General features: G+C 40.3%; 1 protein-coding gene across 1 annotated transcript; it reads right to left on the bottom strand.

The window, feature by feature from the left end:
* Positions 1 to 40,405: 40,405 nt before the first annotated feature.
* On the bottom strand, positions 40,406 to 61,982 carry olfm3a (olfactomedin 3a). The gene is made up of 6 exons (XM_023398006.2): positions 61,688 to 61,982; positions 44,847 to 44,990; positions 44,322 to 44,477; positions 43,170 to 43,389; positions 41,969 to 42,075; positions 40,406 to 41,714 (listed from the first exon to the last, which is right to left on the bottom strand). Exons 1-6 carry the CDS (start codon positions 61,805 to 61,807, stop codon positions 41,037 to 41,039), a joined length of 1,425 nt encoding a protein of 474 aa, XP_023253774.1. The 5' UTR covers positions 61,808 to 61,982; the 3' UTR covers positions 40,406 to 41,036.
* Positions 61,983 to 72,089: the final 10,107 nt, after the last annotated feature.

Raw genomic sequence — 72,089 nt, 5'->3', positions numbered from 1 at the left:
TCTGCATTTACGTTGTTAACGCTACTAAACCTGACAGAAACACAATTGTAAAATCTACAATCCCATCTGCTCTTGATTAAGGTGATATGCTTCTCCCACCACACTGAAGCCTTTTGACTCTGTATCACAGCGTACTGAGCTTCATTACACGTGACACTTTTCTCAACATTGCATTGATATGAAACGGTGGGGTAGTCCTCCTTACCAAACAGATGGGAGAAGCATTGTATGTTATTTATTTATAAGGCTCTGCTGCAAAAACTGCCGCACTTACGTCTACTCGCTGGTTACATTTAAATACATACATTCATGATTTTTCTCTCTCTCTCTCTCTCTAATTTTGCACATGGCAATCGGAGTTTATTCCTAAATTGTACATCTTGTTCACACTGAACTGGAATAACAGGTTACAAATACTACATTGCAGAATGAGCTCCAAGTTACATGCTCTTATTTAACTGGACCAAGGTTTAAAAAGTTATACTTACTGTATGTATTTCCAATCACACTTGCTTTTCTTAAATGTGTGTAATGTATGTCTGTGAATTATCTATGTGGCTGTTTTTAATGCCTGTGAATTTGTGTCTTTCTTTGTATAATCTGTATATATTTATTTTTGTACACAGGTCTCTCTTGAAAAAGAGATCCGGATTTCAATGAGACTACCTGTCTAAATAAAGGATTTAATAGTAATAATTAAATGTCTCTGTTCTATGGTCAATATTGCTAAGCCTCAATGTTCATGGTACACATTCCTCAACATTCAAATAATCTCTTCAGCTCTACATTGAGTTGATTTATTAATAACACTTAAATTTCTCATGGTGTGATTCACTTCCTTCCAGCCAGACATATCAGATTTATTTTCCTTTACTGGCAGCATCTAAGTTTTTGGTTTGAGTGTGTAATTTATGTTAGCTGGGGGAATGATGAGATGAAATTTGAGCTGCAGCCTCAACACATGATATGCATAAAAACACCCACCCAACCCCCCACCCCCCCGCTGCATATGTTTCTTCCTCTCTCCAAGCCTGGGCTGCTGCAGCACGATAAGAAAGAGTAAACCGGGAGAGTAATGATTTTTCTCCATCTCAGATGTTTCTTGTCTTTTATGGTTGACCCTTAAAAATGTCGCAGCAGCCCAAGAATCTTTCAGTCATTTCAGTCCACTGAATATAGATTATTTTATGGAGAAAAGTCCTGCTTCCTCATCGCCCTCCATAATGATCTGGGAGAAGTGGATTCCCATTGAAGGAAGCGGGTGGTGCTTTCAGATAACGCACATGCTGACTCGATTGACTGTTTGATTTAACCCTGTCCCCTGCTTCTGACCACACCCATCCCTGCTCGTTGTGCTCAGTCAACAGTACAGTAGTGTGATCATTCTCACAAATGTTCAATGTGTACAATACAAATTTCCCCTGCACTGTTTTCTCTCCCCATTCTCCTCCTAATGCCCAATGCATGCTTACAAAGAGAGACTAATGAACAGAGAGAGGACAGTCTGAATGTGTGGAAAAGAGGCTGAGAAATGAAAAGGAGAGAAAAAATGTGATGTCTACATTTGTATTGCCTTGATAAATGGCCTAGATTGGTGTGTGTGGGCTCACTTGTTTATTGTCACTGCCCTTTACTTGTGTTAATTAAGACCTCTGCTCTCTCTGCCTGCAGGCACAACTCCTTCACTGCACTTTTGAATATCAATAAGAGATGATGTCCTGCAAGGAGCATACAATAGAAAGTTTGTTCAGTGTAGGCTGGATGGAAGGCAATACAAGACTTTTTCTCGTGTTGATGACTGTCAAAGGCATAAATTCCCTCTAGTTGATTATTTAAGAGAAATGCATTATTTAAAATCGTGTCTGTGCTGCTGTTTCATACTTTAAAATGTCACTGACTGCTGCTGAGAGTTATCTTTAAGAACTTCTGTGCACATAAACTTTAGCTGACACTATTACCTACAGTGATTTACAATGAGAGATCAGGTATGGGGTCACTTGCTTGCTCAGGGATAATTGCTCAGGACACATGTCTGTCGATGGACATTGATTGTTGTGAGATTAGACCTGGAGCCTTCAGGCTACAAGAGAGTGTGTCTACCCACAAGGCTGCGGAATAAATGGTGTGGGGTTAGAGGCAGAGAAAAGGATAGCAGGAGTAAAAGTAAGTGGAGAAAAAAATAGATTATAGAAGCATTTTATCAAAACCTGCCTGTAAAAATGTGCTTTAAATGATTTATTGTAGAAATGATTTTCATTACGTTACCTAAAATGATAAGACAGGCTGTTTCAGAGTACTAGAACCTACAAGACCTCATTAGCTTTGGTCTTGGGCCAAGGCCCAGTTTGAAAAGTGACTGTGCATCTCCACAGCAGCATGCCCTCCCTGCTGAGCAGAGGACAACTACAAAGGTTTTGAAAACTCCAGTATAACACAGTATACTATATACTATACAAATGTAAATTAATTGGAATATATTCCAATACTACAACCTGTAGCAACAAGGACAGCTAACCAACAACTAATGTGCATCTTACCTTCCTTACTCTCCAACAGCTAAATCACAGGGTGGTAAGATGAGGTGTGAAGCTTCACAAGCCTGTGGTTATCACAGAGGTCAAAGTAGTCATTTCATGCATTGATCTTAAATGATAAAAGTAGCATCACAATGTTCAAAGGGCTGATAAACCCACTTGTCCGCATCAGAGTCAGAAACACTTTTTACTCACCAAGCACAATGGGCACACTGGCAAATAAACCTGTTTAATTGGTACTGAATGCTGACACACTGAAGGACACTTACACAGCACTGAGCACCAGGTGCAGCAGCAAACATAAAAGGTCTCACATGCAGCATGGTGCGAAAAAGATATACCATTTAAAAGTAGAGAGAGAATGAACTGTGGAACCAAAGAACATCAAGGATCTTTGTGGTACCGTCATGAATAAAAAAGTATAAAATTAATAGATGTTGTCAGAATACATGTGAAGATCAAAGAAAATTTTAAACACACACACACACACACACACAAACACACACACACACACACACACACAAAGTGACTAAATTCCATAAATTCTTTCTGCCTTATTATTGTCAGCTGCAGGCAACCAAGGGCTAGGGAGTGCTGCGTAATTAAAGCCATAAAGGTCAGTTCAGAGAGGCTGCCATTCATCATGAGCACATGGGACTGTTAAGAATAAACTTATCATAATGATAGAGGAGGATACTGAGCCATATCCACCTATGATATGACAACATGTTTACTGATGGATGACATAATGACCTGCTGTAGCTGATGCTAATTGCAAATGGCTCTCGTTAGCCACAGTTGGTCGGTCAGTCAGTCATTTTTTCCCAGGCTGAAATATCCCAACAGCTTACCACAGATATCCATGGTACCCAGAGGTTGAACCTTACTGGCGATCCCCTGATTTACCTTTGTGTGACATGAGGTTAACATTTGTGGTTTTCTCAACAACTATTAGATGGTTTGGCATGAAATTTGGTGCACACATTCATGCCCCCTTCAGGGTGAATGGTAATAACGTGATCAACTTTGCATCTAACCACAGGATCATGAGACTGTTGCGAGACTACAGACCCAGCACCCTAATGCATTCATTGCAATATCAAGGGATTTTGACCATGTCACTCTCACCTGACTGGCTTCACTCAGTATGTTGACTGTCCCACAATGGAAAATAAGACACTTGATCTGTTGTATGCAAATGTGAAGGAGGCCTACACTGCTTCAGGTCTCCCATCATTTGGCAGATCAGATCATAGGCTGCAACCACCCACTCATTCAGGAACTGGACCCCGGAGGCCAGTGAGTGTCTAAAAGATTGTTTTGAGTGCACAGATTAGAATATCCTGTTGGAGCCACAGGAAAACAGCAAGGACCCTGACCTTGATAGAATGGTTGAATGTATCACAGACTACATTAACCTCTGTATGGACACTGTAATACCAGCAAGGACTGTACACTGCTTTCCAAACAACAAACCCTGGATCACCAGTGACATCAAGACCCTCCTCAACCAGAAAAAGGAGGTCTTCAGGGATGGACACAGGGAGAAGCTTAGGTGTGTGTCACATGAGGTGAAGAGGAGATTAATGCAGGCGAAGGAGGACTACAAAAAGAAAGTAGAGAGGAAGCTGCAGCACAACAACACCAAAGAGGTGTGGAAGGGGATGAGGACCATCACTGGCTATAAAGCCAGGCAACATCTCCTCCTTGAACCATCACCTTACCGTGGTGGAGGAGTTTGAGAGCCCTAATGACCCTAGGAGCTATGTTGTCGGGGGCATTTTGCCCCTGGTAGGGTCTCCTAAGGCAGATTGGTCCCAGGTGAAGGGCCAGAAGAAGAACGGTTCAGAAGATCCCAATGAAAAGAAATAACAAGAACCCGAGTACCTGGCCTGGAGGGACACCGGGGCCATGCCCTGGAGCCAGGCCTGGGGTTGGGGCCTGTGGGCGAGCGCCTGGTGGCCAGGCTTTGGCCGGGCCCAGCCCGAACCGGCTACATGGGTTCGTCTCCCAGTGAGCTCACCACCTGCAGCAAGAGTCAGCGGGATCTGGTGCAGTGTGGATTGGGCAGCAGACCAAGGCGGGGGCCTTGGCGGTCCGATCCTCGGTTACGGACACTGGTTTTTGGAACATGGAACGTCACCTCTCTGGCGGGTAAGGAGCGGGAGCTTGTGAAGGAGGTTGAGCAATACCGGCTAGATATAGTCAGTCTCACCTCAACACATAGCGTCGGCTCCGGAACCCAAGTCCTTGAGAGGGGCTGGTCTCTCCTCTTTGCTGGAGCTTCTCCGGGTGAGAGGCGGAGGGCCGGGGTGGGCTTTTTGGTGTTCCCCAGGCTCTCTGCCTGTATGTTGGAGTTTACCCCAGTGGACGAAAGAGCTGCGTCCCTGCGCCTTCGGGTCGGGGATCGGGTTCTGACTGTTGTCGGTGCCTATGCACCGAATAGCAGGGCATGGTTGGCCTGTGGGTCTCTGGAATCAGCTGACTGGTACTGGCGGGCCAAGCGGAGCGCAGCCGCGGCAGTTGCTGAGGCAAAAACTCGGGCGTGTTAGGAATTCGGTGAGACAATGGAGGAAGACTATCGATCAGCTCCAAAAAGGTTCTGGCAAACCGTCCAGCGCCTCAGGGTAGGAAGGCGGCAACTGTTTACAGTGGGGGCGGGGAGCTGCTGACGTCAACTGAGGTTATAGTCAGACGGTGGAAGGAATACTTTGAGGAGCTCCTCAATCCCACCAACACGTATTCCGTGGAGGAAACTGAGTCAAGAGACCTGGGGATGGATGGTCTAATCTCCGGGGCAGAAGTCGCCGAGGTAGTGAAACAACTGCGCGGTGGCGGAGCCCCGGGGGTTGATGAGATCCACCCTGGATATCTCAAGGTTCTGGATGTTGTAAGACTGTCTTGGTTGACACGCCTCTGCAACATTGCGTGGACATCGGGGGCAGTGCCTCTGGAGTGGCAAACCGGGGTGGTGGTCCCCATCTTTAAGAAGGGTGACCAGAGGGTGTGTTCCAACTACTGGGGAATTACATTTCTCAGCCTCCCTGGTAAGGTCTATGCCAGGGTACTGGAAAAGAGGGTCCGGTCGATAGTTGAACATCAGATCGAGGAGGAGCAATGTGGTTTTCATCCTGGGCGTGGAACTGTGGACCAGCTCTTCACCCTCTTTAGGGTGCTGGAGGGAGCATGGGAGTTCAATCCAGTCCACATGTGTTTTGTGGATTTGGAGAAAGCTTACGACCATGTTCCCAGGGGCTCCCTGTGGGGGGCGCGCCGGGAGTATGGGGTGGATGGCCCTTTGTTAGCGGCCATTAAGTCCCTGTACCAAAGGAGTGTGAGTCTAGTTCACATAGCCGGCAGTAAGTCGGACCTGTTCCCGGTGAGTGTTGGACTCCGCCAGGGCTGCCCTTTGTCACCGGTTCTGTTCATAACTTTTATGGATAGAATTTTTAGGCGCAGCCGGGTGGTGGAGGGATTTGGGTTTGGTGGCGGGAGGATCTCGTCTCTGCTTTTTACGAATAATGTGGTCCTCTTAGTGTCATCGGTCACCGACGTTCAGCTCTCGCTTGGGCGGTTCGCAGCCGAGTGTGAAGCGGCTGGGATGAAGATCAGCACCTCCAAGTCTGAGGCCATGGTTCTCAGCCAGAAACGGGTGGATTGCTCGCTCCGGGTCGGGGGGGGGGGCTCTGCCTCAGGTGGAGGAGTTTAAGTATCTTGGGATCTTGTTCATGAGTGAGGGTAGGATGGAACAGGAGATCGACAGGCGGATTGGGGCGGCGTCAGCAGTGATGCGGGCGCTGAATCGGTCCGTTGTGGGGAAGAGAGAGCTAAGCCGGAAGGCGAAGCTCTCGATTTACCGGTCAATCTACATTCCAATCCTCACCTATGGTAATGAACTTTGTTAATGACCGAAAGAACGAGATTGCAAATACAAGCGGCCGAACTGAGTTTCCTCCGCAGGGTGGCCGGGCTCAGCTTTAGAGATAGGGTGAGGAGCTCGGTCATCCGGGAGGGACTCGGAGTAGAGCTGCTGCTCCTCCATGTCGAGAGGAGCCAGTTGAGGTGGTTCGGGCATCTGGTGAGGATGCCTCCTGGATGCCTCCCTGGGGAGGTGTTTCGGGCATGTCCCACTGGGAGGAGGCCTCGGGGCCGACCAAGGACACGCTGGAGGGATTATATCTCTCGGCTGGCCTTGGAACTCCTCGGGATACTCCCGGAGGAGCTGGTGAAAGTGGCTGGGGAGAGGGCCATCTGGACCTCTTTGCTGAGGCTGCTGCCCCCATGACCCGGATCCGAATAAGCGGGAGACGACGAAGACAAAGACGAACATCAGGTGATGTGAACAAGGCCAATGAGTTCAACCTGCTGTACAACTGGTTTGACACAGGCTCACCTGTTCTCTCTCCCACTGCTTCAGCTGCAGCTTATCCTACAGCATCTCCTCCACAACCTGAAACTGCAGCTGCAACTCCCTCCACACTGGGGTCAAGTCTTCTGTCCTTTACAGTGGAGGAGGTGAGGGCGGAGCTCAAGAGGCTACGTCCTGGAAAGGCAATAGGCCCGGAAGGTGTGTGCCCGAGGTTGTTAAAGGCCTGTGCAGCCCAGCTGGCTTAGCCTCTCCAGAGGATCGTTAACTTAAGCCTTCAAACAGGGAGGGTCCCAGTCCTGTGGAAAACATCATGTCTTGTTCCGGTACCTAAAGTAGGACGACCGGCTGATATAAATGACTACAGACCGGTGGCCCTCACATCCCACATCATGAAGACCCTGGAGCAGCTGCTTCTCCACCTTCTGAGGACACAAGTCGAACATGCACTAGACCCCCGACAGTTCGCCTACAATGAACATACTGGAGTGGATGATGCTGTCTTTTACATGCCCATTCTTACTTGGATGAGCCAGGTGGTTACATGAGGATTATGTTCTTGGATTTCTCAAGTGCATTTAATACCATCCAACCCCCGTCCTTAAAGACAAGCTGGAAGGGATGGGGGTGGATCCCTGCTTCACGTCCTGGATTGTGGATTACCTGACAAGATGACCACAGTACGTCAGGCTGGGTAACTGTGTCTCAGGGACAGCGATGAGCAGCACTGGGGCTCCACAGGGGACTGTTCTGGCACCGTTCCTGTTCACCCTGTATACAGCGGACTTTAAATACAACTCTGAGTCCTGCCACACCCAGAAGTATTCAGATGACACAGCTATTGTGGTGCGTATCAGGAACATGCAGGAAGAGGAGTACAGGGATCTGACGATGGCCTTCAGTAAATGGAGTGACAAGAACTGCCTCCTTCTGAAGACCTCCAAGACCAAAGGAGATGGTCATGGACTTTTGGAGATCTAGGCCCACCCTTCAGCCAGTCAACATCTGAGGGAAGGACATTGAGGTGGTGCACACTTATAAATACCTAGGTGTGCACCTGGACAGTAAACTGGACTGGTCCCTGAACACGGATGCCATCTACCGGGAGGGGCAGAGCCGGCTCTTTTTCCTCAGGTCCTTTGATGTCTGCAGTGAAACACTGCACATTTTATCAGTCAGTGGTGGCCAGTGTACTTTTTAATGCTGCAGTCTGCTGGGGCGGCAGCATGTCCGACATGAACACAAAGAGACTGGACAAGCTGGTAAAAAAGGCTGGGTCTGTGCTTGGCAGGAGTCTGGACGCACTCAGGACTGCTGTGGAGAGATGCATGCAATGTAAGATGGAGGCCATCTTGGACAATACCAACCACCCCCTTACACAACATTCTGGCAGGACAGAGAAGCAGCAACAGGTGCAGCAAACATCTCATCTCACTGCGCTGCAGAACAGAAAGGTTCAGGAGATCCTTTTTTCCCACTGCCATCAGGCTATACAACAACTCAACCAAAGGAAGTGGATTAATCTAATTATTATTGTTTAATTATTATCAACTGTTATTATTATTATTATCATCAACAATGAGCTAATGGTGGGGTGTAAGCAGGCGCCCCATGTGTAGAGCCTACAGTCCTCGCTGCAGTTGGCCCCGGTTCAAGTCCTGCATCGGACGGCCTTTGCTGCATGTCATTCCCCCTCTCTCTGCCACCCCATTTCCTGTCTCTCTCTACTGCACTATCAAATAAAGGCATAAAAAAGCCCAAAAAAATATACTTAAAAAAAAAACAAAAAAACAATCAGCTAATGGACACATGAATCTATCTATCTATACAAGAGGTAGTTTCTCAAGACAAGCCATTTTCTCCACCGACAGTAATCTAAAGTGCGGACCACTGCAGGTACGTCTACTGGAACTAGTGTCTGATTAGAAAAATGGCATTTCCCACCACTGTTGTAGCTGTTGTGCACCAGAATAAATATTTGTTTTTCAACATGGAAGAAAACTTGATTGTTTAATATCTATGAATAAACTGTGGAGCCAGAACTGCAGCTTTGTGGATCTTTGTGGTTATCAGTATGATGTGAGAAACAAAATAGTTCTTGACAGCCTTTGTGTGATTTGAACAAATTGGTACAACTTTGCATTTTTTTTCTTCACTCACTTTTTTCCCCAACACAGACAAAAACTTGCCATCACTCGCCATCACAGAGACCCAAGAAGTAATTTGAGAGAATATCTGAAGCTGAAATAGAAGAAGATGGTAGATTTAAAATGTGGCTACACCTAGAAAGTAAATTACAGCACTTTATCACAAAAGTCCTGGATTGCATTGGAGATCCCAGATTGGTGATATACAGTGCAACAGTGAGAGAGACTTAGAGGGGGAATTTTTCCTGTAAGCCAAAGTCTGTCATGATACCTCTAGTCCCATTTCTCTGGTAGATGGCTCCACCAATGTCCATCCTCACACAATATCTCTAGCCGGTCAGAATGTCCCTGATTTACTGATACTGGGGCAGTGGATGTCTCAAAGCATATATTTTTCATGTTGTTGGAAGGTTGTTGGTTATTTTGAATATGAAAGCAAGAGCTGTGTGTTATGGTATCTGTGTGGTGTCAACTGAATTCACCCATTCAGCTCTGTCTCTTCCTGTCCTCTGATCTACTATCATCACAATTAGGTTGTTTTGTGGCAAAGAGATGTGGGCCACAGCAGTACAAATCTGTTGTGTTTATACAGATGTGAGACAGCTTTTGAACAGACATGGAGAGGGTATCTTTGTAAGTACGTATCCACATATGCAATGCCATACAGACCATAGGTGCAATGTGCTACCATGTGAATGCAACTAGTAGGTAAAGCAAGGCAGGTGACAGATTGAGGCCCAAAGCTCAATGTTCATCTAAATTTAACACTGATATTAAGAAAACTGTTTTATGCAGGCTGTGTAACAGGAAGTATTTTTATGAAACAAAATGAAACTCAGTTAAGTCACTTAGAATAAAAACAATTGGGATTGGTTGTTGGGTACCCCCAATCATAGCCCATTAATGTCTCTGAACATGCTGATGCTCTATCCAACCTAACACTGTTAGTCCAGAGAGACCACATCAGAGCTCCTTCACTAAGAAAAAAAGGAGATGAGGTCTGTCCAAAAAGCTGCTAGATATGTTTCTAGCTGCTTTTATGGAAAAAAAGTAGCTAAAGGATTTAAGCGTTACCAAATTGAGAGAGAAAATCATTAATTTACCAAAAGCCCTCAGCAGTAAACCTCCCTAAAGGGGCTTAATGTGTTGATGAGCACTGGCCTTACGATGTGGGCTGTTTACACTGTGCCAACGTTGATGCTATTCAGTTATGTTTTTATTGGTCTTTACAATCTATATTTTGAAAATTACAAGGTTCTCTGCCCTTTATCTATATCTTCGTTTTTCATGCTCTTTATGTTTATATTTTAAAGATTTTACTAATGTGAAAATTTGTAATAATGTTGATGAATGCTAATTGGAGGGGCCCTCTGGCAAGTTTTTGCCTGGAGCCCCAGCAGACTCTAGAATCGCCACTGCTGGTAGCCCATAGTCATTTAGTCTGTTTAAGAATATATCGCTTGCTCACTGTACTGATCATGAAAATTTAACATTATCAGCATTCATCAGCATTCCTTTTAACACACTCACAGTCCTTAAAATCCATTGTAATGAGGGGTAATTCAAACCAGCTTCATGCAGCATCTGTCTTCCTTTTGATCTGTCATTCAACATACAACAGTCAGGATGTGCTATGATGCTCACAGAGGGACTATGGATGCAGATGTCAGGATCTCCCATATTGCCACACTGTCTCTGCCAAATATCAGTAAAAGTTTGTTTCCTGTGATAGGTAATCTTTCTTCCAGAGCACAAGTCACTCAGTAACCAAATGTCCTCTCTACTCAGTGTCTTAACATTCTCTCACTATTCACACAAGGACATCAGTTTCCTCCTGGCTCCTCCCAACTGTTTGTCTCCATCGCAGGACAGTCAGATCAATGCTCTGGCACGGTGTGCACTACTTTTATAGCTATTGACTGGTCATGATGGTTGCCATCGCTACATCTGCTGATAATACATTGTATTTCCAGAATGTGTTTTCGGCTGTAGCTGCACTGCTGTCCTGTGGTTACAAAATTACTGAAAGTGAGTTGCTACATCCTGTGAGTCTGCGCTGTGCACTTGACTGATCTTTCCACCGTGAGCTATTGATTGATGAAAACAAATGAACACAAAATCTAAATTGAAGATATGAGTGAAAATATTTTTGCACCACAAGCTACAAGTGTAAGACAGAGCAAAAAAAGCCAAGTGAAATGGAACCTCCTACATGAGCCTCATCAATAAAGATGACTTCACTTTGGATGTTGCAAGTTCCTGAGAGGTAGAGGTTCAAGCATCAGTGATGTGACAGGAGGTAGACCGACGTGTGATGAGTGATAATGACTGATACCCCGTCCTTGCCTAGTAATCAAGGGGGTGCATGAGTGCTACTAAGAGACAAAAACAAAGAATGACAATCTGTGACATTGTTTTCATGTGTGATGCAATATGCCTTCCAATCTGTCAGTGCATCTGAGCCCACAGAGCACAGACCCGTGTGACTGTGATGTTCAGAACCAGTTTAGAACCTCTCTTACATCATTGCTCTCCCCTGACCCGCAGCCACAATTAGTGTATATGCATACATGTCACTGTTTGAATTCATAGGATGACTGCATTATTTGTATTTAAAAAATGCGGACAGCTGTACATGACAGTATTAGGGCGACAAATCTGGACTAATTGGCTCCACAAAGCGAGGTCTGCAGGTAAAGCCCATGGCCTGAATCAGGTACAGAAGTGTCTCCAACATGTCCTCATATTCTTATTTCCTTCTTGAACTGGTTCTTTGCTGTTCTGTATTCCCCTCTATTTTCTGCCTCGTGAGCTCCCTCAATGTGTCTCCCTTGCCTGAGCTCTTTGGTAAACCATTGCTTGTTGCTGTAGCACACATGAATGCAAATCAGCTCTCTGAAACCACAATTTTCCCATCTTACTCCTTTTCTGATGCTACAATGTGAATTACACACCTTAAAACAGATTATTGTATATTTCTGTACAAATATACAAGCATGCATGTGTTACAAACCGACCCTTAAATCCATGTTTTCATGTACTTGCAGATTAGCTGGGCATGCAAGTATCACTGTGTATGTGAGAATCTTTTATTACTATATAGTACATGTGTAAAACAGTAATATACAAAATGCCCTTTGGAACTATCCATTTCATTTATTAACACTGTATGGAAATGTTTTTTTACAAAACAGATCGTGCACAAATAGTCAGATATTTGTTTTATTATATCCTCATCACAAAGGTTCAGCCTTGTATTTACATACTGTAGAACAGACTTATCAGCAGCTCTGCTGGTGTGCACTGACCCTGGTTGTCACAACATTTAATGAGGCCAAAGCTATTACACCAGAGGTCAATGGAATCTATGTATCAGTGGTTTTTGGAAAAATTCTGGCTTTGAACAAATTTTACAGATAACAAGTGAATTTCTGCAGTTTCCCTATCTCTGCATGTGGGAGGAGCAGGCTGAGGACTGCAGGCTGGGGAACGAATGCAGCACCAGAAGGACATTGTTGAAGGGGCTTGTGTTTTGAGACGCAGCATGTAGCTGAGAGAAACATCACAAGAGCAAAACATACACCTATGATGAGCGGATCAAATCAGTGTTATTACAGTGTCTTATTTGATATTCTCAATCAAAACATATGATGTGCAAACTTTAAAGTTATTGTCACTTTTGTCAGATTCTGTTCGTCATGGTTGGTTTTTTTTCAGCACTAGCCACTCAAAATAGTTACATCCTGTAATTGCCTTCCTATATGATTTTGATTGTTCGTGAGACTGCCATTCAAAATTGCCTTCACACAGTAGGGAATTCACAGAAAATGATTTGCTCCATTGTTATTGGCATTTCATCTCATTGATATCAGCCTCACCATTTACCATTCACACCTCTGCAGCTGTATTTAAGTTACTGCTGCTGCTTCACATTAAAGGCATTCCATTCAAAAACACAGCATGGTGTTTATTGTGAATCAGAAATGTAATATGTTTGTCACCAAGCTTGGTAACGACAGTGACTGTGATATAACATACCACTTCATTTATCCAAATTATTCTAGCTTTGAGGCACAGGTAGTTTTTAATTGTGTCGCCAACCCACAGCAATTTAGAGCTCTGTGGATCCTGCCATATTTTGCTCATGGATTTTCTGTGATACTCATGAGTTGATCTTTTACCTTGGACGATATATGAATATTTGCCATCAGTGCATTTGATATATATATTTATATCGTCCTCTGTTTGAATGAGGTTAAACGCACTGTGAGATAGATGTAAAATCAGGCCAGTAGGATTTTTGATGTTGGGCTCAGACATGCAACTATAAAGAGAAGCGTCTTTTAACTTCTTCCACTGGCAGCGTTCAGCTTTTGATGGTGGCATCAACAGATGCTTTGCGGCAACTGTTTATTCTGTGTGTTGTCCAGTACAATATGTTGCCTTTTGAGCTTACTTCTGTGTCACTGGAATGCCTGTGGGAATCGTAATAACAGGTGCTGCCAACTCAAATTGTTATCACCTAGCTCTGGGTGATGCTTAGTGTTGGCAGCGTGAATTGATAGAGTTCTTGATCAAGAGGATTCACTAGAATGCAATTCAGTCATGTACTGAATGCTAAACGGTGATATTCATCACGGATAGTGGGTGAGACATACACGAACAACTCAAATAGCTTTGATATGCACTCTGTTCAGCTTGTTCAAATGGAAATTAAAACTGTGGACAAGTGCTTTCTGTGGGAGACAGAAGACACAAGAAGATAGAGCATTTCCTTACAAACTCATGACAGCTTATGGGGCTGCTGGAGAAAAGGGGTCTCAACAGGCTTCTCAGGTGATTGACACGTTTTTCCTGGAAGTGAAAGCAGCTTGACATTCAAGGGGCTATAGATATTTATGGAATTAGCACAGGATACTATCAAGCCACTCAGTCCATATCCAGTTCTGAAAGTGAGAAGTTACACCTGTACATCCAAACTAATAGATGTGAGTTCTGGCCTGATCTGCAGTGGTTCACACACCACCAGCAGTATTCAAACCTTCCTGGCAGTTGCTGGGGAAATGTAATTAATCAAGATATTAGGCAATGCATCTGGTGCTGAGTTCACAGTGCAATGTTCTCAAATGATGCATATAGGAAAGTTGAAAAGTTGAAAGGTTTCCATCTACTGGGCAAGTATAGACACTTTACAGGAATAGCTGCTATCCATGGCAGCTCTGAAGCGACACCGTCAGTTTGGTTCTCTGGGTCATCACATTTGGTCCTCAATGAAATATCTCAATGACTATATGTTATAGTAAAGTAAAGACATTCTTGTTCTTAAAAGGATACATCCGTTTTATAGTGAAATAACTCGAAATCTAATGAATGGTTTGCTATGAAATTTTGTCCAGATGTTCTGATGAAGCGCAAAGACTCCTGGCTTTTCTCCGTGCGCCACCAGGAAGTTGTACTGATATTTGTAGTGAAGGCTGAAATGTCTTGTCTAATGACTGTTGGTTTGATTTGAGGACAAACTGTAATAACTTTGGTGACCACTATCAAAAAGGCTAACATCCCCATCAGCCTCATTTACACTGCAGCTGCATAAGCTAGAACATTTTTTCTGTCTACATTTTTATTTGTGCACCTTTATTATGTAATTCACTCTATATTTAATTTCTTTGCTTATAGTTATTTGCCTACTTCATTATCGTATCTCTATGCAGCATCACTACATTGAACTCTCTCCTTCATTCTTTGAATGTGACTGGAGGACAGACCCAGACACTGACTGTGAAACTGGCTGCTGCCATATTAAATCTACCACTAATTACATAAATTGCGTAAATTGAATGTATGTAAATCTGTTGCTGAATATTTATCAAATGCGTGTATGTAAGATCTGTTCAGAAGCATACAGAGATGAAGCCTGGACTACAATCCGTGATCCGGTCCAGTATCTGTAGCAACTAGTAAAAAAAAAAAACACACAGTCTATGATCATGTGGAAACAACAACAACTATCATGAGACGCACATGAGAGGAGTAGAGGTGTCATGGATGCTCTGTTATGTTCACCACTTCTACCTTTTGGTTCTGTCAATTAGAAGAGAAACAAATCGAGATCTTTCAGTTGAGAAAGAGTCAGGATGTGACTTTTTCCTGTGCGAATAGAGCAGTACTTGCATTTCAACCACCCCAAATTTACATTTATAGTGTTTCAGTAAGCTTGTTTAGCTGTGTGTTTAATCATCAGGGATATTTTGTAAGAAGATGGGGTTCATTAAGCTCTTGTAAAGTCTCAATACACTTGGCTTTTATCACTGAAAATAAGAGGAAAAGGAAAAAAATATGTCAAGACTCAAGTTTGGATGATGTTAAGTTCATGCAGATCCATCACATATCCAAACTGGAGAGTCTCCAGAATTAGTGAGATTTATGACAATAATTTGGCTGATATGACTGTGGACACACTGGATGTAAATAACAGCTGGAATGATTAATTTACTCCAAAACATGACACACTGAGCGTGAGTGGTGCAGAATGACAAGCAGGGTAGTGAATATGTTGAGTCAGGTTTCATTATCAATGGAATTACTCTATCCTCTGTTATTATGAGTGTGACCAGGACCAGCCACACCGTTGCTGAATTTATCCACTACTCTCTTGCTCAGCCATACTTTGTAATTATATGGCTAAATTACATTAGTTGCTGTGAAACTTCTGTGTATAGTGTAGATGGATAAGAAGCATTCACAATGAAGATGTTGTTTTTTTGTTTTTTAATTTCTTGAAATGTCAGTTTGCATCGTTTGAAGTTGTTTAGCCTTTAACTGAATTCCAAATTTTGTGAAATTTTATCAGATGTTTCTTTGGTAAACCCCTTTATTACTGTGCTTTTACATTCACCCTGCAATAATTGGATGCTGTAATAGTATCATAAAAAGGACTTTTTTTCCCCTTCTTCTGTGTCTGGTGGAAGGATAGGGCGTGGGCTAAGGAAGAACCAATTAAATTCTGGTGCCAATCCACTTACACTTTCCATTTCTGTCAATTTCTCAGGAAAGAATGTTTGACTTTCTAAGTTTTATGACAAATAAATAATTTAGTTATCAAACTGCTTAATTTTTCCTTTTATGTATAAGAGCTAAACACACGTGTGGAATTGTTTGGCCTTGGTGGAGTTATGTGCTCTACTGAGTGCTATTCTAGTTTTAAATTAATTAATCCTTTCATACAGTAGGGAGTGGTTAATTAATGGCATCCAGTTCAAGAAACAACTCCACTCCTCCCACACTGCAGCTCTGCGTACATGTCGCAGTGTATTTGTGTAAGGACCAAAAACATCAACACAGTTAATAATTAGATAAGAAAATTGGAAATTAGTCATAACTTTAAATTTAATTCCAAAATAACATTTTCAGACATTTTGGATGTAATTCTAATTTCTTGTTTATTTTAGCTGTCTATTCTGTTCGATGTAAAATAATAAAACTTTTTCTATCACCTCAGTGAATAGTCTGTCTTAAATCATAATTTCAGACTTGCAGCTCCAGATGCTCATTTTCCCAGTTTCCAGACTTCTCCCTATAGCTCACCATCTTTTCAAAGATGTAGAGGCATGTCAGTGCCACACTGTAGGAGAATTCGTGTCTCAACTGTTTCAAATAGTCGAAGGACTTTTCTGATGAACTAAACTCAAGAATTTTTTATTTTCTTTTAGTAACCCAACATTCTGTTCTTTTTCCCTTACTATTTTACTACTATTTCGTTTTGTTGTCATATGCCACCAGGTATTATATTACAGGTTGCATCGCTTTCATCTTGTCATCCTTTCAAAAACTGTTTTTCTAGTTTTTTAAATAATGGATATTACATGACTAAACTACAGATCAAATTTAAGGAATTAAGGAAAACAACAAGAACAAATGGTGCAGCTTTAGATAGCCCACAAATGATAACAATTATTTAGTGTATACTTTAAAATATTTAGTGGGAAGAGGACAAGAGGTTAGGAACTACTGGGGAAATAAGTTTGTGTGTCATAAGTGCTGTAACAATACTAATATTGCATTAAAAATAGTTATGGTATCATATATGTAAAGATCCAATACTTTACACTTCTGAAATGATTATTTGAAGTTTTGATATCCTTAAGAAGATATATTTGTGGTATAAGTAGCAAAAACCATCTCAGTGTAGTTTTACATCTCCTCTCTCAGGCTTCTCCCTGGAGCTCTAGTAACAACAGGTCGGTGAACCAATCAGAGAAGAGGTTATGATTGGCTGACTGTTTTCTGATTGATCAAGTAAAAATATAGCAAATTTCAGGTAAACACTCAGAGAAACCAAATTCTGCAAGGTTGGATGGTGAGTGCAGGTGGGCGGGGCTGGGGCATGGCTAAAAGAGGTCACTGCTTGGTTGTGACAACACAAAGTTACAGAAGTCCTGATGGCTCGTTTTAAGACTCAGTTTCTCAATACAGGCTGTGTGCATTTGACCTTGGACTGAGCACTTTGATACTTTCACAGTATTAATATTAGAGCCTAGACATTGAAATCTCAATTTTTGAGTCTTTTTAACATGGGACCTTTAAAATTGGGGCATGCTTACTTACTTACATTAAACACTGCTCCAAAAAATTAAGGGAACAGTTGAATCACACATCAGACCTTGATGAACGAATTATTCAAGTTGAAAATCTTTACTGATGTACATTGTATAATTTGTTGAAAACAAAATGACATTACGGTCAATGGAAACCAAAATTATCAACCCATTAAGGGCTGGATTTAAAAAAGTGAAAAATTGAAATTACAGGCTGATCCAGCTCATGTTGACCTGGGGGATCTCCTCCCAGACCTGGATCAGGGCATCAGTGAGCTCCTGGACAGTCTGTGGCGGTAGTTGGCTGCGTCGGATGCACCAATACATAACGCCCATAGATGCTAAATTAGCATGGGGAAATTAGTCAGGGGAACATGAGGGCCAGTCAATGGCCCTTCTACGGCCCTTGAACTTTATTTGATTATTTACAATTTAAAGAATAACATGGCACCTCATAAGGGATGGTCCAATTTTCTCGATATGCTTACCAAATGTTATGAAATGTGTGCTTGAAGAATTCCAGCAGAGGTGAACATTTTTACAGTATGTTTTCTGTAAATAAAGCAGTCTCTTGGTCACGCTTTTGTCAAGTCATGCAACTCTTACATTATTCGGGTATAATTATATAGTTCAGTCTATCACAACTTTACACAAGTCCTAAAAATCAATTCAAACCAGACTTCAAGCCATAAGACTGGGGCCCAGTAAGACAGGATTAATTTCTCCAGAGTATGTGGAGAAATTTTAATTAGCGTAACTGTAATAATTATAGAACTATTTGTTATTTTTAATCCCCTCCTGAGCAACTGTGTTGGGTAGTTTTTCCATCTCAACACTGGCATTGATTTCAGCCCCAATTCCCTGTTGTTTTTCTGTGCTCTTGAAGGTGGTCCAATAACCGGAGTCCCGTCCACAGAGACTCCTCTGTGTTACATTTCATTTGCACATGATTTAGGTGTCAATCACACTGCAGCATTTCCTAACAGCCCAAGAACATCTTGCCTGTGGGAATGAAGACAGGCTAACATTAAAGCTGTTTGGGCAGTCGCTTTCTAATTTAACTACTCGGATGCCATCTCTGGCTATGCGGTACTACGCCATGGGAACCATTAAAGTGAAGGTGACGTTAAAGTCCTCCAGCAGAGTTAGATCCCGTGCTTTGATGGGTCATCATAATGAAACCTACTCTACATGCAGAGTAAGCAGTGTTGACAAATTGGGAAAACTTCTTCATATTATCAGACACTCACTATAACCAGTGTCTCTGTTCTGGCTTTTGTAATTTAATAAATAACCAAACCTCAGCTATTACTGTTGTGCATTAATTCATTTCAAGTCCTTTTAACTTTTAAATTACATGCTCTAATTTAATTTTTCTAGCTTTACTATGCAAAGCCATTTTAAAAGGCCCCAGACACACAACTCATAGACTTGATCTGTGGGTTAAAGTTGGGGCAATGAGCTTGACATTTTACCTAAATTAATCAGTGAATGTCTCAATTACTAAACTATAACTAACCCATAAAACCCTGTACTCACAGAACACACTCACACGCCCAAAGAAAATCCATGCCAATGAATAATAGAAAAGAGAAGAAATCTTCCAGTGCTTTATCACCCGTGTTCCACTGTAATTCTGTCTACAGATGAAGTTTCAACTCTGTGACAGACAAAGTTAAGCTACATAAGTGACAGTGACATTGACTTCAGGCTTAGCCTTCCATTAATCTGATAGAGAGGAATGTAACAAAAGCAGAGCTGAGACAGCAAAGTAAGAGCCATCCGATGAGGATGTCTCCATTCGAAGCATATTGATGTGCTGTAGTTAATCTTTGGCAGCGTGCTGTGAAGAAGCATCGGTTCTGAAACTAATGCACACCTGTGGGAATAAATCAATGTTGGCGATGATGGCTGAACATTTTTCATATAAGAATGAATTGTTGGAAAATAATATGATGACCGTTGAATCCCTAGGTGCATCTCATTAAGCGTCATCTTTCACATTTCTTTGAGCTCTAAATGGTTCAGCCAATCTCCTAGTTCTTCTGTTTTTACACAGAGCCACTCAGATGGCTTTTGTGTACTAAGTAATTCACTTTTCAATCCGTACCAATTGCTTTGACTTTAAACTTAAGCTTAAAGCGGGCCATCAGTGACAACTGTAAAGCTGTTAGCTTCAAGTGAGACACGTTTCACATAAATGAAACTCATTCTTCTATGAAAGCAACTGAAGAAGCTTTGATAAATCTCTCTGATTGATATGCCATGTGCGTCCTGTGATTTGTGTCCATGCCTGTTTTTGTTAATTAACTTCCCTGCTTTGGCTCTGCTATGATGTACACCATATCACCTGCAGTATATCTTGCTCTGCCACTAACCTGATTTGAAAGCCATTCATCACCTGCTCAGACAACAACAGGTGAGGTCGCCACAACTAGTAAAACAGCACATTGGCATTATGGCTTGTGGATTGGACAGGCAATGCTTCATGACAACAGAGGAATTATGAATTTGTGTTATTAGTTTGGATGGTCAGATTAATATTTGTCAATCTGTGTTCCAGTGGCAAAACCCCAAATCAAATGAGTGATGCAATGAAGGTGAAATATCTGGAGTTGCCCAGAGGAATAAATTAGGAGAGTGCATGCAGTTATTTTCTGAGTATAAAGACAAACTGAACTTCATAAATGAGAACACCCCACCCACCCACACCGTGCAGTTATTTTCTGAGTATAAAGACAAACCGAACTTCATAAATGAGAACAACCCCCCCCCCCCAAAAGCCTCATTATTTTAGTTTGATAGAACCAGCATGTGTAAGCATCAGAAATGAGCTGTCAAGGCTTGTAAGAATTTCACTCACACACATTTTGATTTGCTGCCTTTTGTTGAGAAATTATCTGTACTCTTTATCTGAGTTTTATTTAGTCAAAAAGCATGAATCAGTGTGTTATGATGGATGGGACACCTTCCTGTTACAGCCTCCCTTTGTGATGTTATTTGGGCTTAATATATGCATTTGTTTTTGCATATCACTCTAAAAGGTAATTCAGGGGACCTATTACCACCAATGAATTAAATGCATGGTTGCGAGATAAAAACTGATTGATTCATATAAACCTTTTAACATTGTTTTGATGAGTTGTGATGACATAATAATGTTGGTAATTCATCAAGTTAATATTGTGTGGACAAATTCAGACAGCTACGACTGTGTTAAAGGACCTGTAGGCTGACCAAATGGTCAGGACATCTCAAGGTGAGTGTCATTTCATTTGCAAACACATTCTACTAAAGCAATGAATTTGGGAATATTCACTTCCAACACTACCAATAATAGACTCGTGTTCAGAGGTTAGGCTACACCTGGTAATACAATTGATGGAATATATTGCACTACTACAGTACACACAGCTTACGCTATTCAGCAGTGTCATTTGGCCATCCGACCCTTTCGTTAAGCATAGCAGTGGATGAAAATGATAAAGTTTAATTTGACAAATCTGCTCAGCTTTTCATTTGTGCCACGAGGAGGAAAAATGTAATGATAAAATATAATAACATTCACTTTTTCTTATTTGTGTAACCCTCAACTACTGTGCATTGTTTAATCTAATTTCACTCATACATACAGACACATTTTTAAAAAAAAATCTTTTGTCGTTCACATAGATAACCTTGTAGTTCCACTGTTTTTCAAATTCTCATTTGACCAAAACAGCAGCCTTTGACTGGGGATAGTTCTGTGAGAGGGATTAAAGCAGCAGAGGCAGAGTGTTCCTTTTTTGTCTGTTTTGCTCAGTTCATCCAGTGATTTTATAAAACCAGCAGAAAGAGATGTTAGGTGATATTTGTATTGTAAATAATTTTGGATTTTAGTTACTATTGTGATGAAACATAAAGATTGTATTTTTACTGGTCTTAAATGCTGCATTTAATTTTTTCTTAAGATGTCAAGATGTGTAAAATATCATTAATGGTATTCTGTCAGTATCAACCTGACCTACATGTATCTACTCTACTAACTACAAAAAGAGGGGTGCTAAAATGGTATAGGTTATGCCATGGTCATGGTGGGCAATCTCTGCCACGTCTTTACCACCTTTAAGACTGTTTTTCCCCCTTCAAAACATGGGGTAGCCTGAGATCACATCTATCAAGAAGTCTCTCAAAAGAAACTCAGCAAAGAGTCAGATCTGCAGCAAGTCTCTCTTTCACTTGCCAGTGGTGCAGTGCCAGTATGAGCTCCACAGAAAGAGAGTTTTCTGAACACACACACAAAAAAAAACATAAGACTGTCAACTGTGTTTTTAAGAAATGTAATTTCAGCACTAATATTTAAGAAAGATTTGACTCCCACAGAAGCTGAAAGCTAAAGAGGTATGTGAGTTCTTCAAATACAGATGATAACAGTAATGTGGATGTTCAGGATGGGGAACTGTCTATAGATAATGGTCGAGACAATAATGATAATGATGCGAGATCTACCAAACGTCACTGAAAAAAATCTGGCTTTGTTGTTTGTATGTATCTAACAGGTGAAATGAGAAGGTTTTTGAAGAGTGACATCTTATATCTCGTTCAGAATAAGCTCCCATCATCAATGACATTTTACAGTTCTGTTTGAGGAAGCACAATTGTGAGATTTATACATCTGTTGTCAGACACGGTGACAGAGCTTTGTGATGCCGACCCCTTCACCTCCGCCCTTAGTAATGGCGGTCCACTTTCTTCTGCAGACATGAGAGAGAACAGTTTGCTGTGGTGGAACCAGTGGAGTATTTACTCAGTAGGGAAGAAGATAGAAGATTCGAGTATGCTCCTATTCTGAAGTCATTGCTTCAGGTTTTGAGCCAGCGATTTGATTATGCATGACGAAGAAGCTCAAAGGAATGGTGAAACTCAGTACAGAGCATTTTCTATTTTCCATTGCTATCATTGTATGTGTTGATGAATTTGAGATATGCAATCCTTTAGGCACATCAAGGAAAAAGCATAAAGTCATAGCTGTGTACTGGGTGTTAGCTGATGTTCTGCACCGCTCATATCTTCACTGTCCTCCATCTTTTTAGCAATTCCCTGCAGGGCTGATGATGTGAAAAAATTTGGTTATAATACTGAAAAAAAAAAAAAAAACTTTGGATATAACATGATCTGTTTGAGGGTGTAGTCCTCTGAGAACTGGCTCTACATCTTCACAGAGAAGTAAATACTTCACTCTTGATGAACTCAACAAACGCATGAAAAAGTTCCGCTACAAATGGTCAGACAAGACTGACTGATGCTCCACAGCAGGTCCCTCTGAATTTTGCAGCAAAGAAAAGTGTCACCCCTGAAAACTGATTCAGATTCAGATTCAGACAACTTTATTTATCACAAGAAGGGCAGTTCCTTTGCAGCTTACCCTGTCCATACACACAACTTAAAAACTCAAAGGCAAAGTAGTTACTATATGGCAGAGGCAACAGATCAGCATACTTGGGTCAATACAAGAAACAACAAGGGCAATTAAAATTTAAAATAAATAACAATAAAACAAGTAAAATATGTAAAAATAACAAATTATGTTACATTTTCTATAGTAAATAAATTATATAAATACATAAATGATTGAATTTTTAAATTAAAATTTAAATATGTCTGTGTTTAGTTGCCTGATAGCAGAAGGAATAAAGGACTTGGAATAGATGACCTGAGGGCATCGCAGTAAATTCACTCAGACTCTAAATTGGATGGTGGTGTGATTGTGAGCGTGAATGGTTGCTTGTCTCTATATGTCAGCACTGTGATAGACTTGACCTGCACAGGATGTACCCTGCCTTCACCCAGTGTCAGCTGGGATTGACTCCCCCCCCCCCCCACCCCCCGACCCTATAAGGATTAGTGACATGGATAATGGATGGATGGATGGATGGATGGATGGATGGATGGAAACAGTGGTTGTGAAGAGCACACTAGGGCCCAATCCCAACGTCCCCCCTACGGCCAAAGCCCTGAACCCTTACAGATTTCATTGACGTCACCTGGTGAGTGATTGAGTGCGGGAGGCTGCAAGGGCTCAAATGGTATAAAGAGGAATGCAGCACTTTGTGACACTATGATATCACATAAAACATGTTGCGTACAATTGTGGGTTTGGGACTTCTGATTTTCCATTCTTTATTCCCTTCCTTCACTCCCTGTTTGTAAACAAAATGATAATCAGATCTGGTGAAAGCAGCCTTAATTCCCTCAGGAAAGTCTGCAGAAATGTGGACTTCGGCAGTGGGACAGCCCTAAACCCTCATGGACTCAACGGGAACACGTCTCCAAGTCTGTGAGTCTTTGAGGGTGAACATTGAGATTGGGCCTAGTATTCATTGTTCATAAAGCCTGGTCAGATGACCATCTCAGGTTATGTCCATGAGAAAACACACACTGTGAAAGTGCTAGAGCCTGCAGAGCATGTTCCCTTACATGTTTAACACCTTACATGTTTTGGTTATGTGGCCTTCATGTTTTCATTCAGTTGTTTCAGATACATTTGGGATTTCTGACACCACGACTAAGGAACCTACCAAGTTTGTGTATATCCATGAACCTACAATAACTTTGACCTTAACAGATGTAGACATTTCCCTGTCAAGCATTACTAACGGTTCTCTTTAGCCTTCTGATGATGCCAGCTTATCTGTGTTCACCCATGACACATTGCCTGTTTCTCCAGGACTGATGACACACAGCGTAGCCCAGCGACGTAAATATAAAGTGAACAACTTCACATCCAAACTTCAAGGTGTTCTCTGTCCAGAAATTGTAGTGAACTCCCTAATGATGAAACTAGCACATCAACAGCCTCCTGATAAAAATGTTAAAGCCTGAAAAGGCTGAAGTAATTTGCCCACCTCCTCATCCTCATGGTGAAAGAGAGAGCGGGCCTCCTACATGAAGTGAGGAAAAGGGATCATTGCAAGGTGGTTGTTGAGAAAATGGCCAAGATGCTCTCTCTTCATAGGCAAGAAATCATATGTGAAGGGCCTGCACTGCTCTGCTTTATTTGATGCGACACAGATAAGCTTTTCTCTCATATTTTGAATGTAAAGTCATGATATTGATTGTTTGGTAGCCAAGTGACAACATTTTTTGATTTATTGATTTCCCATCTTCAGGCTCCCACTGGTCACACTTTCAGAACTTTATTAAAAAATCAGTTATTTAACATGCTGCAGATAGTTAATCAGATAGTTAATTTTAACTGTTGGTGCATTCAAAGCAAGAAATTATCAATTTGACTGTATCCTTTTCTCACCATTCTTGTATGACTCCTCTTGTTGTTTTTTGTATTTGATTTTCTAATAACAATCCTCATTAAGGCAAGAAGTAAAATACTTATATGCAGGAAAATTCTTATATTCATTAAAATAGATAAAACTGAGTTGATGCTTTAAAAATGATACTTTCTTTGGACCTCTATGGACAGACTGAATTTAGAACAAAAGTAGCAGTAGTTAGTACATACGTTAGAGCTGATTCATAACTTTTTCTGTTCCAAAGTAGTTTCATAGCCTTACTTAGTTTATTAATGTTATACGGCTTTCAAAAATAGAATGTAATTATAACCATTAGGAATAATGGACAAAACTGCAAAAATGGGTTTAATAAGGGTTACAATAAAATAATGGCTCCATTGACCAGTTGAATTCAGCAGGAGTGGCCTGTCTAAAAAGTCAGTAGTCATCCAATTCATTGTATCTAATGTGCTAAAATATGTTTTTGTTTGCCTTACATGGTCACAGAAGAATTTGAGGCAGGCCTTGATGAAAACTGCCTGCCAGGATCTGACCACAAGCCAGCAACCATCATGGTAGATGGAACCAAAATCCTGGAGGTAAAGGATATCCAAAGTAGGTGTGTGTTGCTGGTGGGCATAATATATGAGCTGGATGTAAGCTATTGCAAGGAACTTAAATATACTTTTGAAGTGTTTTAGTTGTTCGTTGAACTTGATGGACTGAAATCCAGTGCAAAAGTAATGAGTTTCAAAAACAGTGTCTTCTGAAGATTCCACTTGTTTCATATCGCAATCAGATTTTTGAAGTCCATTGAAGACACTACTAAAATTTGCGATTGATTCTGTGTCAAGTTGCTTGTCAAATAATAACAATAATTGTCAAACAAATCTAGTCTCGACAGTTAACAAAACAAAGATGATGTTTAAAGAAATACAGAGGGGGTGCTACAGTGTGAGATACAAAGAATGCAGTTTTGGAAAGGAATGCTGTGGATTTATTCATGTAATTACATAATGCAGCTTACTGGAACTTCAGAAAAGTATTGCTCATTGGCATTGGCTGTTATCTCTGTGGACACTCTGGTGGTTTTGAGGGGGTCACATAAGATGTATTTAGATGTGTATCAAAAATCTGTTGTACTGTCTTGTAATCCTTAAAGAAGTGCTCTGATGATCTGACCTTTGTCAAATTGACAAAAAAGGTTATTATATTGTGTGAAAAGAAGAAGAAGAAGAAGAAGAAGAAGAAGACTGGTGGTCCTTGAAAGTTAATATTTAATGATCACTTGCTTAGAACTTTGTTACTGTAGTTTAACAAAATGATTTTAAAATTTAAATTTGTTTGTGTTGTTTTTTTCAAGATTATGTGACACGCAATTGCAGTTCAATATAACGTTCTTGTTGTTGAATGAATTGATTTCTTAATTAATTACTACAAGAACAAAAACTGGAAAAGCTTTTTAAACGGTTGTCATCTTAAAAAATGTATATTCACATTATGCTAATGAAATACATAACACTTATAAATTGCCTTTAAATAACATGGCAAGTAAGTATGAACAACTTAATAACTTTATATGCTAAACTTAAGTAAGTGGTGATTAAAAATACCTTTGATTGTAGTGGAACTCACCATAGTTTCTTGGTTGAACACAATTTCTCTGTGCACACCTTTAATCTGTGTGCAAGACGAGTGTGTACAAGTGTAACTAATTTGGACTAGTCTGTTGATCAGGTACAATATGCAGTTTATAGAACTGGTGGGGGACCAAACCTATTCCAAATAGGCGGATGATGGTCCACAGTGGTGACCCTTCACAGGAGGAGCTGACACAAAATATTGTTGCAAGAAGACTATTTTCATATGTATTAAAGCATGTGATTTTTAAATATCTTTGCAGCTAACAGTATTTAGGTGCCACTTTCTCTGCCACATCAGGGTTTAGCTTGTTCTTGCTCAACAATTAATCTCACCTCTCATAAAACCTCATAAAACTACACATCTACCAAGATTCAGACAAAGAGGCACCGACTGCCCACACCTGTCCTTAAAAGGCAGGAAAATCTCCCTAACCCAAGCACAGAGGGCAGCATTCTCACCCTACAAGTCAACACATAGGAAAGTGACAAAGTTACCTGTTTTCAGCTTGGACCTGCTGCTGCAATATCTGACATGCTTTTATGTATTTCTGTTTTATCTGTCTTACTTGTCTTTCAGCTGGCAACTACTACAATTTGTGAACCACATGTGACACTTCAACAAATAATAATGATGCACAGCTTTATTTTTCAGAACATTTTCCAAAATCATTGCCTCAAACTCGTTCCCAGGGTACAGGTCATTTCAAGTCTTAGGAAGTTCTTTACAAATGTTTTCCTCTCCCCATGAGTGCGAGACGAAAACATCACACCACAAGAACAAGTTCTGCCCTTAAGATACATTGGATGTACCAAGGAAAATACAAATAACAGTGCCAACTGATGTAGAGGAAAACCATAAAAGCAAAATAACAAAGATTGTTATGATTTATATGGAAATCAGCAGAAGGCCTAGACTTTGCAACATGAAATGAAAGTGGAACCTTGGTGCTGATATGAGGTTTCATTTACTTTTGTTTTGTTTAGGTGCGGTTGAATCACACTTGGATACCTCCTCTCTTCTCTGAGAAAAGGGAAGAAAGTGATGAAATGTAAAAACATGTCCCACCTTGTTGCTTTATTTCTTCAGCTGTGTATTGCAAAGAACCCCAATGGAGCCACACGTTACCTTTCAACTAGATGCTGCTGCTTCCATTCATCAAGACAAAAGAAAAGATTAATGGTGTAGCTTATCACCACAATTTAGAATTGGCTCTAGGTGAAATGCGGCATCAGTCTTCTGGGAAGACAACAATTAATTATTTCATTGATTAAAGTTATCAATCTCATATCAGAAGCCATGACTTCTTGATTCAATGGATCTCCAGTCTCTACTTCAAAATAACACAACAGGACAACAGCTGGGTGTAAATAAAGAAGTTCATTAACTAAACTACTATCTACAGAGTAAATGCAACGTGTAATAATCATAAAGATGAAAATAATGCAGCGTCCGCCAGGACGTGTCGGAAGGACGAGTGAAGCGTTAACCAGTTTAACGGTTTATTACTGAACAGGATGGGTTACTGTCGGCCGTAACCACGCCAAAACCACAAACTCTCCTGCATTAACTGTGCTACAGCTCAACAGGAGCTCTCCTTTCCGCATGCTCTCTCACCACCACGCGCACGTTCACGTACCTCATGCACTCGCACCCCGCCCCTACCTGTTCTACACCCACAGGCCTGGCATTTTCACAGAACATCTGAACATGTACAACATTATATAGGAACATTACTGCAGGGTCGCTACAATAATAATGAAATGAGCTGTGTGGTGAGTTGACAATGGTTGGCAATGGCTATAAACTGGCTATACAGCTAGTGATGCTACACCTACGAATTCAATTTGATGATTAAATATTGCTATATTTCGATATCAACCCAGTCATGAGCAGAGTTTTAAGACCGGCCTACAGGTGACTGTGGTTGCCGTGGTAACACTAGAGACGCGGGATCTAGGTGGATTCTCCTTTAGGATGTGTCCCGTTATCACGGTGACGGGTTCTGCCGGTGTCTCACCGATTCAGCTCTGGTGGAGTTTGCCAGGCAACTTTCTGTCTCGATCACTCTTTATTTCTGGTCGGCTTCTCTGCAGGCGGTCGTGGTCAGATGTGTTATCTGCCGGTGTCTCTTGTGGGTTAAGGCACTTTAGTTTAATTCTAGAGTTTATCTATACACTCGCACATCTGTCTTCCACCAAGACCATAAAACATTAAATGAAATAACATATAAACCTAATGGCACTAAGAATGACAGACAGGACCAGTTCAATAACTTTTTCTGTTGGTTCGAGGGTGACAACAGTGCTGAGGATGCTACTCTGATGCCCTCCCCTCCCCTACCAACAAATGTCCTTCACCTTCTCAAAGGATGTAACCAACGGAAAAGCTCGGGCCCTGAAAAAATTTGTGGAAGTGTTCTAAAGAACTGCGCTGAACAACTTGCACCAGTCTTCACCAACATTTTTAGATCATCCCTCAAATTAAACAAAGTTCCCACCCTCTGGAAAACATCCACAATTCTACCTGTGCCTAAAGTTTCCAGACCCATTACGCACTTACATCACTGGTCATGAAGTGCTTTGAGCATCTAGTGATGAAATACATCATCTCACAAACAGAGCACCTCATAGATCCTTTGCAGTTTGCCTATCAGGCCTCCAGGGGGGTGGAAGATGCAATCTTAACATGACTGCACTTACTGCATACTCATCTTGAGAAACCAAAGGTCCATGCTAAGATTTTATTTGTGGGCTTTTCATCTGCTTTTAATACTATTCAACCCAGCATTTTAGCATATATATACTATCTACAGAATTCTCCCTTGAAGCCGGACTGATCTTATGGATTGTTGATTTTCTTAGTTTCAGAATCCAGCAGGTCAGAACGGGCTCATCACTCTCTGACAAAATAATCACCTGTATCAGAGGGGAGCCAATAGAAGCCGTCGTGGAATATAAGTACTTTGGTATTATTCTTGACCACATGAACACCATAACACAGCAGAGAATGTATTTTTTAAAGAAATTGCTGTCTTTTAACATACATAACAACATGCTGAAAATGTTTTATAGTGCTTTTATTGAAAATGTTGTAACCTTTTGTATCATCAGCTGGTTTGGTAATGCTACTGAGGTACGGAAACAGTTGGTCAGAAATGCTGTATTAATGGCAAGTAAACTGCTCGGGATCACGCTGCCTACTATTGAACACATTTACAGGGAGAGAACTCTGAGAAAGGCAAACAGCATTGTGGGTGACCAGCAGCACCCCCTTGCTCCATCTTTCGAACTATTGCCATCCGCGTGACGGTACTGTCCGGCCCCATTCACCAAAAATAGGTCAAAGTTTTAATTTGTACCACAAGCCATTAAGCTCTTAAACAAATAATGCACTTTTCTGTTTAGTCATCTTAGCTGTTCATTGTGCATCTATTCTCCAGCTGGTCTGGGCAGCAGGTGCGACCATCTTAGCCATTATGTTTTTAATAATGCTGCAAGGCGTGAAGTGGAAATGTTTCATGTTGTATGTCCTAAGCTGTCTTTATCATATGTTGTTTTTTCTTTTTTTGAAACGCCTGTGATAATGCTGCAAACCAATTTCCCCACGGGGACAAATAAAATACTACTATAAAGGAGTAATATGAGTGTTGATTTCACATTACATCCTTCAAAACCTGGAATTAATCATAATACAAGTGGTTAACTGATCAAACAACAATATAAACATTTCATAAAGCTAATAGTCTATAAATGTGGATTACACAGCAGTTCTTTGACTGTAATAATAATAATAATAATAATAATATGGACATTCTGGATGTCATGTGTGTTACCTTGTGTGAAGGATGCTGACAGTATGGTCACATGAAAGATATTGTCTACATGTTACATTTCAAACATTCTATAGGATAGAAGTTTGGGACTGAACTATTACATAGAATATAAGAAACAATCAAATATCATTAGACAGAGTCTTATTGTTACAAACTGGAGAATCTATGTTCTCCAGTTGCCTGGTGTCCATTCGTGGATCCTCTGGAGCTGACCCTTTGACCCTTGGACTGATTCTGTGTTCCTCTGGCATGTTAAAAGCATGGTCTGTTTGTGAGAGAAGGGTCCTTTGTCTCTGTTTCCTATCAATTAGATAGTTTGATGGTGTCCTTACAATGAAACTTTTTAATGTTTTGTGACTGATGCCAGGTATGTATGCTACAATGGCATTCAGCTAAACTAGGCTATGGTGGGTCAACACACTTTGTTCAATCTTCAGAGCAAAAGACAATTAAGTCTGAATCAACTACATCATCTCACGCAACCTTGTGGCTGTACTCTCAAGGCTAACATGAACTTTGATCCATAATACATCACTCCCAAAGGCCTCAACTCATTAGATCATTCAAGGATTTTAATGATGCTTTCAGCAAAGATGTATATGGGACCATGTTCATGTGTGACACCCCCCTTTACACCCTTTCCCCTGCTTAGCTAACAAGTGAGGTCAAATTAGGCTAGCGGCTGTTTAAAGGCAATGTCATAAAAGCTGTGTTACAAAGAATAGTCTAGGGGAACACAGGGAGTAACATAAAGTTCACAAGTTTACCCTAAAACCTTTGACCAGAGCTAGGGCACCACAACAACAAAAAAAGAGGTGGCTTAGACATGTAGCACATGTAGCAGAGGTTGGGGTTTATCACCTGAAGGTAATTAACAGATGTAACAACAATTGTATAAAGTGGGATTTTTTTTATTATAAAGCAGGTCTAGGTTCCATATTAATACTGTGAAATTATCAAAGTGCTCAGTCCACAGAGAAATGCACGCAGCCTGTATTCAGAAACTGAGCCTTAAAATGAACTGTCGTCCTGAACTGTCATCACAAAGTTAGTTCTGTAACTTTGTGATGTCGCAACAAAACCGTAACCAGTCTTAGCCATGCCCCACCCAGACCCACCATCCAACCTTGCAAGATTTAGTTTCTCTGAGTTGTTACCTGAACTCTGCTATATTTTTTTTTATTTGATCACTCAGAAAACAGCCAGAAGACTCAAATTCTGTCTCCTAACTGGCTTGCTGATCTGTTGTAGCTTCAGAGAGAACCCTGAGAGAGGAGATGTAAAGCTACATTTAGATGTTTTGGTTCTTAAAACCACAAATATATATTTTTATGGATATCCAAACTTCAAATAAAATACATTGTAAAATATGAGACCTTTAAGGGAAGCAAAACATTGGGATCTCTAAGGTCAATATAACAAACAAAACACCCTGCGCGAACTAGGATAAAAAACTGAGCCAATCTATATAGTAGTAATGCGCATATCGCAGTTATATTCACAGGCACTGTGGGTAACCCATGGATCGGGTGGTCCAGGTCACAAAATGTGACATTCTGATTAACAGCAGTGGGAGAAATAACATTATGTATGCGGAAAATATTAATTACTTTCTCTTGAATGTGAACATGTTTTAAGCTTCATTTTTCACTTTCACTTTTAAATTTTTCAGGCACGAATTGAACTCTGTGTTTAGACTGATTGAACTCATTATGTTTTATTATATGTATTGGGCAGCGGCCAAACTTTATTAGGAGCTTTTAATTTTGTTTGTGTTCGGGAAGTAGCAGTGACATTCAGAATTTTAGTTTGAATGGATTAAAAAATGTCAGCCTCTGTTCAGGCTATTGTGGAAATAAATAATGGTAATATCCCACTGAGACACAATGGTATTTTGTGATTGGGTGCACGGAAAATAATCTGTTCGGGTGGGGGCGGGGGGGTGTGGGGGGCCCGATTATTTATGCATACACACGGATTTGGATGACATCAGAACCAATCAGCACATCACGACGATATAGCCAAACAAAACAACATTAACCTCCATGACTGACTACAAGACCCAGCAGCAGCAGCACATCAGCTTCACAGGCAGCTGGGTGGCCAAATGGCCAGGAACACAAGTCCACTGATGACAAAGTGAGGATCAGCTGATAGTGATCAGGCACAAGTTTCAAGTGAGATGTTCCAGGCACTCAATGAGGAAAAGGGGGGCACGGTAAACCTGTAACACACTGAGAGACAGAATACACTGGAACATCAGTGGACGTAACAGACGGATACACAATTTCTTTTCAAAACCTCCCTCTGAGCCAGCTAAACGCCTGAGAAAGGGAAAGAAATGACAGCTGACAAGACAACACCTGTACCTCTCACATGTGTGCCAGTAGGCCGACAAGGACAGGAGCTACTCAAAAGGTAGGTGCAGCGTCCTTCAGTCTGCCAGAAAATCTTGTATTCTCTGTCCAAAAATTCACTGGGGAGAGCTTCACTGTCTCCTGCAAGGCCACCTCAAAGAGTGGCAGTGGCTAAAATACATCGCAGAAAGTGACAGCACTGTGTACAGTGTGTGCAGGTCAGTTACCAAGAGCAAGTTGGTATCAGAAACCGAGTCCCTTCTTCTAAGAGAAAAGCTTTTCCAAATAGAGAAAAGCAACAGAAAAGATTAGGGACAAAGATTGGCTGCACTGAAAACAACCCCAATTAATGTGCGTCTATCTAAAGCCATCGCATTAGAACATGTGATATAGGTGATGCCTCTATGATATGAACCATTTTAACTAAAGATGTTTTGTAAACATTCAAATCTTACTTTGTAGCTTTGTTAACAGCTGTTTACTTCTCAAATTATTTGATATTTGAATTAAAAGCCTTGGGTCAGGCTCATTAATAGCTTAGTCTAATCAGTGTTGGGCAGGCGCCATGAACTAAGTGATAATGGTGAGATGGGTAAGAAGTCTATAATGTACTTTGTCCCCGATCCCTGCGGAGTAATGGAGTAAACGGAATCACATTACTTTGGAACGAGGACTCACACAAGCACAACGAAATTCAAAAACGAAAGAGGATGAGGTTCAGGTATGGCTCCTCAGCTGCTGGGCCTCTTTGCATGCAACTTAAGATACTCGACACATAATGAGTTTGGAGCGTGGTGGGGTTTTGGAGCCTTTACAAAATCAAAAACACAAGCCAAAGTGTAAGGGATGGATTATACTTTGTGTTTCTCTGTGCTAATGCGAGCTGCAAATGTCAGCATGAGCTTATATTTTTCCCTGTCCTACTTATAATACAAGCTGGCTCTACACTGCAGTATAAAAACAATGTTTCTCCCTCATTTCCATCTAGTCTACAGGGATCAGCTGGTGAGGATGCCGACTTTTTTGCCTGGGATATGCAGCTTAAGCCTCAGTCTTTTAGCACCATATAATTTATGTAGGCATCAAGTGCATATAGCTCCAACCCTGTCTCCAAGGGATGACTTTTATCACAACCAATGAGTTTGGACTCAGAATGCACGACTCACACTTGGAGATCAGAGGCAGGGTCTTTAATGCAAACAGGTTCAGTACACAGGTAGCAGGCAGATCAGGCAGACAAATCCAAAGAGGCTAGGCTAAACTCGAGGTCAAGGAAGTAACTGGTCATAAATACACCAGAGGCTAAACACAAAGAGAATGCTGGAGCGCTTGTCACGGAGAACGAGGACGAACTGGCACTAAAGACAGGGAGCACACAGACTAAATGCAAATACAATTAGACACAGGTGCAACACATTAGGGGCGGGGTCCACAATCACAGAAGCGGGAAACACACAATGGTAGGAAGTGTAAATCTCAAAATAAAAGAGGGAAACGTTAGACACACCGAAATAAAACAGGATAGTGATAAATAAATGTGAAGAAATTAGCGAACATAACCTAAGTGGCAGGACGGGACGTGACAACTTTCATATTCTGCCAAACTATTTTCCCAGTTTCAATGTCATGACACGGTAATCACTGGCTGGATTATCTTTTTGTTTTCCTTCTTTTGTTTTTTTTTGGTTTTTTTAATTAAAATTATTAACAGCAGTGAGGTGGTTAGTCACGTCAGGCCCACCTCTAGGCATGGGCATGGGGGGGCAATGCCCCACCAAATGCAGATTGTCCTGCTTTAGCCCAAAATAAAAAAATTAAAAAAATAACTGCAAAGTGTTTAATTTTGTCCTTGTCCATTTGGCCAATCATAAACATGCCACATTCAAAAAAATCAAAGTTTATTTATATCTGATTGGTTGTACTTGTCATATAAAAACTGGATACAGTGAGGAGAGCAGTTGCTTCTCTATCAGTTCACTTCATCACTACTCAGATGCTTACACTCTGGTTGTCAGCCTACTTCACTCATACTCAGTGACTTGACTCTGATGAAAACAGCTTTTTACTGGTTTTAGTTTTAGTTAATCCATGAGATTTGATCTCTCGATCTGATTGTGGATTTTGTAATTATTTATTGTCAACCATTTTTGCGATCACCTTCTAGACATAGCGGTTTAAACTTAAATACATTATGGGCTTATGTATTATTAGATTCTATGGCTTTAGCTTTAGATTACATAATTGTTTTGGCTTACAGTCCTAAAGAACACTCAGAGTACCCCAGTAACAAGTCTTGAAGTCTGGCAGTCAACATCTCTCAATGCCATCCCAATCCAAGCAGTCTAGAACCGGGCCTGAGTCACGTCCAGAGCCCTCTGTGATTCAGGTGACAAAACCTCTTTTGTTAATGTTAGTGAAAGATGGTGGTTTTGATTAAGTGTCTGAAGTCACTGTGAACTTTTTCTGTATTAAATCAGACCAGGTTCTTTCCCTAACCTTAAGCAAGTGATGTGGGTGTCTAAGCAGAGCCATCAAACAGTTAAATAATGCTGGAGTCACTACGGGTGGATATTGTACTGTAAAATCAGATATTTCAGTGGAAAACAAACACGCTGTCTGTGAAAATGATAGATGTGACCTGAACGTATTTGTGTGTTGGTAGACATATAAATTACCATCATTTGCTCATTATGTACTTAGAAAAAAGTAAGTCTGGTCGGGGTTGTTTCCTACAAAACCAAGTAACTGTTGCTAATTAACTGGTACTGTGTATATAAACATCATTTCTAGGTGAAAACAAGGCAGTGTTTCTAACAGGCTTGTTAGCTAAGTTCAACTGAATTAGTTACCTAGCTACAGCAGATAATACCCTCCAGTGACTGCTGGCTGCTGGCTAGAAATGGGAAAACTGCTATTGTCTACCTCTGTCTGAAATCAAGGACCCACTCTTTCATACCTTGTTAAATCTGTCCCTGTTGTCATTGTAAACAGCTGCGCCATGGAAAAAAGGAAAAGGCTGCAGAGCAACAGAAACTAATAGCTACTGTACTAAGGTGGTAGAACTTAGCTAACAGCCAATTTTCACCTGACTTAGAATACATACATGAGACCGGTGCTTCCTTGCAACGTTCACGAAAACCTGCCTCGCCTCCCGCTCAGTATTTCCAGTGTTTATATCTTGTGTGCTAGTTAGTGTTTTTTTCCTCCTGGACAACTTCAGTTTATTCTAGAGTTTTTTTGCCCCTCGTGGTTTTTTGTGTTATTTTTCTTTTGTTGTTTTTTCCCTCAGCAGCCGCTTGAGTGGTCCTTCGTTGGTGAGTTTCAGTTTTTGTAAATAAACCTTGTTCATCTTCTGAATCTGCAATTGGGTTGTGGCTCTCCTTGATTCACACGTGACAGTAGTGTCTCTCCAAATGACACAGGAGTTTTATTGAATCATAAATGACAGATTTTTTTCTATCCTACAGTCAAGTTGTAATCGTTCACATGAAGTTAATCATAGAAACCATATAAAGAGTGTGTTAATGTAATTATCAAGTGATTGTAAAAAATGTATTTCACAGTGTGCTCAGTAGAAGGGATACTGACTTTGAGAGCCATGGAAAACACAATCTATCAATCTACTAACAGGTAAGGCAGCATAAATGGAATATGATATTTATATATATATATATTTTTTTTTTAATTCAACTTCTCAGTCCTCTTTTAACAACTGATAATATTCTCGCTCCATCATGAGGCATATCAAGTCATTTTATGTTAAGAGACACAACTTTTTCCCGGGTGACATGGTAATTATCAACTACAGCAAGCAACATTGCTGTGAGGCCATTTCTTCCACCGTGGGTAATTTTCCAGCCTTTTTTCAAAGCGATGAAACTCACACAATAGACAGACAGACAGAGAGAGAGAGCAGGAGATTCAGAGGAAGGCAGAGAGAGAGAGAGTGAGCAATCCACCAGGCAAAAATTAGCATTTGATTGCGACCGTACCATGGCACCTAAACTCTCACTTCACTGAAGTGATTGTGTATGTCTCTCATAAAACGTATATTACATTAGTGCTTCAGGGAGTCGAGGGGTGAGATTTAACAATACAATTAGAATTTATACAAGAAACTTGTATCTTCTGTTAATGTGCCAGCCAAGATAGAAGTTGTGTTTTGTTACATGAAAACAAAACTAGTTCTGGCAGGGTTTTTTTCTGCCCCCTTTCCTTGACTTGAAGGAAATTATAAAACTGCAGCAGAGAGAATTGGCATACATCACAGCGCTCGGAGCAATCAAATCTGGGCAGATAACACAGAAAACAAAGTGACAAACGAAGCCTCTGAGCGGAAGCCCTTCAAAGTAAAAGATTTTACAGGGAATACAAGGAAGAAGTTTCAATGCACCCTGGTTTGTGGACCTGATCCAGAATGAGGTGAATTTGAAATTAATTATGAGCTCAGTAGGATTATTGACAAATACCAGCTAGTCATTACAGCATGTGAAAAAAATTACTTTTCTTGGGAGCTTCCATTAATTTAGTTGAAATGGAACATTGCTCAGCAGCCACCTCTGGATCAATGAAAAGGAAACACAGAAAAATCCCAACGGATTCTCTCTGCTAAAATACACACGAAGGCACTGTAATGGCACACAACATGTTTGATTAGGATTCCACAAATCATTGACAGTAGCAGATGAACATTAATGCATTACCAATACCTGGCATTTCTGGCCTCTTACTTGTGAGAAAATGTAAGAATAGAGTGTGTTAAAGGAAACTTATTACACAGAGTTGCAAACTCCATGTGACATATGAGACTTATTTGCTGTACATTTTGTGTTTGCATATATGTTGTGCCTGAATGGTTATTTGGAATGAGAATGCAAACCCTCTCGACCCTCTAATTTCTAATGGAGAGTATATTATAGTCATATCCAGCCTCATGGTTGGCCATTTTCAAAGGGGTGGCTAAGGTTGCACAGCACATCATGACATGAGAGCAAACCACAGACACAAGCTGTTATTGTGCCATTAACAAGTGTGTTTCCATGTGCAATTTAAAATTGTGAACGAGAAATGGAAACATGAATTTCGAAAAAAAAAATGTACAGGTATATGCTGTTTGTCAGGCGCCTGCTGTATCATGCCCCTGCCGTTATGTTTTATTGGAATGATATCTCGCAAGAAAAAAAACAAAGCTTTATTCACATAACATCACATCAATTCAAACACAGACCACTCATAATTGTATTTTGTTGACTTTTCTAAAAAAGAAATTGCTTCTATGTTACGCAAAACTGCAATGGAGACCTGCCTACTGATTACCAGAGAGTAGGCATACAATATATTTAGACTGCCTCCCCAAGAACTAAATTTGGAGGAGTCGATGTAAATATCACAAGTTGTTTTCATCCTCTGATGCCTCAGATTTGATACTTTTTTCCGTTGGTCTTTAATATGACCAAAGCAAAAAGTGTTTCCTCTGCTTAATGGTCCCACCTCTGACATGGTCATCAACCAATCAACACTCCCCTCCTTGCACATGATCCTATTTTTTATGATATTATCCTATTATGATTTATATACTGTTGGGTTAACATTTTTATTTTGATATCTCATTTGAAATCTCACTTGTTCCATCCAAGTGAGAATCCAAATTTGATTGTGGCATTTGGAAATTATAGAACAAGGATTACCAATTCCTAGCGCTGTGGTTTCTGTGCTTATCTGTTTCTCACTTGGCACAGCTTCTTTGTGCATTTTTCAGACTCTGACCCTAAAAGAATCTAAATGAATGCAATCAAAAAAAAAAAATCACAGGTAAGTCCATGAGCTCAAAGCCAATGCAGGCCTGTTCTGATACAGTCTGATATAGCAGCCACTGGAGCGTATCATGCCTGTGCTGTGTATCCAGCGACAGCCGCTGAGTACAGATAAAGATGTGTGTGGTCAACGTGCAGACTCTGAGCTGATGCCCCTACTATATGAATAAGCAGCCAGTCATCCAATCAGGTACATGCTGTGTACACAGAGGAGCAGTGGGAGTATCAATCCTAATTGAGTTCTCTGCATGAGCCATTTTTTGATTTAATTAAGACCAACTGATGGGATGGGTTTTTTTTTTTTGTCTTTTTAAAAATTTTTTAACTGTTGTGGGGATGCATATGCTTTTATTGAATTACACTTGAAGCTTTGATCCATAAATGGAGAATCAATGAATAAGGGAAGACAGCAGGGACTGCTGTTAAAAAACCCAATCACATAGGGCAGATATAGGAAGTCACATAATACCTGTAATTTCTACCCAAAGACATTTTTTCAACGTCGCAGTGTCTCACATTTCAGCTACAGAGGCTAAAAAGCTTCACTCTCAAGCCACGAAAGCAAATCACAAAGCTTTAATTGCAGGTACCACCATGGTGATAAATTATCTCTAGCCCCTAGATATCTTTCTCTGGCTCTCCTCTCTAATTAGTTTAGAAAGTAAGATTTTCCCTAACAAAAGCAGTAATTGTTAGTGAAAATCTAACTTTCTGGATCATTTAAATTTAAGGCCACAGTAAGTCGTGTCAGTTCCCTGTGACTTCTGATGGAGGTTGATGATGTCAACAGATTACAGTCCACCTCCAACAATTGTTGTTTGCCTCAGGCGTGGCTCATTATATGTGCATAAAAATTTAACTGTGTTCACCCATAAAAAAGAGACCACACTGTGACATATAGGAAACCCATCATCAGGTGCCATAAAGCAAATATCACATTGTTGCTGAAGATGGAGACAGGATGTCGAGAAGGAAATTACAGCGCTGTGAATCTTTCCAGCAATTAATTGTCGCTTCATGCTGATTGAAATGCCGAAAGATGATGCTCAAGCCATCAGAAAGCTTGAAAGGAATTTTTTTCACGGTGGCCCTGAGAGCTCAACGCACTTAAACCTAAGAAAACACTTGTAAATAGACAAATTCAGAAAACATCAATTTGACAACACACGTGCTGCAAATACTGACGAAACAAACAAATATACAAACGCGCTGCAAACAGTTACCACGGAAGTGTTTCCAGCAGACACCAAAAAAAAGTGATGAACCCGGCATGGACGCACTTGCATCGATTGTTGCTCAATGCACGTCACAAAGCATTCAACAAGTGCGTCCCAGCGTTTGTGTATTTGGTTGTGTCGTGAGTATTTGCAGAACTTGTGTTGTCAAATTGAGGAAGACGTTTCCTCAATTTGTTTGTGTTTTGTCTCTTTGCAATGTGTTTTCTTAAGTTGCAGTGTGTTGAGCTTCCAGGTCCACCGTCCATCTCTCCTCGTAGTCTTTCTTATTTTGTAGGCTCACATTCACACTCCAAGACTGCAGGTCATAAACACCCCATAGTGTTATACAGTGGTTCAGTGTTTAGAAAAAAGTACGACTGATAGTATCCAGATGGAGCCATCTTTATCCTCCATTGCTATGATAACCAAGGATGAATGAAGTGGGGCAAAGGGCATGAGATACGTAGCAGTAAGTATATTAGACATGTGACTATAGATTATGACCATATACATAAATCCATGGATGCCGCATTGGCCGCTTCAGCACGTTTTTTCTGGATAAAAAAAACACTAACATTTATATTTTGCAATTGATTTGGCAGATATCAATTTTACCAGACAAAACCATTTTAATGAAATGTATAATACTTTTATTTTCATGAAAATGTACAGATATTCTATGGTTTTGTTTTTATAAAAAATACAAATGTTTTTCTGCCACAGAGACATACATAACAGCAATATTTACAGGCCCATCTTTAAAAGACTGGCTTCTATATTTTATAATCAGCTAGTTTTACATGGTAGCTAATATGTAGGAGAGGTTGCCTTTAAGGTTTAAATACTTTTAAATAGACTTTTTAAATAGACAAAAATGCAAACACTGTAAGCAAAACTGATTTGCAACAAAAACACTGATACATTATAGGGAATCACTGCAGACAAAATGTGGACATTTCATGCAACAGCTATCAAGAGTCTTTGGCTGGCAGACCAAACACGGAGCAAATAAGGGATACCAGTCAGATCAGCGGCAATTGAAAAGTGTAAAAAAATGTATAACGTGTTTTCCAATAAGGTATCAAGTCATTGGTGTCCATGCTCAATTCAGCCAAGACTCCAAAGCCACAAATTAGAAAAGTTCAAGTAATGGCAAGTAAAGATACCATAGTCCACTTTTGACAAAAGAAAACATGGATAATTTAGAGGTCCTTGTATCACAAATGATGGTGCTTTAGTTGTAGTTGGAAAAGAAGCAGGATGTCTAGGAGTCATCATCAGTTTTTATGACATGAAAGAGGGTGACATTAAATATTACCTGGTGTCCGTTATTCCAGGCGTACAGTGCTCTCTCTCTGGCGTTGTAGTCAAGCATGGAGATATGAAAGTACTGGTTGTGGAAAGGAATATCTATGTACTCATAAGTTGAAGTCTTGGTGGAGTAAGCGTAGTAAACCTTTGCTCCTGACAGGTGAGAGTTGGTGATGTAGAGCGTCCCACAGATCATGAATGATTCGCCCGCATTCCTCTTGGAGTATTCAGTGTTCCACGTCTTCAGGACCTGCAGGGTGTCGGGGTCAATCTGGGAGATGACAACATTTCCAGCATTTTGATTTGTTGCGTACACAACCCACATTCCCAGTTCGTCAGCCATGACATCAATGTCGGAGTATCCTCCCCATGTATACGGGTACATGTTGTGGAAGCCAGCGAACTCCAAAGCTCGCTGGGCCAGCACACTGCCTGTCTCGAAGCTGTACTTGACAATAATATTGCTCTGATACTTGTTGTAGTAAAGTGATCCATTGTACACAATGTGATTGGTTCCCTCCCATTTAAATGGAAGGCTGTAGGTTCGAGAAACCACTCCTACTACAAAGTCCTCCATTGTCTTGTACTCACGCACAATCTTGCTGTTGGTGTAACTGTCCATATACCAAACCTACATCGGAGAGGATGAAGAGATTGGAAGAGAATGGATGGTGAGCCAAACTCAAATCTGATACATCCTGATAAACAATCAAAACTAATCTCCTTGTAACCAATTTTTAAAAAGACAGAATATGAAAACTCTACTCCACATTAGAAACTACTAAAATCTGCTGTTGTGATATTCTGCCTACTCTGAAAACACAACACATATATTGCACACAATGCACAGCCCTTGGAAAGCACTCCCCTGCGCCCGTAACTCACCCTGTTGTTTCTGGTAGATGCTAGAGGATCAGTCATCCATGCCCCAAACCGGGTTCCAGATGTCTTTATTGTAACAGGTCCAGTGATTTTCATTAATTTCCCACACGCTGTTAATAAAGAAATGCAGCGATAAGATGTGCTGTGGTGGTTTTTGTCTCTAACTAGATTTCTCAAGCCAATTTCATGCCTGTGCCACCAGAGAGTGTGCCCTCTGTGCATACTAAGATAGCACTGGCAGCAAGCTGCTTTATTTAACTTGAAGCACAATGGTGCAACTACTGTTTGTAGCCAAAGGCAAGTCAGCTCTCTTATGTCTATCCAATATTATTTTTTTCAGTGCAGCTCAAGACTATCAAAAAGCTAGTAGATAGACCTCCATCAAAATCTTTAGTTATGAGCAGATTGTTTTGGTAAACTACAACAGATTTGCTTTGAGCACACCTATCAAATTAGTCTTTAATTACAATAAAATGAAAATGCTGTGTAAAACTTGCAGCTGAAATATACAAACTCTTCCAGAATTTCTTTCTCTGTCAATAGTGTTAAAACATATTAAAATGATATGTTTTTCCGGTGGTGCTTCTTCATTTTGTTTTGTCAGTTTGCTACAACATGATACTTTCAGTAGCTTTTCAGGTTTTGGCACATTTTACTGTTTGAAGAGCAAAAGGCTGTAAATACACCAACAGTCTGCAGGAAGGGAAGCAAATTTGCTTCTTTCCTTTATCTGCATAAGCTGAATCAAGATAAAAAAGTTAATTTTTTTGAAGGAAAACAAATTTTGGTGTGGAGGAAAGCATTGCAGCAACTGAGTAGGCTTTGAAAGGTAGCCTGGATGGTGCCTTGGAATGAACAAAGAACCCACTTCTCTTGTGGTCTTATGCTTAAAACTACAAGAAAGGGTGTCAAAGATGTACAATTTAATCATTTTTATTTACATTTCTCCTGTGACTATTTTCTTCTGCAGCAGCAAATCAACAGTAAACCATGAGGACCAAAAGTTGTTACTATGGCAACAATATGGATGTAACAATTTGGCCACTTGTGCTAGTGCTCTATATTTACTCGTACCATTGCCAGTGCTATCTCTGAATAGACTGTACAAAACAATGGACACTTGCATTACTAGAATACAGGAATATGCCAGCTTACTTAGATAACTCATACTACCATCCAGCTGCCTATAGTGTTCACTACTCACTGAGTTTGCCCATGCAGCTGCGAAGCCTGTTGTCCAATCGCAGGACTCTCTGGTAGAGCTCATCATAGTCATACGCCCCAAGTTCCTCCTGGATTCCTGTCAGCACTGCTGACAGGTTCCTGATCTCCTCCTTGAACTGGGAGATGAGCGCAGCATCCATCTTGTACTGCTCCAGCACGGGGATCAGCGGCTTCAGCTCATCCATCTTGTCCTGAAGCTCCTGCGACGCGACAATGACAGCAGCAGAAATGGAAAACAGAGAGAGGAGGAAGGATGTAGAATGGTGTGATGGTGCAATTTTTTACTATGATACAACGTTCATACGATATTCAAGATATTTGTTGGTGGTCAACCAAGCTCGTGGTTGTTCCACACAGTTATTTTCCCAACTCGTTCAGTATGTAGCAACATGCCACACCAGAGATATTCTTATTCCCATACCAGCTGTGCAGTGCAATCCACACCGGGCAAATGCAGCAATAAAACAGCCCCTGAAACAGCCACAGATGTGAGCGCTTGCTGAATAAGAGAGCTTCTGAACATTTTTTTGTTTATATTCTCTTTAATTTCTTGCTCACATAAAAGGTCCACAAACTGACAAAGAATTTTGTCCTCAATTTTGTCAACATCTTCCTCTGTGCAACTTATCCAGAGGATCTCCAAATAAAGGAAAAGAGATCCATCTGCCAGTTGGATGCGGCTGAATATTTATAATATATCCACATTAAAAAGGCCACACAGACAGTGATAGTGCAACACTGTGCAAACAGGTTTCATTACACAGGATTCATTGGCTGTGTAAAACTCAAAGAAGACTGTGTTGGGTAGATATGAGCCAAATGCACTGATTTAAACCTCAAGCTAAATGTAAATGTAACATGCGGTGTATCTTAATGAAACATTGGTCCATGGTGTATACCAATTACAAATAACATTTCCTGGTTTGAATCTGATCCATTAATTTGCCTGTTTTCTATAGTTCTCTTTTAAAAAATATAATTAAGAAAAAAAACTCCTATGCTGAATTAAGCTCAAAATGGCACTTGTGAAATGAATAGTGCACAAATCAATTCAGCTGAAAAAGTAAAAACTAAATTGAAAAGGGTTAGTTCCTTTGAACATTTTACCAAACCAGGTCATTGCTGTACATACCTGGAAGTTCCTGGCCATGACGGATTTCCTGTCATCCTCAATCTGTCTGAACTTGGTCCTCAGGCCCTTCATCTGGTTCTCCATCTTCATGACATATTGGAAATCCCTCTGAGTTCGCAGGTTCAGCACCTCAATGGACTGAGACATGTTCTGCACCTAGAATAAGACAAGCCACGATAAATAACGGAGTTATCGTGCACTAATTGGACATTTCGTTGTATAGTATAGGTAACTCTACAAGTGAAAAGATGATGCCTTCCCTCCTCTCCTTCCTTTCACTGCAACTAATTGAAAGGCACTTTGATGGCTTTTCCCTGGTGAACCTGTGTGTGAGCCTGAATGTATAACAACCTATTGTTGAAAAAGAACAAACGTGGCAAAGCCTAGCAGCAGTGCAGCAGTGTACCTAAAAGAACAATGCAGCTTTATTCCTCCATCATTCCCATCTTTACCAGGAGACTGTGTGTGCCTCTGTGTATATATGCTGCACTGGGGTGGTAAACACCCTCCTTAACTTGTGCTTACCTTCTCTAGTAGCTGGCGCAGCTGTCTGCTCTTGGCATCTCTGGAGCACAGGCTCTGTTCTGGTGCCACCACTGTGCAGATACAGCGCCCATCAGCATCCTGGGCCGAGCTGTACACCTGCCAGCCCTCCTTTGGGGCAATAGTCTGCAAGTAGAATCAAATACACACTAGGGTACACTGATATTAGATTAAGTCAGTAATTTCCTGTTTATGTGATATTGGTTCTCTTTTGAAAGCTGTAAGTAATTCTATGTGTATGAACAAAGACATGCTGCTATAAATGCGTCTACTGTGAAAGAACCATGGCAGACTCCATCAGTGGTGTGCAGCTACAAACACTGTTTCAAATTATGATCAGGAACAATTTCACAATTTTAAAATATAATAACTAGTTGATATTGCATGTCTGATAGGTGCCATGTGTAAAAGCTACATCTACAGACAAGGTCCTAAGGTTCAGTTTTAGGTCCGCTGTGTTTTTGTGTTTACAGTAAATTCATCTGTGGTGTATATTCTGATGTGGATATTAAAACCATGCAAAAAACCTTTGTTTTTAAGGTTGGATGCTTTTAAGATGAATACTGATGAACCCCCAGTTTCTCACAGTGGCTAAACACACTCATTAGTCAATCCCCAGACTAGTTCATTTGGTGCTACTTTACTGAGGTAATACCCTCATTACAAACAGTTAGGCATCTGGATTTCTGGCAAATTCTCCATCTAAGCATGTATGAATACATTTGACAGAGGGTTGAAGGGGAAACTTGCAGTAACTTATACAGAAAGAAGAATTTTATAGTAAGAGGTTAGAGGAGGCAAGCCTTCTCTCAGCTCTGTATTATGGGCATAATTTATAGGCATGTGGCTGCTTCCACTCCAAAATGCCTAAAGGCTGTCTGCCCCTCTGCTTGCAGATTCATTACAGGTGGCTCTTGTTCAGGGTATTGTATTGTACTGTATTGTGTCATGGTTTGCCATGGCAGACACCTTTTTGTTAGTTTTGTTTGGACTTTTCTCACTTTCTGTTTTATTTTGTAGTTGGTTTCCTTGTGTGTCCCTGTTTTTGCTTCCTGTCTTGGTCCTGTTTCTGTGTGGTGATTGTCTGCCCCGCACTAATGTGTTTCACCTGTGTTCAATCACCCTTGCCTCCCTTGTGTCTATATAGTCTTTGTGCTCCCCTTTGTCTGGGTCAGTTCGTCTGTTGATTTCTGGGTTTGTCCTCAGTCTGTTCATGACTGGTTTGTCCTCGGTCTGTTCATGTTGTCGGTTCATGTCTCCTGTTTAAGTTCTTGTGTTTCCCTGTGCTTCACCAGTGTTGTGGAAGCTCTTTTGTTTAAATAAACCTTTTGCACCGTCTCCCATGTGTTGGTGAGACATTTTGGGTCCAGCCTTACCCCTCAAACCCTGACATATTGTATTGTATTGTATTGTATTGTGTTGTAAAAGGGAGCCCAGCATTGTGAGGAAAAGTTTGCTGGTCTTCTGTTGTGTCTCTGCAAACTGCCCCCGTACTAACCAAAGAGCCTGAGGTTATTTCTGATCTCAGGATTGGCTCATACACCACAAACAAGATAACGATCTATCTTTTCATCTAGTCATTGTTATAGAAACACCTCATGGATCCAGACACTACGTTATACCTTTACTTTACCCCACTCCTTGAAAGTTACATTGACGCTGGGTTAGGTTACTACTGTGGGTAGTAAGCTACTTAGCTAGATATGCTAACATTTGCCGCTTACATTAGAAAAGACAGATGCACATACACACATATATACATATCCATTCCTTAAACTTCTGTTCTTGTGTTTTTGGTTTTGGAGTATCAGTCTTTATGCGGCCCGTGCTAAATCTTAAGCTTTACAGGCCTGCTGCACCTAATTACAGTTGCTAAGCTGTGATTAGACCATCACTGGTCAGGAAAGGGATTTAACAAATAGTCAATTACCCTGCGGCTGGGTGCGTTATTTCTCATAACTGTATAGGTTGGAGTAGATAATCCTGCATATAACAGGCTCATGGTTTTTTTAATCATATTTCATAATATGATTATAATAAAAAACGTTCCTATTACTACGTCACTAACATGCCATGTTAGAACTGTGGGAGAAGTGTCTGGCCAAAAACAAGTGCGGAACTTTGAAAAATGGAGACGTGAACTTCGAGTAACTTCAACTTTTTCTCAGTTATTCATAGGACCTGTGGCCATTCACTTTCTAGCAATAGAGAGATTTAGCTGACGCTTCAATCCAACAAAAACAGACAAACAAGCCTGAAGACGCCTTTGTATTCATATACATATTTATGTACTTTGCCACCAAGGATTCTGCTGGTAAACTTTGTCATCCATTATAATCCCAGTGGCACAGGAGGGGGAGTTTATGAACAGACAGAAGAGTTGAAGAGGTGGTTATATGTATATATATATAAATATATATATATATATATATATATAAACAGTAGCTGAAAAAACTAAGAAAAGAGGACAATGCTGACAAAGAAAACGAAAGACGACTTGACTGTCGATTAGAAAAAAGAGATAGAGGTAAAAGAGTAGGCATTCAGGCAGATATATCACTACAGGGAAGTACAAAGGCAGCCAGCACGAGATAATGAGATGAGGTGAGGGATAAACAGGAAGGGCACCAACGTGTACCGAAGAGTAAATGAAAGAGAAACGGACCGAGGGACTACATAGGGTTAGGCTCACAAGCGTTATTGGCAGTCAAGTCCATCTCAGTGATGCTGACTTATTGATTACAAATCCCTCACTAATGCATGACAGCACAGGCATAAAATAGTGCAACCAGTTCTATACAAGCACTGGCTGACATTGGTTCATTTGATTACCCTAAACTAGGACTGTTTCCTACCTGTACATGGGGAACAACATGTTTTACCTTGTGCAGTTCAACAATATTGTATTTTACTTATGAAAACGCGTTTGTTGATGAGGTGAAGATGAGGTGAATGTTTTTCAATATTTTCTATCTTGCACTATGTTAGATAGAAAATCAGGCTCTAAGGCTACAATGGTTTCACAGAGCTGCACGCCAAAGTCTAGTCATTAATCATCCCCACAAAACAGCATCTAGCAGCTCAAAGTGCTCCCCAGCCACCCAGCAGAGTTCTGCTCTCTGCACAGGCATCACACACACACACACACACACACACACACACACACACACGCATGATTGGTTACATACAGTATGTAATGCACACGCAAACACATAACCAGTTGGCAAGACACATTCATGTTTCCTATGCTCCCAGTCTCTCTTTGCTAAGGTTTGACTCATGGCTGATATACTGCACTCATCAATATTTTTTGAAGACGACAATAAACAAAATTTTGTGCCAGAATTCAATATGTTTGCAGTCAAAACCAGAGAAGAACAGCAAAATGTACCATCCCTCCATGGTTTCTCAAAAGATTTCTTCATTAAATCATTAAATCATTAACCTTTTTTTAAAATCAGACCAGTGTATCTGAGATATGACCTATGCTATGATAAACACAGCTACCTAACTATCCCTTTGCTTTATAGTCATTAAATGATTCCATTTAAAAATGTACTATGAGTAAAATCAAACTTGCAGCAGATCACTTCTTAACACCTAGTTAGCTTTCAGTTTTCTCTGTGAATTGTGGTTGATATGCAATACTCTCCCAGCCCTTAAACAACACTTTTCACAGGGGAAAAGCAATCATATGGCTTGCCAATAAAAGCAAGACTTTAGGGCAGTTTAAAAAGTAAACACTGTAAACAAACAAAAAACATTAATTTTATTATATCACTCAAGAGTTTTCCATTTACTTTGAATTAGATTGTATTCAAATCCCACTTCCTGAGGTTTCAAAGAGACAATAATTCATGCCATTGTGTCAAACTAAGACAGATTAGATGTGTATCTTATAGTGCAACTGAGACTGATTTCTACATGTTTACCTGCTGTCTGTCTCCTACACAAAAATCTATTCCTACACCCAAAACATTACGGATCATTCTGTTAACGGCAATCTTAATTACTTTTTAAACTTTAACTTAAAGGTCCCATATTGTATAAAGTGAGATTTCCATGTCTTTTTGGAATATAAAGTAGGTCTAAGTGCTATATTAATACTGTGAAACGATCAAAACATTCAGTCCACAGAGAAATTACAAGAGAGGCTCAGAGCTCTTTGATTGGTTCACCAACCTATTGTTGGTAGAGCTGCAGAGAGACGCCTGAAAGAGGAGATGTAAAACTAGATTGAGATGGTTTTAGTACTTAAAACCACAAATGTGGTTCTATATAACTGTGAAAAAAACTACCCATGCACAGCCAATATTAGCGATCAGGTGCTGGTAAGTCACAGGAAAATCCACTGCACACTGAGATGACTTCACTGTGACTATTATTGAGAGTGAACAACGCATTTTATTTGTGCGGCTGTTGTGTTGCGTATATAGTTAGTAAACTTAAAATTAATAATGTCTGTGAAGTCTTGTAATTATACTGAGTGAACTTGAAGAAGCCACAGGCAAAATGCGTTGTCAGTAAAAGTCACATTGAAGTCATTTGAGTGTGCAGTGGTTAAGTTTGATTTCCATAAATATACTGTGTCTTCTTATGAATATCAAAACAAATAAAACCCCCGGAAAAGTGTAAAATATGGGACCTTTAAACCTGATTTAAACCATTTTTACATGTCAATCTCTCTGTTATTCTTCATTTCTAACTTTTCAACTCATGAGGACATAAACAGCTTTAGGATGCCTGAGTGAAATCAGGTTTGGCATTTACAGTACTTTATATTATGACTGCATCTCTCATTGAGCCGACAAGAAATGACAGATGACAGAAAAAGAATGGAAAACTTATTAACATAATCTGAAATAACATGCTCAGTTTTATGTATTATTATCTTGTAGCCAGCCACAGGTTTGTTGTTTGTGTTATGTGTGTGTTGTGTTTATTGAACAGTGTAGTTCAGAAAAACCTATCTTACAGTCACGTTAGAAGAAGCTTTTCAGCCATGCTAGTAGCGTGGCTGTGTGGATGTGAGTCGATCAGTTGTGTCTAGACGGAAACATCTTAACAACTATTGGGGATGGACTGCCATGAATTTGTTTCAGACGTTTTTATAACGTAGACTTTACTTTCCTAATTATGGATCACTCAATAAATGCATACATGGTCAACAGTGCACCGATACAGTGTAAACAATAGTGGTATTTAATTCCTCCCTGTGGAAGATACTCTTCGCAGCAGACAGGTATCCTACCAATTACACACCTAATTTTCGGTTTGTTATTCTGTCTTGAACATGAATGTATTTTTCCTTGGCTATCACACAATTACCATTAACTTCATCTTGAACCTGTTAGTGTGATTTAGGGAAAAATGTAGGGAGTCAATGAGGGAGTAAAACTGAATAGATAGGTTAATACTGGTGTAACACAGCTAAGAATGAGTAAGTAAATGATGGCAGGGAGAATTAGCTGCTGTCATCAGAGCTGTGACTGAAAACACTGTTGAAAGGGGAAGAATATTAGATAGTGCTGCTTCGTGCTTTACTTTTTCAAGCACATCATTCAGTTCCAGTTAAAAGAACCTTGTTTTATCCTCTTGTTGTTTTGTTTTGCATTAAAAAGATCATTCTTTTTCTATCAATATTGTTTAGATAAATCAGTAGGTTTCATTCTGAGCATGTTCTGGATGGATACTTTAGAATATTTTGAATCCATTTTCAGTTTGTTATTCTGTCATGAATATGTATTTTATATATTTTGGAATATTTTCTACACCAGTAATTTTCACAAAATTTGAATAACACTTCTGTGAAATCACAGCACTTATGATTTGATAGATTTTGCTGCTCTTTGCACTCCTGCATGCAAAACTAAGACTTGGACTCTATCTGAGGAACAATTCTGTTTAGTGCTAAGGGGAAGCTGTTTTAGGCACTGCCAAGATTCACAGCAAGTTCATATACTGTAGCTGACTGCACTGTAAACTAATTTCCACCCTGCTGTGTATAGCCTTGGTCTTTTGATCTAATTCCTTCTGCCAGTCTCATAATGGCTGATTCCATTTGCTACACTGCAGCAGTATGAGTGAGAGATCGGTGCTAAAAAATTAAAAGAATGACAGTGGCAATGGCAGAAATCAATCTGTTATAAATACAGCCTTGAAATATAGCATTGGAGGTAACCAACTCCTTCAGCAGCATCACCTAGAGCTGCAGAGAGACAACAAATGGGCATATAATGGAAGTATAATGGAAGTGCTGTCTGGAGATAACTCTCAGAATTCACACATTCTTTTGATGCTCTTTGTCACAACTGGAAATCTCATAGAACAGCACAACTGGCGATTAAGTCTTTGCTTTGAGTCGGTCTCTTCTTAAACCTGGATCTCCATGTTAAAATTGGAATTTTTATGACATTAAAACACAAAAAAAGCCCAGTTAATAAATTTAGGAACAAATCCAAGTGCCGGCGCTGCCAACAAAACTAAATCTCATATCACAACAATACTGCTGTCCTGCCTGCCACAGACAAAGACCTAAACAGATGCTATCTATCCAGTCATCGATCAACCTGTCCAAACAAAAAGCCACCAAGATATTGGAGGCAAGTGAAGTGGAATGCGCATGTCAGTACTGTAACTGATGATCATACTGCTTAAATGAGTTAACATTTTTAGCTCTAATGGCAGGGGAAGATGAACTCACATGTGCAGCCAGCTCTGTAACCACACTGATGCAGACATCTAAGACAGCAGTGACAAATGGTAACACCTCTAAAGACAGCAGCAACAGCAATCCTGGCAGCAATAATCCTGAGGCCAAAAAGGTCCCAGACAAAAATACTGACAAAGAGATGCTGCATACTCTGCAAGGCTCGGGGGAGGGCGAAAGAGACAGCAAAAGAGAAAGCCATCTTTTCTCTCAGATGTGACTGTGATGAAAGGCGTGCAGGGAGATTAATTTCCTAGAGGCGTGCCACCTTCTTGCCGTTTTTGACCCCGGCAAAGAGAAGATTGAATAGATAATTCTGCAGGAGCTCGGCACATTCTGCCCCAGACAGCCTCTGAATGAGCTCCAGCATTATCTTGTTCACACCTTCGTGCTTCTTCTCTAGGGCCTGCTTCGATGAGTCTTCTGACTGAACGAGACGACATGTCAGTCACAAGCACCACGGAGGATGATAATGAAACAGTCATCAAACATTATCGGTGCAGCAAAGCTAGTGGACAGCTCCAGGCCACACTGAATGGCACATGCACACACAAGCAGAATACTAAACAGCTGTGACAGTGCTCCCACATAAAGTTATTTCACAGTAAGCTGAGATAAAGCCAGGTTTGAGGCTGTCTAAAGCTTCAGTGATTCTTTTTTACCTCTATTCCTTGTCATTAGAGAAGTGTCCACACTCAACACCAGGATGTTGGAGTAAGTGGGGTAAATCAGTGTAGCCAAAATTAAAACACAGGATGACGAAGTGTATGCTGGTGAATACTGGTGCATTTTGAATTTCTTTAAGCACCCTCATCTGAAGCATTACTCTTTTGGGATACATTTTACCAGAGGAGGCTCTGTAATTGGGATTTTTACTTATTATTTCCGTAATTGTGGTGGAGCAGTCTGCCGGGATAAGCACCCTTCTTTAATTCATGCGCAAATTAAATCTGTGTCATCCACATGCACATGTCTTGGCAGCTTCCTTGGGTAAGTGTTTGTAAAGTAAAAGCATGCTCATTAGTACTGCATAAGAAACTCAGAAAGTCTTGGAAAAGGACATCGCTTCCATATTAATTAATGTCACAGAATCTGCAGGCTTAGACAAGGTCACATGTTACAAAATGATGCAGCAAAGGCAGTTCACCTGATTCTTTCTTGCTCTTTAGCAACCTTTGAATTTTCTCCTTCTAATTATGCTCGGCAGTGTGGTCTGAATGCTGAGATGTTAAAGCTGTGTTTCACTTCAGCCTCCTTCCTGTAGCTGAAGCAAGAAGGATCGAAGGATTATGCATAACTTATGGATGTATGTGTTTGCACTGGTTTAGTTTAACCAGAGCAACAGGCAATAATTCCAATTATAAGATCTACTTGGATGAAACCATCAGAATACTGCTTTAAACTCTTAAGATACCATCACATTAGTATGGTCAATGCATTCCAGGAGATTCTTTGAAGTTATACTGCAATTTATTTGCTACTATTTCTCTTAAACTTACTTCCTATACTTTTACTGCAGTTAATGACTTGCCTTTCAGCAACTTCGAGAGAATGTGCCTAAATTTATTAATTCAAATAAAAGCAGGACAAATGGGCACTTGCTGTAAATATATAGCAGTTATCGGGCTAACTACTTTATGGACTGTTCATTGGTTTTGAAGAACTTACACCAAAAACGTTTGTTTATAATTAACATTTTAGACTGGTATTGAACTTTATTGTACAGTAGCTTTATAGACGTCAGAGGCGCCAAAACCAGGCGCGCTTGCTCCTTGGTGAATCGCTACTGGCCCAGTGTTTGACACAGAATTTCATTCTATTTGTGGCCAGTTTATTACATATTGTGACTGACCGGTGAGCCCAGTCCCGGCACACGCACGTAGCAGCTTTGTGCACCTGGAGGGGCGAGGAAGGGCTGAGTTTTGAATCACAACGTTGTATCACAATTACGACCATTATGAATGGGGAACAATGTGGCGGATTTACCAGGTAGCAATAAAGAACACTTCTCTGCGGAGCCTCATGCGTTACGGATGTCCAGGAGACAGTCATGATGCATGGCAATGTTGTGCAACACACAATATGCCACAAAGCAGCCAACTTGTCATCTCACTCCCCACTGCCAGGTTTTATGTAAGTAAAACTCTCCCATAGCCTTTAAAGGTGAATTTTATTTCTGTGATGTCATTATAATGTAAAGTCTGTCGGGTGAAATGGGGGCGGGGCCAGTTGGGGAAACACAAATTCAAATATACAATTTTTTTGAAATTCTTTTGGGTTTAAGCAATTTTCATTCAGTGAGTGGGCGCCATCAACATTTGAAGAGTTTGGGAGGTAAACAAATACTACAAAAAGACAAGAGCACAGGTGTAAGGAATGGAAATGGTGTGTTTATCTGTTATAACGTAGGTTGCAACTGTTAAATGCCTGGCTAACTAGTTTCACCCCTACAATAGTGACTTCCAAAGCCACAGAGCAAATCATTAACTAACTACATTAGTTTGTGGGCTTAAATGTTTAAAAAATGACAGGCTATGAAAAGCACATGCACTTTGTAGTTTTTCTCTCATCACACAACAAGAAAACATCTGTGCCCTCTTTATAGTTACCTGTGTACTTTACTTATAGTTTCCTGTTTCAATAATGTAAATTGAGTGGTTTTCTCATTTTTGATGAAAGACTTAAAGTGTAAAACTAAGTTCACTAAGTGTGCTGGACGTTTGTGGGAGCAGGGTGTTCTGTTGAATCTCTAGGTACGTTATTTAAATGTAATAATTTTTTTTTTTTTTCAGCTACAACTTCATTATTCTCAACTGCGTGTGAGTAAAGCCATATTTGGCATGTGTGGTGCTAAGTTGAAACTCAATTTAGACTCATGCTAATGTTAGTTAATATTAATATTAGCTAACATTAGCTAACTTGGCTACTTTAACTTGCCATGCTATTTCATTTGACAGCCTGTACACTAGGGTTATGCCGATGGATGGTGATCTTGGTGATTGACGATCATCAATTTAATTCAATTCAATTTTATTTGTAAAGCGCCAAATCATAACAAACATTATCTTCAGGCACTTTACAAGGTAAGGTCAAGACCTTACAATAGTCCGGAGAAATTTCCCACAATGACCAAGCACTTGGCGACAGTGGGGAGGAAAAACTCCCTTTTAACAGGATCAGAGCGATTGTCAATAGCTTATGACTTTGCCAATGTCAAGAAAATATTGGGTGTGTTTTTGTAATAGCTTATTATTATTATTTGTAATATTAAATCAATATTACATTTTAATTCCCTGCCATAATTTCACGTTGGCAGCCCCCGCATATAACCGATGCTTGCAACACTGATGCATGCACACACACACACACACACACTCCAACCAGCTGACTGTCATTTAAGCGTTTGTCATGTGTAGATGCCACGCTGTGATTAAACAGAGCAGAGGAGATCGATAAACAGACAGACAGAACATGCCACTTGATTTGGTTTATTAGCCTGCCGCCTTTTCATGGAAATTTCAGCCTTAACAGGGACGTGAAGGGACAATCAACAAGAGAGCTAGAGAGAGAGAGAGAACTGCAAGCCACAAATAGCTGTTTCTACGTGCCTCACCTGCTGATTTTGAGTGAATATTGTGAATGCACTAATTATTGAATTTAAATAATTAATGTTTTGTTTGTGATGACAATAAAGCCATAAAATGTACTTGTCATGCTACTGTCATCACTCAGGGTATCTGAGAAAGGGCAGAGAGACAGTGGCGAGCAAAACTCGACCCTCAAAATTTCTTCTACATTCAACAAGTGAGCAAAAATATGAAGGTGTGTGACGTGCACATAGGCTAAATTATAATTTGAAGTTATTATCCTTGGCAAATGTAAAATGACTAAAACATGACTCATTTATATTTCTTTAGGTGTACATGTGCAAAACAGATGAGCAGGAGAAATAAAAACCTGCACCATTTACACGGGCGTCATCATTCTGGATATTTAAAAGACAAGGCTAGATCAAAACTATGGCTGGACAGTGTGTGTTCAATGTGCAAAATTGAAGAGCATAGCTGAAGAACTGCTGTAAACAACGGCTGTAATGCCCCTCTGATGATGTAATGGAAATTGTTTACACTAATTCATTTTGAATCAGCAACAGCCAATAGGGAAACTCCAACACTCAATAAGTTCATCACTCAGTCAACGACAGACTTTTTGGGCTGGCCCCACTGTTGCAGCCAGCCAATAAATAAATGCTAACCTATACAGCTGGACTATAGAGACTGTCTGCAGCAGATGACACCCACTGAAATGATCACTGTGAGGACAGACAGGACAGAAACTGAAAGTCGGCTCATTGATTCATCTGCACTGTTTTGTTGATGGGACATCAGCCTGACATCTGCACATAGCTGTTAGCTGGTGTTTGCTCGCCGGCAGGGATAGACTGAATAAAGTAGAATCCACACACTGTTCACTCCACTTCCATGGCCTCATGTCTCATAGCCAGAGATAAAATCTCCTCAACATACACAAACTGAGCTCAGATCAGTCTGCAGTATTTTTGTCCCTCAGATGCCAAAGTCAGCTGACCATCCTGAGCCATTACGTTCCTGTAAACTGCAGCAGGTCCACATAGAGTCTAACTATTCACCTCACAGAGACTGAGGGCGGCTCATCATACAGCAGCTGTCACCTGAAAATAACCTTTTTGTGCTTGTTGCAATAACTCAACAAAGTAGACATTTTACACATAATGCAGCACGAACTGAACCACTAACAAGTAACCACTGCAGACACACACCATTTAGCACAGATGAACACATTTACTGAGAAAAGGCACAAATGCAAAGAATGATTTGGGGATTTTAAGAATCGATACTGGATTATTCAAATATAAATCACGATTAATGAAAATCGATTTTTTGATCCAGGCCTAACCTATCCTGCGTAGACTTGCATGTTTTACGTGTTTTTCCTTTTTGACTCATTTTTATTTGTTGTGTTTACTTTTTTTGTAAGGCGATTGGTTTCCTAAATTCTCCTGTTGAGTGAAGTCACACCAACTTTTTTATTTAAGTTACCAACACCTGGAAAGAGCAATTTACCACCAATTTACATTTACATTAGTTTGCTTAACAAAATAAAGTAAACAATTACATTTTAAGACATATTCTAAAATAATGGTTAACTTTACTTGACTTTTTCAAGGCAGCAAGTTTCCTACTTTCTTTAAATGAGACCAGTTAGTCAGATTTATAGAAATCTCTCATAATTTAAAAAATAAAAAACCTACTGTTTGAAATTACGCACAAGTCTTTAAGATGTTAGAATGAAATAAGAGTCTGATCTTACATTTTTCTCTTTTTAAAATACAGGGCTATAATGCCCTGGAATTCAAGAACAATCCTATTTCTTTAGTTACATGTTTTCTAAAGGGATCTTCACCTGGTGAAGACGGAGGCTTTTTGCCTGGGACATGCAGCTTTAGCTTCAGTCTTTAGCACCATATCATGTATGTAGCCATCAAACGCATTATAAAGACCCATTTTACAACATTTTCTATCGAGTCAGCTCGAGACATTAAAAAGTCAGCCAGAGTGTGTGTTTTTCACCCGCCAACGTAAGCTTAATTACCTCGGTAAAAGTCATCATTTCAGCTGGGAACACTGATAGTTGTCGGTTATGCATGAGAATCCTGCTACTGTCTGAAATCACTGTTTCAACATTTAATAGGTGGTAAATCTGCCATTGTTATGAGTATAAACTAAATATGTGCTCTGTGAGCACAGAAAGCGTAGCAACAGTAACTAAGGGGGATGGGATTTAGTGAATGGTCAGTGAGCCAGTTCTACACAAAAACCTGCTGGTATTTATAAAAGTTTGTGTTTACTTTTTCTTTAACTCAATTTAAGTTTTAGGTGACTCATATTACTACATCATATGACTACTTAATGCATTATATTACATTTTATCTGTGCTAGTAAGAAATTAACAAGCATAGCCCATAATTATCTCTCTGGCTGACTGAGTACAGTATAAATTCAGTGAGTCCACAAATGTCTTCCATTCATCTCAAGTCCAGCATTTCAGCTCTAATCCACTGACATGTGTCTGCTATGGAGACTGCTTGGGCTGTAATTATAGTAATTATAACGGAAACAGAGAGAGAGAGGGCCATAACTATGCCCCTGGTAGTTTCAACATCATGTCTCAACTCCTGTAATTATGCTTATGCTATTATTAACACAGCTGCATTCACCCAGAGGAGCGAAAAAGAGCTCACAACAAGGGAGAGTCGCTATAAACTGTCATAATAATCATATATAAAAAGAAAAGCATTTCATAATTATACATATTAATAATGGTTGTGTGGATGTACCTCTTTAAATTGGAATTAATAGTACAAACTAGAAACAAGAAAAAGGACAAAGCAACAAAATGCAAAAACAGAAAATTGTTCAGATATAACTAGTGGTCATCTGTCACTGTCAATAAGTAGACATATCATTACTATTGAACAGGATGTTCACAAAGTGTGCCGACCACACATACAATTGACACATCCCATAGCAAAAATTTAAAGTGACAGAAAGCTCATTACAACCTCACACAGGCTCAAACAGTCTAACATCTCTGTAAACGATTCACATCCATCATTGGTGAACTAACTTTCTTTATTTCCAGTCCATCTGACAACCGCTCTGACAACCCCCTCCCTGCTTCCAACATGAAACATGCAGCATCACAGCTAATGAATCTAATGGCAGTCCTGCGGCTAGATGTTTGCTTTGTTTGTGTTGACACATAGTTAGAGGGTGTCATCTTTAATTTTGCCCCTGGTGGAAACGTGACGTGAAATATGAAACCTTCAGCATTTTTTTTTGCTCCCATCGCTAAATGGTTGTGTGCATGTGAAGGTGTGTGCCCACAGCATCTCTCATATTTTAATATGGCATCTGTGCCAGACAATTTCCCTACCAAGGCTGCGTGTATCGGCCACATAAATGCTAATGCACGCTGAATAAGGATTTCAAACAAGCAAAGGATGACATCAGCCTCAGCAGACGACCCCTTCAGCTCAATAATAACTTTAAAGAATGCCTTTCTATGCTTTATGATTAATGATCAACAATATGTCATATAAATGAGAGGAAATAGCATCTCCTCTGCAGCCTTTGCAGCTGGGATCACATTTCAAATCAAATTTTTTAAGTGTGATCAAAGTCTGATTATATGACCTGAAACCTTTTAACAGAAGCTGAGCCTGAAAACTGTAACTCAATAAACTGGTATTTTAGAGTGCAAGTGTGTGTGTGTGTGTGTGTGTGTGTGTGTGTGTGTGTGTGTGTGTGTGCCTGCCACCTACTCAAAACAGCTAATACAGAGGGCAAGTGCCCACACAAAGCTCCATCCCACTGGTGCTGTAACCAAATCCCAGAGAGAAACTGTACATTAAAACATTCACATTACTCTCACCCTGGTTTTGCTCAGTGCATCCATGCACATCATTTGTTGTTTGCCAAAAAGATACAAACATATTCAGAAGAATTAAGGTTTATGATGAACTCTAAGAAAATATCATATCATCAAAAAAAAAAAAAAAACATCACTTACATCAAATCAGTGTGATTCAATCCAAAATCTCAAAATTGATTTTTAGACAAAATTACATCCAGTAGCTGTGATGACAAAGATGTGTTTATTGAATCTTAAATGGGCGATACAGGCCTGACGTCAGACTCCTGAAGTCTGTTAAGTCTCTCTTCCTGCTCTGATCAATATGTCCTCCAGGTGCACAATATAATGTGTAATCATAAAACATAAATTCCAGTCATCATTTTGATCATGATGAGAGTAACACAGTGCCGTTAGCAGCCACTGTGTAATTACTCGGCTGGCCATAAAGGAAAACTACACTATGCAAATATTTCATTATGGATCAGTTGTGTACACTGCAGAGATAATATCTGCCACACCACCACAAGGAGAAATCCACACCATTAGCCCTAGCTTTAGCACTTTCTTCAGGAAAGATCTGGGTTTGTCATCATTTTAACCGTGCTAACTTAAACCTGTGGGATAAAAATCAAAAAGGCAGCACTAAGACATACTTAAACTTAAATGCCAAGAAGCAACGGCTGCCAGCCCTAACAAAAAATGAGCATAACCTTGTATACAGGGTCTGACAGCCTGTGAGTGACAGTGACAATAATTTCCAGCTTAGTGTAATGCCATAAAAGGTTTGCCTTTCCCGATAATTTTTAAACCCTGAAGTAAAGGCCTTTGGGGCCATGCTAGCAATTTGCATGCAGCCCTCACTCAAGCAATGTCTCACTTTCCTCAACGGCAGTGGTGAATTCATTGATTTAATCATAAACAGATGAAAGATAGAAACTGAACTGGATGATAGTCGTCATAGGTAACCACAGGTAACACTTCAGAAACAAATTTCTGAATCATAGAGAAAATGACACAGTAGATATCCAGAGCTCTCCGTAAACACAGTGACGAAAATATGTAGATGCGATTATTATTATTATTATTTTCATGGTTAGCCTATCATTTACTTTTTCAATAAATTGATTAACCTATAGAGTAACAAAACTGATGGTGTGAAATTGCTCTTCTGTGTACCCACTGGTCAAATAACAAAAGCAAGTCCTCACATTTGAAGAGCTGTAACTAGGAGACATTTGGTAGTTCCACTTGATAAATGACATAAAAGATGAACTGATAACAAAACTGCCATCAGTTCATTACTTGTCCATGGACCAATTGGTTGACAACAGCATGATGAATCTCAACCCTCTGAATGAAGCACTATGCGTGTGAACGGATGGACAGGATTTTCTCCCTCTCTGTGGGCTGCTGCATAGCCACAGACAATGTGCAGTGAAGTTTCAGCACCAGAGAGTGGACAGCTCCACACCCACACCTTCAGAAGATCCATTGATTTATCCGTTAATTATAAGAGACTGTAAGCAGAGTTCAGTTACTCCATCTTTTCCTTAGTACAACACTACAACTCACTGCACATGCTATTCCATTTTCCTCATATCTGCTTAAAGTTAAGCACAAGTCAAACCACACAGTATAAAATTCAGACAGAAGAGACACAGTCTTCATTGGGGGAGAAGGAGGTTGTGTCACTGTGACATAACCATGTTCCTGCCGAACTATTACCATCAGTCACAAATAGAAGCATTTTTACACCCTTTGCATCACCATCTATTAAACAGCAAACAATCAGTAGCCTGTGCTGAAATGCTTGTGCAGCCATATGTACTTCCTCTCACAATTATATACCACATTATAACCAGTTTAGCTTACAAACAGAATTAGATCCACAAGTGGATGGATAATAACAGGTGATTAGTCACAAAAGAAAATGTTGTGTTTCAGCATGAACTTGAATTTGCTGCATACAATTAGCGCAATGCTTTTCAGGAAAACAGAGACGCTAGTTCGATGTTGTGCTCACGATGTGACTGATACAGGACATTTTTCCTCAGGAGGAAAAAATGACAAAACTGCATTGCAAATGTGGCAGTTTAATAATTTGTTGCTAATGTGGGAAATAAATATCCCCGCCTAAAACAGCATTTAAAAAACTACACGAATGGACATCATAGGCATAATCTACTATTTATCACTGTATTTTCAGAAGCCCTCAGAAGTTAGAAGCAGTAGAACTGATTATTACGGCTTGTTACCGCCTAGGTATGTGGAGGAGGACTGCGGGCGTACTGATTAGCCTACTATTCAAAGTTTAAATTAATAGTTGAAAATAGGTGCATTGAACCTACCCCGAAGTGTTGTGCCTCCTGTGGATTTGTAAAGCTCCTTAAATCTTGTCTAATAAAGTTTACATCACTGATGGCAAATGATGGCAAATATTAAATTGTGGGACTTTTCAGTGAAGTTTGGCATAACAGCCTCCTTACATGAAACAGTGGCACGTATTGGGGTGATGGTTACTGTAGAGACACTACAGGCTGTACGTCCTCAAACCCGAGTACAATAGCTGTTGACAGTATGCAGTCATGAGTATAGAGCCTCGCTCCGAGACGAAACAAGTGGCAGAAAACGAGCAGAGAGAATGAAATAAGAAACTCACCATGGAGGGATATAATCCGAAGATGATGAGGAAAAGGACGGGGTACAGGACGCTCAACAGGACCCGCATGCTGACGGGCTCCGGCCAGCCACTTTTCTCCAAGGTGCAGTCCTTTAACATAGAGCTCCTGTCCTTCTGTTCACCTTTTTTCTTTTTTTCTTTTTTTTCTTTTTTATCGTTGTCGAACCGCAGAGAGAGCGCTCCGGCGGCGGCACAGCGTCCACACGTTCACCGGCATCACACTCACCGTTCCCCGGTGCTCCGACTGAGGGCAGTGCCAAGGAAAAAAGTTTTGAGCGAGAGGGGAAATATTCACATATTTCAGGTCTAGCAGACTGCAGGGGAGGCGCAGCAAGGATGTGACATCACTTGGGTTTGAGGGGCTATCTATCTATCTATCTCATCTATCTATCTATCTATCTATCTATCTATCTATCTATCTATCTATCTATCTATCTATCGACCTTCAAATTCACCTTCAGATTTTGGCTGCCCACACCTTGTGACAGTTCTTGTGACACTGAGTTTCTACACATGTGGTTTTATATGGATAATAATGATGGTTTAAAAAAAAGTTGTAGGAAACTGATTAACTACACCCCAAGAAAACAAGGAATAATTCATGCAACAGTCCATACATTAATACTGGTGCAGAGTTGTCCCCTTCTGTTTAACTGGGCTTCACAAACATGTCAATAAATAATCACGTTGAAATGAGCATTGTGCTTGCAGAGATCCAGAGCAGGTGTGTTCCATGGATATAGTGTATGAAGTTGTCCCCCATCTGACAAGCTGAGAAGGGTTTTTTCTCACTTTACATTTTTATTCAGTGCTATGATCCTTCAAGAAAGAAAGCATATGTGAGACAGTGTTTACAGTAACAAAAACCCATCACTGATAAAAAAAAGAAAAAAAAAGAAATTGAAAGGTCAGTCACATTTTCTGTAGGAGGAGAGGGAAGCAATAGAACGAGCCTTGTTCTATCTGACTTTCTGATTTTCGCTCAGAGCTGGAGCTGAGAGTTTTTTTTGTTTACAAGGTCGACAAAAGAGGGCTCTGCACACATATGTGGTTACCTTCACATGGTGTCCCGAATATCTCCCGCCTGACATATTCATGAAAGAGTTCATCAGTTTAGCAGCGGTCAGGAGATGAGATGTAGGCTAGTGTGATGATGCAGCCTCTAGAGAAGCAGCGGTACAGTGTTATGAGATGGAGTGCTGGCAGTTGCAGTAGGCTGGATTCTTGACAATCATGGTTATCAGCTGTGCGATGCTGTGCCCCTAGGGTTGTTGTCCTGTGTCAAATTTATTTATAAAGCCCAAAATGAGAAATCACAAATTTGCCTCAAGGGGTTCAACAATCTGTAAAGCATTACAACCAGCCCTGTCCTTAGACCCTCAAATCGAACAAGGTGTCCTCAAGAGGAATCTCCCCTCAGACACAGTATATATCCTCCTTTCCTCTGTGTTGTGCTGTGCATTTTCTGCTCATTTTGTTTGAATTTGTTTTCCTGGCCTCCTGCCACTTTGTTCGTCTCTTCTCCACTTAACTGTCTCATGTCTGTCTTTATGTTTTTATACACTTTGTTCAACCAGTCCAGACAGCAAGCAGTCACTGTTAAGAATGCTGCACTCTCTGTGAAAGGCCAGTGTAGCTCTGGTAGAGAACTTTGACTCTGTGCTGTAGAAATACATACAGCTGAAAGTAATAGACCAGTGTAAGACTATTCCATTTGTCACCAGGATCATCTGCGTGTTACTGATACTGATAGCACTGTAGCATAGACTGATGTGGCGCAAAATCCAACAAACCAGTATACTTTAATTGACTTGACTGGACTTGCTGCCCTCAACACTTCCTGTACACACCAAACTGCAGCCCAAACACTGAAGAAACCACTTTGGGGATTTGTTCATGCACTAAAGACAATAGCCAGATGGATATTACTCCTGATGCCTGCTGCCTGGGGACTTTGGTGTTTGGACTTTGGACTCGCTGCTGCAGATGGATAAAGCTACACAACATTTTGTGTCTGTTAGTGATAATAATTGTTTTGCCTTATGATTTTTTTGTCTTCAGGTTATTTTGATTTCTGCTACTGTCAGGAGTTGATAGATTTTTATTTACTGTAAAAATAACAAACATGTACGCTACTATCGCGGTGAGTTCAGTGTGTACTATACTCTTGTGATCTGAGACAATAACCAATACTTTAAATACAATTAGAGGTCCACATCCAGTATATACTCAAATATCCTGGAACTAATCCATGATCCTCCGAGGATGACTGATAATCTGACTTTCCATCTATTTTAACATCTATAGAATGGATTTTATCTGGTACAAACCTTTCTGTATCGAGATGAACTGTAATAACTTTAGTGAGATTTTAATTTTTCATCAAGCACCGTCATTATAGAGCAGAAGAGTAATGAATAGAGAGTGAGTAGAAAATATCCTACTTTAGCTGTCCACTGAAGGTGAAGGATTTATTGCTCTGTAGAAAAACGGTGGTTTCACTCAGGTCACTCAGCTTGTGTCTGGTTGTACTCGCAAACAACCAAGGTTGGTGTCGGATAGCAGACTCAAGTGGGAACCAGGCTTTCTTCTCTGTATGGGAAACTTGAATCCTCACCCCCATTTCTAAATACTTTATAATACTTAATACCATCTTTGGTGACACATACTTAAAATACTTGGTGTTCGTTGCATTTTCTACTGTTTCTTCGTCACTCCCATTTTACTATGGGTTTAACAGTATACAGTATCTGGCATGTTTGAAGCAGTCTGCTATTTCAGGTGGCATGCTGTGTTCAGACTGCAGTGTTCCCTCTGTGGCAGACAGGAAAAATCTCCTTCCATAAAGCTACAGTGAATGACACTGCTTTTCAGTTCACCCGTTTAAGCACAGCTTACCAATGAGCTCCACAGAGCCAGCCTCAGCCCCATTTTGTTTAAAGAGGAAACTTTGACTCTAAAAAGGAAACAGACTTACATCCATGCTTGCATGTAAATTAGACAAGCATGACCTCTAGTTTTTGGTGAAATGATAAAAGGAATTTAATTCAAATCTAAAAAAAAAACAATCCAGGAGCAATGCCATGCCTATTCAGAGCAGTATAACGGTGTCTTAATGGAGCAGGTTTTAATAGAGCTAGTTCAGACCGGGAAGTTGGAGTAATTAAAATTAAACAGACCTTATACTGGAGGAGACCAATGGTCTTATTTCTATATTCTTTCAAAAGATTGTATTTGTGGACTCCAGGATCTGCTGTCATGTCTAATGCTATTAACATATATCTATATATAATGCTTTTGCATTATTTACCACTCCATTACAGGCCATTTATTGGACAGTGCTATCTTGCTAATTAAGTGTCCATCTCATCTCTACTTGTTTACACCATGAAACAGCTCAGACTCTTACTTACTTTCCTTCTATCCCCATCTTTTCTGTTGTCCTTGACAGAAATCAGTCAGTTTTTTTTGGACTCTCTGTGAAAAAGCAGAACTGAGCTCTATAATGTATCAAAAAACAAGTCTATGACATAACACCAGATTCTTTTCACATGTAGCAATGTTTGCATGTGGGTCTGTGTAGTGACCAGATTATCAGATGTGAGCTGGTGGTTAAAGGGTAATGCATCGCCGAGGGACAACTGCGCGCCTGCGCACGCGTGTGTTTGTGGACATATGCTTTAATTTGCCCAGAGGGAATCTAATGACTTGTCTGGGGAGTAGGAATGTGTCATGGGTTTGTCAGTCAGATTGCTGGTAAACAAGCTTTACCAATACACGCCACAGTGTTGTCTTCCAATGGTTTTGCTCTAAACTGAACAAAGCATGAAGGATTTAATGTAATTTGTCATCTCATGAGTGCGTGTGTGGAGGCATGAGCAGTAGTCCAAATATACTTGCTGTCAACACAACCTTTGCCTCGCCTTCCTCACCTTCATTACGACATGTTCCCACCCCAACACTTGTCACATACCTTGAAAAACCTTTACATATACCCTGAGGAATCAATATCTTTAAAGCCTCCAGAGACTGTGAAGAAGCATTTGGTGAACACAGCTAATAAACAAATGCTGACATTCACCGTGTTTTGGAATGGATAATCTGCATTTAGTTTGTTGAAGGTGAGGCTGCTCAGCTCACATTCTCATAACAGACACTGCAGAGTGCCACAGTTACTGAAAAACAACATTTAAGCAGTGTGATTTGTGGCACTGACATAATGGTTCACAAACAAAAAAAACAAACTGTCAATCTGCTATAAATTTTATGTATTCTGTTATTTTGTGCAGAACTGCAGGAGCATCAGATCCTCATGTGACTCTTCCAAACCGCACTGAAAGCAATGTCAGTGAAATCTTTTAAATGGGTTAGCTGCTTATTAAAGGCAGGTCTCATTTCAGGTTTTACCAAATGTTGTAAATCCCTCCAAAGCACAGAAGAATATTCTTACTGCTCTGCTGCCTGAAATAAGTCACAGTACTCGCATATAATAATGTCAACTAGAATTGTATCCTGCATGTGAACGATTTGGGTGTTATACTGCAGTACTGCCAGTAAAAAAAACAACTTTACAATTAACAGCAGCAGTAGTTAACGCCATAGTGACCAATTACAGTAGGTAATGAAACCATGATTCTCCAGAAAGTCACACTTGAGATGAAATATTCCAATTTTTATCTTGTTTACACGTAAAATATCCATCCAGCGTGCAGTGTTCACTATTTAAATACCCTATTTTCATCTTGTTTTTCTTTCAAATCATCTCAAGGAACACACACAACTACAAAGCATCCGACTGTGACAAATACAGAGCAAATATAACGGACAAATGGAGAGAGATCACAAGCCACCCAACCAAGAGCTGAAGCAATAAGGAACATGACTGCACTGTGCCAAATCCTCAACAAAGCCAGACAAGAAACAGCAACTCAAAATTCCCCCATAGTTCCGTCACAATCAAATCACTTCTCATGCAAGCTTTATTCAAGATAAAGAGTCATGGAACAAATTATCCTAAATAAATAAATCTCATCGTCCTGTAACGGTGGTAAAATATTTGAAAAAACGTGTTTACCTCACATCCGAACAAGAGGAAACTGAGAGCAACCACAGACAGGCTGTCTGAACACATCCATTGGAAGCTGGAGAAGAGCAGCCTGACAATATATTCTGACACTGAAAAAGTGTTAAAAGCAATATAACAAAAAAGGAGTTAGACACAAACAGAGAGCAGAGTCTGTGGAAACGGGGCCTTACTTTGGTTGGAGGGATATGAATGCATGAACAGAGTAGAAGCTATTATTATTGTTTACACACACACACACACACACACACACACACACACACACACACACACGTGAGAGAGAAATACACACACAAACAATTATAAGCGATAAGAAAGTGAGTCTAGGCTTCCAGACTTGCTAATCACAGATACACATAATAGATGGCCAACGGCAGGTTGATAATTTTAGTCGTAAAAATGTGTTCCTCATGACCTTATGGCAAAAACTAAGCAGAATCCCTTCAGTATGCTCCCTCTAAGGAAAAAGTATGGGTCTCATGTGCTACATGCTACAGGCAAAAGGTCTCAGCAGAAGCAACTAAAGAAGCACCCGAGGGACACTTGGACATTGAGGTGGTTTAATTTGAGATTTGCACTTGAGTAGTCCAAGCACCCCTCTGCTGTGACATGAAGCGTGGTAATATCCCTGTAGGGTGCAAGCACAACCTGGTTAAATGATGTTTGTAAAGAAGCCAGTTCTGCAGTCAGCACAAAAAGAGCAAGAAGCAGCATAACATTCACTACGAATATGCCCTAAATGACCACATTACAATCATGGAACAAAATGCTAACCTCAGATAAAACTCTTCCTAAAACCTTCCTGCGTCTGACACTCTTCAAACACACACCGTCCCCACATCATGTCGTCAACAGAAAACACAGCGGTACATACACATCATAATGACGCACTGAAATGTATCAACAGTCTTTCCTGCAGAGAGAAGCACAATTGACCACTGACAGCCAGGAAGCTAGACACACACACACACACACACACACACACACACACACACATACACACACATACACAAAATGAGCCCAACAGTGGCACTAAGCTAAGACAAATGCCTGTCACTTTCAAACAACATCTATGTTAGTGTTGAAGATATAACCACAGACACCACAGTTAAGCATTATTACGAAAATTACCTTCATCACATACACAGCATGCTATAGAGTTCGTTCTTTCTTCTTCTTCTGCAACCTTAAAATACAGACTGACAGACATTAGGTCACCATCTATACCTCCCAGAAAAAGATATGCATGTGTTTCATGTTTGTTATGTTAGAGCTTGACAACATTAACAGGCCATTTTTATTTAAGTTGTTCTTGCATACTCTCTACGTTTCCCTCTGCATTTTGTTCTAGAATTGCCTCCCTGTCCTTTTGCTCTGCTCATCTTAAAAATCTTGTGTGCTGTTGCCGTACCGTCCTTCCTCTGTCATTCCCTGTGCTGTGTTATTCCTTTTTCATTCTCCCCCTTGCTCTTTCCTGGCATTAGTTGCTCGGCAACATCAAGTGGTATTTGGTGGTACCGAAAAATAGTGGGAAAGAAACAGCACATTCAGTGGGAGGGGGTTCTTTGTCATTTTGCAGAGCTCATGGGTCTGAAAAGCACTTGCATCTTTGAGTGGACCTCCACTAAGGCTGTCATTCACTGATTAAACAGTTCTGCTATTCGTGATCTTAAAATTACCCCACATTTGAAATGGTACTAGTTAGTGGTACCCTATGGAGTATTTGATCATGTGTGGCAGTGTAGAGTTGATTTTTTGATGGTTAGTTGTCTGCATTTTCATTCTATTGTGCAAGGACTCACAGACACACAGCATGAGTGATGCACATTTCTGAAGACTGCTGACGTCAGTGTGAAGAGCTGGTGGCAGCAATTTACTGTAAAAGATTGTATAGCATCATGAAGAAGAGGAGGAAGATCATGAGAGGAGGAAGAAGACTGCAGGCTGGCATCACCAAAACATTTGAAAACATTCAAAAGAGCTTTTAAAAGCTTAAAAAACATACACACCTAAACAGGACTTGTCACTTGTGTCCAGCTAGACCTGCTCAGGTTGAAGGCTGGCAGAGACATGTTGCCAGACTTAGTATACTAATGAGACTGGGTGCGCTCCAAAACCTGGTCAGTGCATTGCAGCTTTGTGCCGGCTAGGTGTGGTTTCCAGTGACACATGCTGTGTCTGCCAACATTGATTGTCCGCCTTGTTGCTGCATTCCCGTCATGTGGAATGATGGGAAATATTCCCCTGTTTACAACGTGTGAGCATTCATGTTATCACACAATTCAGGATGGCAGCTGGGAGTCTTCCTTTGCCACTGCAGATTCCAGCTGTATTCATCGACAAAACGCAACAGACAGGCACAAACATTTGCTACCTTTCTTTCTTTTCTTTCTGAAAAAAAAACCCTATTAATGGCTACTATACAGAAGTGTGATTTGGACAACGTGTAATAACAAAGTCATTGCATTTAATTACCTTCAACAACGGCCTCTGGCAGCAAAGCTGTGCCTTTAAGCACCAAGTCAGATTCATCAGAGCTTCTAGTTATGTTGATATGAACGTTATCTAAAAGTGAGAAACTGGTAATTATGATGCAGCATGTAAAAAAAATACCACGTCTCCCAGGACTGTTTACTAACCTGACTAATAAACACGTATTACACATTGAGCCTGCTGCTTTTAGATTAACATCTGATAAAGACTCAACAGCATAACCTGCCCCTTCAAATATATGATGCAATGACGCTAGCAGGACTGTCAGGGAGATGTGCACTGTGTACATGACCACACAGGCCTGAAACAAAAAGATGGGATCAGTTGAAATAATCAAAATCACCTTTGTGGGTTTACAGTGTAAACCCTCATATAACTTTTTTCAAGGAAGACTGTTTTACATGGGAGGGAAAACCCTGGTGTAAATCGCGCCACGAATGACATCTGAGTTTCATTTAGTTGCATTGGTTTCAGGGTTTTTATAGTTTGCATGCTGATGACAGTGAGCCATTCATTTTATCATTTAATCTGTGCTGTCCCTGTTGTGATATGCAACTTTACAGAGGTGAGAGTATGGTTATCATTTATGACCGCTTTAAGATATAAAACTTTTGACATGGTCTTACTTCTTCAAATGAGATTCAAGAACTTTCAACAACACATACAGTAGATCTCAGTATGCGCAGCTAATTACAATGTACAGAGCACCAATTAGCTCGTGTATAATTGCCTCTTGAATGCTGGAAGTTGAGTGGCCTCTGGAGTATGACTCTTCCTTTGTTTGAATCAAATTTAGATCTCTATTTATCCTCCACAATAAAATATGCTTTTGCTTATTAAAGAGATTTGATCTAATAAAGTCCTAGTTGTGATCTTGACAGGGAAGTTTAATGCATCCTCCCTTTGCAAGACTTTGCTATTTTAGCCAAAAGGTTAGAGCAATTAAGTGAAAACTAAAAAAGCCTTTCTCCTTTCTACTTAAAGCGGTAATGAATTTCTGTGTATCTCTGAGAGGAAATGCAGGATCCTCCCTCTGGATTTCCTACATATAAAGATCTGTTTCCACATTACAATGCACATAAATTGCTGCCAGTAAAGAGGATCTGTACATGTGAAAACATATACATTGCACCAAGTATACACTTAACTGAGATGATGCATAATTCAATTGCAGTTAATGCTCTAATTATTATTAATCAGTTAATGACTTCCTGTAGTTTATATTGTGGAGTCATATTGTTACTACTAAAAGTGCATGGCTGGGGCGTCGTGTGGCGTAGTGGTCTAAGCAGGCGCCCCATGTGTAGAGGCTGCAGTCCTCGCTGCAGTTGGCCCCGGTTTGAGTCCGACATGGGACAGCCTTTGCTGCATGGCACTCCCCTTCTCTCTGCCTCCCCATTTCCTGTCTCTCTGTACTATCCTGTACAATAAAAGCCCCCCCAAAAAATGCATGGCTAACCAGTATAAGAACGATAACTGTGTCTCATAAGTGAAGTTTAATAAATACAAGTGAAGCCTTCTAACGTCGGGCTCTCTGTTTGTGTAAGGTACACTCAACCAGCCAACCTGTGCTAAACCCGCCAATGACTATCGATCTGACATAAACAGGAGACATGAGGCACCTCCAAACTGACTATTCCTCCCACACAAACCAATGTAACAGTATGCCTGTTTTTCATTTTCTTCTCTTATGTCCATTTGTGAGAGAGGACAGTGTAGCAACATGATTTTTATTCCAAAGCTGTGGTCCACTGAACATTGGTGAGTTTTGTGTCTTGCGGCCTCATTTATCCTGGTATCTTTTGTAGCTATTGTACTGTTTGTGTCACGGCTGAAGCCAGGAGCACAGCGAAAGGACCCAAATGCAGACTCACAAGCAGATTCAGTGAAGATACTTGAATAACATAAAGATGGCTTACAGGCGGATGAGGTGAAATGGAAAACAAGAAGGGGCAACTGGTACAAGTACAGGTTGAGGATTCAGACAGAAACTCATATGAACTGAAAGAGATGAGCTCACAAAGAAGAAAAGAAGGGAACTGATACATGTAGTCTAAGGTAGATTACAGAATGTGGTGAAGGTCAGAAGAGCTCAAGGTACTGCGGGGATGATGATCAGTGAAAACAGGTGTCAGGATGGAGGGGGCAAGCAGGTGAGTGGGAGATGAGAGCAGAAACATGGAGATGGGCAATGTGAACACGGGCTGGGGCCAAGGGGAACTGAGGGGCAGTCTGTGACCATATACTTATTATTTAGTACACTGAACTGAAACTGTAATTTTAACTGTTATTGTTTTCATTTCTGTTTCTCTTTTTTGTTGAGATCTCCTCATAAGCCCTTTTGGGTTTTCTAATCTCACCAACACGATCCCTGTTAAGTATTGTGTCTTTTTAATACTTGTGCAAGTAAATAAACTAAAACCAATTTACATGTGCAGTGTGTAGAGCTCGGTATATAGATCTAGCTACATGTAATGCAGTCCAGGAGCCCTGCAGTATACCATTACGAAGCTTGTCTGTCTATACAATTCAGCCTCAACAGCAGATACAGCCTCCAAAGTACCAAAGAGCTGAATCAACACCCATGTGACACCATTACTTCTTTCAGGGAACTAAGCACTGCCTGACGGTTTGGAACAGAGAAGAACCGCAGGGTTTAAGGTGAGAAAAGGAACAAGAAACAAATACTGAAACCTGTACAACACTTGAGTTAAACAAGTGTAGACTCTGCGCCTGGCCCTGGGAATCTGCTCTCCAGTCTTCCATGCCAACCAGGAATGTTAAGTCTAATATTACGGTGTAGAG

Source organism: Seriola lalandi, unplaced genomic scaffold (genome assembly GCF_002814215.2).
Source record: "Seriola lalandi dorsalis isolate HSWRI2012SDOR001 ecotype SW California unplaced genomic scaffold, Sedor1 jcf7180002054972, whole genome shotgun sequence".
NCBI classification, from domain to species: Eukaryota; Metazoa; Chordata; class Actinopteri; order Carangiformes; family Carangidae; genus Seriola; species Seriola lalandi.
This window is presented reverse-complemented; position numbering and strand designations above follow the sequence as displayed.

Excerpts from the sequence above, each read along its gene's own strand:
- olfm3a (XM_023398006.2), bottom strand. The coding sequence starts at position 61,807 with ATGTTAAAGGACTGCACCTTGGAGAAAAGTGGCTGGCCGGAGCCCGTC. Across the intron at positions 43,390-44,321 it reads TCATGGCCAGGAACTTCCAG|GAGCTTCAGGACAAGATGGA; the intron begins GTATGTACAGCA and ends GTCGCGTCGCAG. Across the intron at positions 42,076-43,169 it reads CAGCTGCATGGGCAAACTCA|CGTGTGGGAAATTAATGAAA; the intron begins GTGAGTAGTGAA and ends CTTTATTAACAG.